The 53289-nt window shown below is 36.4% G+C and overlaps 1 protein-coding gene and 1 long non-coding RNA gene across 3 annotated transcripts; one reads left to right on the forward strand and one right to left on the reverse strand.

The window, feature by feature from the left end:
• The first annotated feature begins 4773 nt into the window (after positions 1-4773).
• Positions 4774-38955, forward strand: cyth4b (cytohesin 4b). Its single transcript, XM_007231218.4, has 13 exons — positions 4774-4992; positions 11500-11582; positions 14343-14407; positions 15802-15868; positions 27730-27848; positions 28683-28763; positions 29424-29536; positions 30583-30731; positions 30984-31095; positions 32630-32706; positions 32817-32888; positions 37298-37452; positions 38455-38955. Exons 1-13 carry the CDS (start codon positions 4971-4973, stop codon positions 38534-38536), a joined length of 1197 nt encoding a protein of 398 aa, XP_007231280.2. The 5' UTR covers positions 4774-4970; the 3' UTR covers positions 38537-38955.
• LOC107197427 (uncharacterized) lies at positions 33130-34957 on the reverse strand. Of its 2 annotated transcripts, none has more exons than XR_007439149.1 (2): positions 34545-34957; positions 33130-34455 (listed from the first exon to the last, which is right to left on the reverse strand). It is a non-coding gene; the product is annotated as an uncharacterized LOC107197427 (long non-coding RNA). The 2 variants fall into 2 exon arrangements; XR_007439148.1 differs by having other exon boundaries at positions 34540-34957.
• Positions 38956-53289: the final 14334 nt, after the last annotated feature.

Here is a 53289-nt window from a genome sequence, read left to right on the forward strand (position 1 = left end):
AGCACTCACCATCAGTGTGTAGTGATTCCTCCCATGCTAGGTTAGGTAAACTTGTAGATCACCTATTACAATAAAATGCTTGATCTTTGTGTTGTAGGCTGTAAAAAAAGTATCGTTTACTGAACTGCAGTAACTCTGTGTTTTTGCTGTGATCTCAGTACTTTTAATTCTTTACTGTTTTCTTTCATCTACTTTTCTATGAGTATTTAAAAAATAGTAGTGAAACCAGAAAAAAGACTAAAACAAATTCAGGAAAACATTCATTTTAAATGTATTTTTATTTGTTTAGTTCTCTGTGCTTAAAAATTATATTACATGAACTTAAAATTTATTAGGTAATCGGATATAACAAAAGTTTTGAATATAGTCAACTTATCGGATTTTACACACTTAAAAAAAACAACTTGCATTTACAGGCTATTTAAAGTAGAAAAAAACTCTATAAACTGTGTAGATTTAAGTATGATTTGAGTACACTTAAATAGCAAGCTTAAAGTGAACTTAATTGAAAATAACAGTTATAATTGCTTAACTTTTTCAAGGGAACCGGATTCCTCATTTTTTTAAAGTAAGATCAACTTATCACATTTTACAGTGTAATAAAACAGAATAATTATTAATTTTACAAAAACCTGTCATATTATGGACAGGTTCACATATGGTTCACATAGCAAATCCTTGTTGAATGGACCAATAGAAATGTTCCAAAATAGCTTGAAACTAAATCTTTTAACACTGATTTCCATTGAACTGACAGCAAAATCAATATTTAGTATTCACATTTACGTATATAATGCTTATAAAACTGATTTTACAACATAGGAACAGCTTTAGATTAATCATAAACATCCTTTTTCTAGTTTTACAATGTCGCTGAGACCTGGATCTCTCTGGGCTAGAGGGACACCTACTGGCTGAACGTGCAACCTACACACATACTGCACAGAAAAAAAAGTCTTGTAGTTAACTAAAGGAAATAACTGTGTTGACATGCACTTATATGTTGTATGTTTATAGCTTGTTTTGACATAATTTAAAAATGGCAGATTTAAAAATGACTTCAAATTATATACTTTATTTGAACTATTTCTTTCTGTAACTTTTCATATGAATCTTGTATTCATTAATGCCTTATGAACGCATATAAATTATATGCAATATAGGGAGGGCATGCATAATGTTTTACAACAACCGCCATAAGCTTGCATGATAACCAATAATACATTACAATATACATTATATATTGTAAAATACAAAAATGTCTATTTGAAAACTTATTAGTATGCAAAATGTTGTTATTAACATATATTATTAAGCATCTCTTAATAAAGTAGTATTCTTGTGTTTGATTCTTGTGGGTGTCACTATAAGTACTTATTAGTTATTATACAAGCTTATGATGTTGCTATAAAGCACAGTATTATATATGCTATATAATGGATTATAAATGCATTAATATAATGAAATGTTATAAATTAAATATATTTTACAACAAAAGTTAATGCAAACAATTCAGGAATTCAAAGGATTACATACAGACACATACAGACAGGCTGGTATTGTACTCTCTTAGACAGTGCATTGCAAATCAGAAGAAGCAATGAACAAAGGAAGTCTAACTTTCTTTAAGTGAATAGACATATATGGCTATATTGTGACCTTTTATCAATCATTTTATTTGATTCTGACCAGAGGAGGATGGGTTCCTGCTTGTGAGCTCTGGTTTTTCCAATGTTTTTCATTGCCACTTCCAGATCTCTGTAAAGCTGCTTTACAATAACATCATTTAAAAAAAAAGTGCTAAATAAATAAATTTGATTTGATTTGAGTTCCTAAACCATTGAAAGACTCCTGGGAAACTGAAGAAAACTAATAGGAAAAGGAAGAGATGCAAGCCCACAACACCAGCATAAGCAGCTTCTAAGAGGCAACAGCTGGTTTGATGGGTGTCTGACATGACAACATTTTGAAGCTCAGCTCGACACTGGTGGACGTGACTGAGTCTCAGTTTCAGCTGTGAACAGAAGACTAGAGCTGTGGGTTTTGACAGGCCGAGTGGCAGAAAACCGTCGCTAAGATGTCAGAATAAGAAAAAAGAAACTTTTCTGGGCTGCATATGGGTGGATGCCATGATGCCTGACTTTATCATAATCAAAAAAATATATATTTGGACATATTTTTCCTCCAGAAACCTGGTTAATAATGGAAAGTAGGTTTTTAAGTTTGTTTTTTTATGTTTTGTAGTTTGGTTATTGTAAGGTAAACATGCCAAATACCATGTGGTGTAATGTAGTATGAATGAGTACACAATTAAGCAACACTCGAGGTTTGTGATATATCGGCCATTTCAGTCAAAATTGTGGAAATCTAAGCTTACTGTAAATAAACAGAAGGGCTTTACTCACCCAAATAAACGTTTTTAGGAGAGAAATCTGTGTAGATTAAAATCCAGCGCTCGTTTATCTGAAAGAAAATGTTTTTTTTAGAATGAAAAGTTGTGTTTACTTCGGCGCCCCGCAGCAGCTATACTTGCAGAATTACAAGAGTCCACCTTACATTCAGCTTAAAATACCCTATAATAACTGGAAAATATATACACTTAAGCTTTTATTTTAATAATAACAACTCTTAACCAGATATTGGTGGTTGATAATATGTGTAATAAGGTGTATTTTCGAATCACTGAGCTTATTTATTTGGGGGACCGCGTCTTTGCCTGCGCCGCCTACTGGAAACATGGAGTTTTTTGCACTGTGCCAGTGGGATCCAGCGCCCCCAGTGGTGTTTAATGACATCACATTTGGTTTATATTGGTATTTGGTTTGTAAGAGCTGCATTGTTGCTAGGTTACCTGTATGTGGAGGAGTAATACATGGAGAGCTTCGGTTAAAGTGCATTACCGGCTAATAATGTCACTCATAAAACGCCTCTCAGCCAATCACACTCCAGGGTCAGAACTCACTGTGGTATTTATTTATTCGTTTATCGTTAAACACTTAATTCAGTTAAGGGTGTGGGAGAGCTGGAGTTAATTCTGGCAGTCATTGGACAGAAGGCAGGATACACCCTGGACGGGCTGTCAATGCATCACAGGGAAGACAGACACACAGTCAATTATACCCAGGGGGCAATTTCGAACACCTCCAGTTCACCTGAACAGCACATCTTTGGACTGTGGGAGGAAACCAGAGCAGCTGGAAAAACCCACGCTACCCACTGTGCTAAAGTAAGGTTTTATAATGAAAATGCTGCCCTGCAGCGTGACAAGGATGATTTTATTCTTTTTAAAGATTTATTTCTAATTGTTCCCCTTTTTTCTATCCAGTTTAGCTAAACCGATTGTCCCACACACTCAGCAATATATACCCCATCACTAGTGATACCACAACACAAGGGGGGTGAAGACTAGCACATGCCTCCTCCGATACATGTAAAGTCATCCACCACCTCTTTTTGAACTGCTGAGTAGCATCACAGCGCACTCGGAGGAAATCGCATCGATACATCAGCTTACAGATGCCTTGTGCTGATCGACATCACCCTTTGAAGTGATGATCAGAGAGACTGCCATCTACCCACCCAAAGAGAGCAAGGCCAATTGTACTATGTCAGGGCTCCTGCAGCTGGCGCAAGCTACATGGATAGGCAGTTTGTTTTGTAATTTGAATGTTTGAATCTCTTATGAATTTTATAGAATACAAACATATACGATACATTCTGACAAACAAATAAATAATTTTAGCTGTGTTAAGAATTGCTCCCCATTACAAAAAAATAGTGCATAATATAGTGTATCAGCCATACTGCAGTGCTGTTCGAAATCTCAACAGGACATTTTATTCATGTATATCAGTCATATAATACATTATTTTATAATTATAGACAATATACGCTATAATTTCCAGTGTATACAATAATGCAGTGCGATGGTGTTGTGTCAGAAGCAAAATGCTCTATAGTGAATAGTGAGTAAGTGAGTAAATGAGTGAATTATTCTAAACCCAACTAAAAAAATAATTATTATATATATTTTTTTAAATCAGTTGTTTATTTACAACATTATTTACTTTGGTAAATAATGTTAAAAAGTATATTCACTCAGTTAAATAAAATTGATATGTATTATTAGTATTTTTAGTAATTTTCTGCAATGTAATATCACACCATAGGAAAATGTATGTCTGACATTGTAAAAAAAACTAATAAAATAGTAGGAAAGGAAAAAAAAACTGGAGAAAACTAGCATTACAGGCCAACTTTCAATTTTTAGAATTTCATGAAAATGAGTAGTTCCTTTTGAGAATATCTGTTTGTTAGGTACTTATATATGTTTATTATGTTTATTTTGTTAAAAAAAAAAAAAAGTATCTCCATTTTTGTTGATTTTTAGTTTTCTACATAATTTAAACACACAAACTGACCCTTACACTGTGTCAAATTTTTTTTATGAATGCACCAGAAGTTCTCGAAAATTACCTGAAATAAACTCTTTTACATAAAACAGTAACATTTCTGTTTTGGACATGTTTTTCATTGGACAGCAATGATTTGTTTTGAATTGCTCTTAACATTAAAATAATAACAATAAAAGTATTAAATATATTGTAATGCATGGTACACAAAGAATACATAAAGAATGTAATATAATATAATCACATATTAATGTGTAAAATAATATACTGTTAAAAAAAAAAACGTCATGATTATGTGCACACTCATACACATTCACACACACTCACACACACCCACACTTGAGTCGGTGGTGGAGGGTGTTGTCATTCAGACAGGAACTGATGGGTTTGGCAGCAGTAGCAGTAGCAGTAGTGCTGGAACGCTCAGCACCCAAAATGACCGAAGACTACTCAAGCAAATCCACCCAGTAAAAAAAAAAATAGATTAAAAAGGAAGAAAGAGGAAAACGACAAGCAAATCTGATCAAAGTCGAGGTGTGGAAGGTTCTTGGCTGGAGAATGATGGAGTTCTGTCACCAATGTAAGTTCTGTTTCTGGATTTTTGTTAGACGTGGTCGTGTTGGTTGAGCTTAAAGGGGAAGCTGAGGCAGATGACAGTTACACAGTTATACTAGTCGTACAGCAGTGCACTGCTGATAGACCTCATAGATTTAATAAACTAATAATACTAATGAAAAGACCATATCTGGAGAGTAAACGTTTATTTATTGAGTAAAACTCTAATATTAGAATTTATACATAAAAATAACATTTGTTAAAAAAAAGTTGTGGTTTTCTCTACTATTATTATTATGGATTCACACTGTGAATAAACTTTATTGGATTCTAAATTACACTATATTGCTTAAAGTATCTGCTCACCTGCATTGCATTTGTTGATGTAAGGCTTGGGTGGAGCTTCTTAACCATGGAAACCCATTCCCTGAAGCTCTCTATGTTCTACTTTTCTTGAGCTAATCTGAAGGCCACATAAAATTTGGAGGTCTGTAGTGATTGACTCTACTGCAGAAAGTTGGAGACCTCTATATACAATGATACCTCTGATATTTTACGTTGACAGAGTGAATTGTTGTCATTCCCAGTCTCTTTCACTGTTTTATAATATCACTGACAGTTGGCTGTGGAATATTTAGTAATGAGGACATTTCATGATCAGACTTGTTGCACAGGTGCTGCATTCTATCACAGTGCCACGCTGGTACCATTCACTCCTGAGAGTGACACATTCTGTCACTGCTAATGTTTATTAGAGCCTTGTGCATGCCTAGGTGCTTGGTTTTTAAATACATCTGTGGCAATGGAAGTGATTGGAACACCTGAATTCAATTATTTGGATGGGTGAGGAAATACTTTTGGAAATTTAGTGCATTTTTCTGCTTTATACACACTGTAAAACATAAAACCGTTAAAAAAACGGTCAAATTACTGGCGTATTATTGAGTATTTGACTCATTCTCTGCTCATTTAAAGCAATAAAAAAGTGCTCAGAGAGTGAAACCACTTATAGCACAGTCTAAAACCCAGCCAGGTGGATAAAACTGCTATGAAACTACATCATGGTGAGCCCTCTAAACTGAACATCTAATTAACATAGCCACGCCCCACAGACAGCTGTTTTTTTTAGGTATATTTTCTTTTACATAAAAGAAAGAAAAAAAAGGTTTTATTTCTATTGTTATTTTCTGTATTTTTTTTAACAATGAATAAAAAATGAATAAATAAATAAACCTTACAATTATGAAGAAAACCACTGAGTTGTTGGGAAAGAAATAAACCTTTAAATAATAACACACACATATAATTACATATAATAATAAGTAATTTTACATACATATCTATATAACTTAAGAACATGGAAAAATACCATACAAATAATATAGCAATATAGCCCTAAAAATAAGAGTTTTAACCGTAATCTCTCATTAATGTCATAATATGTAAAATTAGAACAGGGGCTTGTAATTAACAGAAAATGTCTGTAATTTGACAGAATTAGACTGTAGTAAAAGAAAAGGGATAAATAGTGTAAACATTTAGAGTTATTTTCTGTAAAAATAGGATTTTTTTTTACAGTGCCCCCTTCTGACTGCTAGATTCTGATTGTTTAGTCTGATTGTGTAATGTAGGCTTGTATACTTAGCTTTTTAATCGGAAGCATATTTGTTGTAAAAAACATTACTAGAATTAGAATTTTCCTCATTTTTTTAAGGTGAATGGGGAGCCGCAAAAGCCATGCAAGACATTCTATTGTAATTCTACACACCATTTTAAATAAACTTGCTATCGTTTTGATCAGCACACATTCGTTTGTTATTTACTCCAATTTATTCCCATTTATTTTCACATGTGCCCAAGATATAGAGATTCTTTGTCCCTCCAGCCGCCATATTTATTTATTTAATCAGCACAGGTAATTAACCCACACTCACTTGTATGATGTTTTTTTTATTTTTCATCTCTCTTACTTCCCACTTTAGCTGTGCAACCATTCTTCAATTCCTTCAGAAAAATTAACTTTTTAGGTTATATCATCATATCAACAATTGCTTTGGTAAATCAGTGCTCCTAAATCAGGTGATCTGTTCATGGAATTGAACACGTCCACTGGCAGATACAGGAGAAATCTAGAACCACTCTTTGTTTTTCTTTTTTTTTCACATGATAGATGTCATTTACTTCCTAGAAAAAGAGATATGATTGTTATTGTTAGTGTTTTATTTGTATCTGTATAAGTTTTAATGTAATCTTTAGCTTTTAAAAGCAAAACCATTCTTTTTGCTAAAGGAAAAAGAATTGGGAATGGGTTTGATCTATTTAAACCTTGTGGATCTGGCTTCACTGTTAAACATGTAAGTTTCTTGAGGAATGTTTAGGGGTTCCTGTGGAGGCTTTAGGAAGCCTCAAGAAAATTAGAATAGTAGAATGTATTCCTGGAAGCTCCCTAATCTTTCTTCTAGGTTCCTCAAAGCACCTAAAATGGTTTATCCGCAGTTTCAAATGGAAAAACCCTTAAATCAGTGGTCGGCAATTAAGTGTAATAGGATGAAGTGCTACAGACTAGTAGCTCTCCAGCCCAGAGGGTTGTTGAACCCAATTCCAGAACAGTTGATCTCAAAGCAGGTAAACCCAAGAATTTGCTATGCTGGCTGTATTAGTATTCTGTCCAATAATCAGGTACATGGAGTAGACTAAATCCCCACAGTTTGAACACTGTCCATCTAAAGCCAATGTATATTTAGTATGGTTTAGTCAGGGAGAAATGTTAAAGCTGGTTTGTGAATACAGGAGAAAATGTTGAGAGCAGGACAGCATGGTGTGTTTTTGGTTTGATGTTAACTAGCTTTGTTAGAACATGAGGAGAACATTGTGTTGAACTTCCTCACTATATAGGATGTTTCATTGTAGATGAGGGTACAGGATTTTTTTCTTCCTATGTTGAAACAATTCACTGTTGCTACATTAAAGAGAAAGACTCCACCCTGAATTTAGGTCACATACAGTACCAGTCAAAAACATGGACATATTGTAAATTCAGTGTTTTTTTTTCATCATTTAAATATTTTCTGCATTGAAGAATTAATGCTAAAGTAATCCAATATATAAAGAAAAGCATATGAAATTATTTAGCAAACTAAAAAGTGTTAAATAAACCAGAATATGTTTTATATTTTAGATTCTTCAAATTCGGCAATTCTTGCTTAGATGACAGCTTTGCAAATCTTGGCTGGATTTTCTCAGTCAGGTTTATGAGGTAGAGTCATCTGGATTGACTTTCAGTTAACAGCTGTGCTAAACTTGTCAAGAGTTAATTACTTGAATTCCTTGACTCTTAATGTGTTTAAGAGCATCAGTTGTTGACGAAAAAATAAAAAAATGTCAAGAACTTCCTCAAGTGCAAATGTATTGATGAAACTGGCTCTCATCAGGACTGCCCCAGAAATTGACCAAGACCAAGAGTTAACAGCACCCAAGATCGGAGCCCATGTAAATGCTTTACAGAGTATTTTGGTGTTTTTAACACCAAGTAAATAAGTTTTCTACATGATTCCTCATGATTGTATTTATTTACAATGTAGGAAAAAATAGCACTTCAAGGGTTCTTTAACAAACGAATGGTTCTGTAGAATCAAGACAACTCAAATAATTACTTGGATGCCTAAAATGCAGCCCAAGACCAGCTGGTGATCCAGAAAAAAACATACCTAATATTGTTATTTTTAGCAGGGTAGTGCTTGGCACCGGTAAGAGTTATCTGCATTAAGTGAAAAACTAAATGTTTCTACATAAAACCTTTGGAAAATGTCCAAAAGGGTTCCAGTATAATTATGAACTGTTTCAGTGCTATATACAGAGTTAATTTAACTTCCTAGTCTTATTCATTTTGGTTGTATTTTTTTTTTACAGTTTAGCAAATTCTTTATGGTCATGTTGTTTTTTCCCTATTGCGTCACAGCTGTTACACTGGAAGTAGTCTTCACACGCATGCACACAAACACACACACACACACACACACACACCCTGCAACACTCATGCCTTTTTTACACTCACAGTCTTTCATAGCCCCCAGAAGTTCCTCCATGACATTTAGGCCTACTGTTTCCTCTTTCACACAGCATTATTCATCTGACCTGGCCTACCACTGATATTCTTAAATTATCAGCAGGCAGAGGAGAAATCATTTATAAAGTGTGTGTGTGTGTGTGTGTGTGTGTCGGTGTCGGTAGCAAAGATGAATACACACCAATACTTTTAAACAGACATTAGCATTAGCAGCTAACCGGTGGCTAGTCCTGTAAGCAAGATGTATGCCTTTTGTGACAATGTCTGGTTTGTTTTAATGCTTAACATTAGCATTAGAATTAGCATTAGCAAAGAACTGCCTACATGCCCAAACACAAATGGTTCAGGGTGTAGCTATAGAAATTAGATAAAGTTTACAGCATATTACATATTTATATAAAAAACATTTACTTTCAAGTAATTTTGAAGCATTTTTATTGATCTGTTCATCATAAAATGTGGACACAATGTAAAAAACAACAACTAGCATTCTACCTGTACCTTGCTCTCACTCTGCTTTCCTTAACCACACTCTCCCTTGCTCTACCTAAATCTACTTCACTCTACCTCACTCTGCTTTACTCAACCTCTCTCTACCTTTCTTTACCTAGATCTACTTCACTTTACCTTATACTGCCTCACTCTTCTTCACCCTGCTTCACTCAGGCTCATTCTAGCTTACTCTACATCACTCTGTGCCACTCTGCCTCGCTCTGCCTCCAGCTTTGATACGTCAAGTGATCACAGTTTGCAGTGTAAAGAGCTTCATGTGTTGCTGCATGTGGATATTAATACAGTCTGTATTTGCTGCTATTCACAATATTTTCATTCCAGGCATCCCTTTATTGTACATGAATCAAAACAGAGAGAGAGAGCTAGTTTTTACAGTGGTCAGCAACATCCTTTGTACACAAGCAGAAGCTCCAAACACACAGGACCACAAACAAACACTTACACATGCTGAGTCACAAACACCAAAAAAATGCTGACCTCCTTATTTCCTCACAGTTTCAGGTTTGACCTAACCTCACTTTAATCATTTGAACTAAAATTGATACCCTAAATAAAAATAAACTGAAAATATATTTGTATGCCAGCCAATGTTACAGTAAATAAAATAACCTACTGATCTTATTGTGGGTTTCAGTTTTTTTTTTTTAACTAAAAATAAAAATGTGGTTTGATGTCACTGATGTCATCTGATCGGAATTAGAGGTGTGATGAGAACTATTTCATTTTATCTGATATAAAGCTGTAAATTTATCTGTGTGCCTATATGTTTATTTAAATCAGCAAGCAGAGTACATATAAAACGTAAAATAATGATTACTGGTTTTAGTTAGTTTGCTCTGTTGCTTTAGGTTTAGTTACAAAAAACAAAACTGGGTAAATGTAAAGGTTTTCATACAGAAGGGATCTTATTGTGCTACATACAGAACCAGTCCTTAGTAGACACCATAAATTCAGTGTTTTTCCATTATTTTAAAATGTTCTGCATTGTAGATTATACTAACGTCATTTAATCTATGAATAAAAATAAATGGAATAATTTAGTAAACAAAAATGTTAAACAAACCATTTGCTTTATATATTGTTTTATATATTGTTCTATATACGTTTTATATTTTACATTCTTCAAAGTAGCACCTTTTGCTTAGATGACAGCTTTGCACAGCTGGGCTGTCAGTTAACAGCTGTGCTGAACTTGTCAAGAGTTAATTACTTGAATTTCTTATTCTTAATTCTTATTTCTTAATGTGTTTGAGAGCATCAGTTGTGTTGTGAAAAAGTAGGTACAGAAAATATGAGTTTAAGAAATTAAGTCAGTCAATCTGAAAAATGAAAGAGCTTTGAAAGTATCCTGAAGTGCAATAAAAAAATGATGTGCCATCAAGCTGCCGGCACTCAGAGGGAGCAAAATTGGCCTCACTCCCTCCGGGTGGGTAGATGGCTCTCTCTTCCTACATCACTTAGGGGTGATGTCTGCAGCACAGGGCATCTGTGAGCTGATGTATCAGAACTGCATCAGCAGGAGCTCGAATAGAAGTGCAGGCTGGCTTCACATGTATCGGAGGAGGCATGTGCTAGTCTTTAGCCCCCTGGTGTGTTGGGGCATCACCAGTGATATGGGGAGTCCTAATGACAAACGATAAGTTCATCAGAGTTACCAGCCTCAGAAAACACAAGTTAACTTGCTTTACCTCACTCTTCTATGTCTAACTCTAATTCACTTCTGCTTCTGCTCACTCTGCCTCACTCAACTTCGCTCTACCTCACTCCACACTCAACTTTTTCCTCTTGGAGGTGATGAGCTGCTCTCCAGTATCATCAACATCTTATTCCCTTTAACTCACTGACATTTGTTACTGTTTCCCGTTAGATGTCCATGGCTGTTATTTTGAATATATTTTTAAGCTAAATGATATGTAAATTAACATACAGTATGTTTGTGTTTTTGTGTCTAAGTGTCGCCAGATTTCACCATGGAGGAGAGGCGTGAGATAGAAAACCTCACGTTGCACAAACAAGACCTCCTGGATGACATTCAGGTACGTCATGCTTACAATGAAACCAAATTGCCTAAAATTCTAATAATAGTTATGGTTATGCATTAATTCACACAGAGCACACCACAATACTGCAGCGTTCCCAAACTTTTAATATTTTAATTAATATACTGAAATGTATGCTCTCTGTCTCTCAGTAAAACTACACTGAGATATTATAATAAAGTAAAAAATGCTATAGTGTGCATTGCCTATAGCAAACTAATTATTAATACTGTCTCCAGGCAAGTACCAGCATTGACTTGAGCGATTGACAAGACTAATACATATATAATTTCATTTTGCCAGTCGAACACAGATTATTTAATTAAAAAAAAAAAGAATTATTCCTTTTGAGAGTTATGTAACTTATTTTTATTACTGGCACCACCTATTTTCTATAGCTAAGGCTATGCTTGTTACTTGATAATTCTTAATGCTAACTTAATGCTGAGATAACAAAAAAAACTGCTGGCAGCAACAAGAGGAGCCAAGAAATTAAACGAATATTATTATTAAGCGGATATTTTTTGTGCATTGTCGTCTTGGAGCGGGCAACAGCTGGATTCTTTGTTTTATTATTAATGCCATTAACCCTTTGCTGTTTTGGTGTGTTTTTCTCCGTTTTTGTCAGTTCCTCTTTCAGGTCTTATAACACAGTAATTATATCAGACAGACTCATGCCCTGATCTCTTTTACTCCAGAAGACATAGAGCTACTCAGAAATATAATCATTTAAAATGTTAAAGGAAGCAGAATTGTTATATTTTCCTGGAACTGATCATGTTTTGGTCAAAATTTTACCAATACCTGTTTTTTTTTTTTACTTATTTTTGAATGTATAGACTTTATATATATTTACACCTAAGATATCTTCCCAAAAATGGTTAGACTAGAGTGTATGTGAGTTGAAAGCATAAGAGTATTGATGATAGTTCATTACATGGTTTATTACTGTAATAAAATACATGAACAGCATCAGGCGGAGTTATTTTTCTTGATAATCACACCTCTAGTATACATGTAGATACTACAAACCTCAGTATTTTAATCAGGACACACAGAAAACTATATACAAAAATGTAAACTTTTTAGTCTAAATAAATAAAAATGTTTAGTGCAAAATAACTACTTAGTAAAAATGTGCAAGTAAAATAAAAACTATATAAAGTAGTGTGCAGCATATCTAGCTTTAGTTTGAGTGCAGGTAGTTTCACACTTTTTTCTGTGAACACTTTTGAGTCGTTTACTGATATTATTTGGTTTGAAACATCATATAAATAAGTTTGAAGCACTAAAGGTAAATAATATCATTATTAAGAGTAAGTTCCACCCTTTCTAACCATATATGGATTATGTTTATGTGTGAAGGGATTCCTGAGTAATTACGCTGAGAACACAAGGTGTGATTTCCGCTCGTAGGGTTCTTAGGGTTAACTATATTAAAGCTTTGTAAACATTCACGTTTATGTTTGTTTATTCTTTTATATACTTTCTGTTTCCTCAAACTTTTATATATAATTAACCCCCATGTCTTTTGTCTTCTATCCTTTTTTCATTGGAATGCAGAGATTACTAACTGTAAAATAAATAACAAAAAGTTAACAAAAACCTTAACGCCTAGTGTTAAGAAGAAGAAAAATGTTACGCCAGACAGATAGGAGTTATGCTAGCTGAGTAAAAGTAATGACTGGTTTATTTACAGGCAGTACACCAAGCACTAGAACCAAATAGCCTGGCCAACAAAACTCTCACCAGATACAGAAATCCTAGTCAAATATACAGTCCGGGATCTTGACCAAAAAGACAGTCTGACAATGCAACAAATCTGAAAAGGGCAAAGACAAGAGATGATAAACGATATACAGAAACAGTAGGTTATAATAAGAGGCCAATCAGAAAATACGGAATATTAACGGTTAGTACGCAATGGAAAGTCGACAATACCTTGCAAAGTTTGTTTACAAAATAAAGCCTTATATACAGGAAGTTAGGTTTGAGTGTACCGGAACTTCCTCAGAACACAGGTGACTCTGAGCGTTGGAGCGTAATACGATTGGGTGAAGACGAGGGGCTGACAGTGATGTCATCACCCTTAGGTTTTTGGGAAATGGAGTCTGAGAGTGTGGAAGGAGAGCACAGCGGTGTGACAAAAAAAGTGGGATTGATTGTGATTTGTTTATTTAAGTCAGTGCTTTTTTTATTGACTGACACCTATAATAAATAATGATTTACTGAAACTGTCACATTGCATTTGAATGGTTGTTTAACCGAATCGTATTAAAACATACTAATGAAACAGGCCTGGATGAAAAGGTTTATTATTCATTTAAGTTAATAATATTTTTTTCTTTCTTAAATAGAACCAGATACCAACAGATACCAACATGTTTGTTTGTGTAAGCAAATGTCTGCTTAAATTGATATGATTCTGATTATATTATATTGTATTATAACTTTGCTATTTTGGATAAATCTAATGGTAGTAGATTGTGTAAAAATAATAAACAGCCAGAAGATTTAAAAACACATTTTTAGAAAACTTTTTTCGTAACTTTTAAGTCTTTTTAAAGGACACTTCTGCTTTTTTTAGTATCGGCACTTTTACTTATGTTAGTATGATTTCACACTGTTCGCCCCTCATTTAAGTTAAATGGGTCAATGTGGAAGTTGTGCTGTTGCCATGTAGCTTGTGTGTGTAAGTGTGTGTGTGTGACAGTGAGTCACGTTGTGCTGAAACTGTTTCTGTTTTTCTTGTTGCAGAAGCTGAAGTGGGAGATAGAGAACGTAATGGCTGACATTCAGAACTTTGAGTCTGCAGAGGAGAAGTGAGTGAACAGTCAGCTTTCATGCTGCGGTGTTGACCATGCTTTACATTTTAACCAACACAGAAATTCACACGCCTCTCACTGATGACTGGGAACATGTTTAAACACATAGTACTGTCTTTTTTTTTTTATTTATTTCTCTGGACCATAAAATAATATCACGATATTTCAGGGTATTTGTGTGATAACTACTGCAACAAAATTAATCTAAAATTGTATTTGCCAATATTATTGCATACTGTATAATCTGGCACACCACTGATAGAGATTTTCACCATATTGACAGAAGTCAGTTAACCAACATGTCATGATACTAATAATGCACTCTATAAATCCAGGACTAAAATAAATGATACTGGACAGATATATTCTATCTCTAATGCATTTAGACTTAAACGACATGAGAGCAGTGTGAGTGAATTTTACTTTTATTACAAAAACAGCAAAAAAAGTTAGACCCTGATAGACCATATCAGTATTTTTACGATAATGATTAAAAAATATCATTATTATAATTATATATCAACATTAGTGCGCACAATATGATATGGCACACCCTATAGAGTAAATTGGCTTTACTTTACAGTGATTGATTATTGACCACAGCACAGGCCTAGGAGATATGGTTAAAAACAACTGTGTTGCAAAGTAGCGACAGATTTGTAGAAAAAATACTATTCGAACACTGTCCCTTACTGAATACAGTGATTTTTACATAAAAATGGCATGGGAGTAATATGGGCCTGTAGACTGCTGATAACCCCGGCTAGCACCGCTGGGGCGGTTAGCCGATAATGCTAATGCTAATGCGTCCGCCTTAGTGCTGGAGAAATTCAGTAATCTAAGCTTACTGTCAATAAACGGAAGCTCTTTACTCACCCAAATAAACATTTTTCAAGAGTGAAATCTGTGTAGATTAACATCCAGTGCTCATTTGACTTTAAAAGAAAGTCTTTTTTTTACTACAGGTTTGTTTACTTAGCTTAGCTTTACTTAACTTAGTTAGCTACCCCCCTCCCCACCAACCAACAGCGAGACCTGCTGAATTAGAAGTTGCTTATAATATCTCCTAAAATGCGCCTCATAATCCAGTGTGCCATATGTAGGAAAATAGACCAGAAAATAGACGTTCATTGATAGTTTGCCTTATAATACAGTGTGCAGAAATACAGTATTTTTCCTACGGCCTGCTCCCAAACCCCTCCTGTTTAAATATACAAGGAGTGCAAACAGCACCTGAAGTTTGATTCCATAAGAAATGATAAAAAACGCTCAGCATTGGGCTCATTATTTCAGTTGTCAATCATCTCATCACCACACCCCTTTAAATATCACCAAATAAACTGATGTGAGTTTCACTCATTTCTTGTTTTTTGTTTTTTGATTTCTTGCAGCAAAGTGCTCGAGAGAGGGAAGCAGTTTTCTAGTGGAAAAAAGAAATTCAACATGGACCCTAAAAAGGTGAGCTTATTAGATTTACTGCTGATGTTGAAAATTGTGGAAACTTGTAAAATTAAAGAGCTCATATGTGGAAAAAAGAGAAATTGGGTTATTGACCTCATTGTAAATAATTCACTTATATAATATGAGGACAATATGGTAATAGCAGTTTTGGGGGCTAGAATGTGGGGCACATTTTCATTATCCTTATGTTTGAATTAATTTATATGAAAACATTTTGGAGGAGTGTGGTGTGTTTTTTTTAAGCTATTTTGCTAACATATTTATAGCAATGTGGGCTTTTTTGTATAATGAAAATTTAGCTTTTTTGTCCTGTATTTTTAATGTATGCGTGCACTTGTTGAGAACATTTATCAACATTTTGGAAAGGTTCCAGGATTGTTCTGAAATCCTGTGATAAAGTTTTGTATTACAAAGTTATTAAAACATTTCACATAATGTTTGTAACTAGATAAAAAATAACAATATGGAGACGTTAAAAGAACAAAAGATGTACTGTTGATGCTTTACTTACATTAAGTAGATTGTTGTACTGTTGTCATGTCACATGAATTCTGCATATTATGCTTCTTCCATTAAACAAGATAAACCCAAACCCAAATCTTAACAATCATCCAGGCTCAAGTCCTAAACTTAACCTCAATCCAAAATCTAATTCTTAATCCCCATACAATCCTGTTAAACTTTAGTTACAGACTGCATTAGATTATGTTCCCAATCAGTCATTTCTCAGGTTAACATCTACAGATCTAAACTATTGATGATTTACTGAGAGTTAGTGAGAGCCCTGAGTGGTCCCGCGTGCTAAGCCGTGCCACTGTGATTGAGAGATCGCTGGTTCAAATCCCGGTCATGCAGCTTTCCAGAGCACAATTGGCCTTGCTCTGTCTGAGTGGGCAGGTGGTGCTCTTTCCCCTCATCACTCCTAGAATGATGTCGATCAGCAGGAGGCATCTGTGAGCTGATGTATCAGAACCGAGTCACTGCGATTTTCTCAGAGTGCGCTGTGATGCTACTCAGCAATGATGCATCAGCAGTAGTTCAAAAAGAGGAGGTAGCTGACTTCACATGTGTCAGAGGAGGCATGTGCTAGTGATGAGGGATATACAGCTGACTAGAAGCTGAATGGGTAAGATAATTGGCCTTGCTAAATTGGGGAAAAGAAAAAAGTTACTAAAGAGTCTAATTATTGTTTTTAAAAGGTAATTTTAAAAAAGGACCACTCTAAATAAAAAAACATTCTAGGGCACATCCAGAAAACCTAAGAGATTGAACAATTTAGGAACTTTAACTGTAATGTTCAGAATGTGTTCTACTGACCAAAAATTTACTGTAGCATTTAAACCAAAGCAAACAGTGTTCTGACAGTAGGGAAAAAGTCGGTAACCACTGGTGGGTTTGAAGAGTTTTAAGAGGTTAAAGCCTCCACCAGGTGTGGCCCCAATTTACCATGCCGTCACCAACCAGACACCTGATCATCTTTTAATTTGTGATGAGGTCTTTAATGAGAAAGAGTGAGCTCCACTCGTGACCTGAAACCACCACATGCCAGAAATACATAAACAGTTTATTAAAAAAGATTAATGCTGGTGTTAAAACTACTTTCCCACTCAGAACTGTCAGGGACAAACAGAAACAGCCTAACTCCAGCACTGAGCCGGCAGCTTTAAAACTTTAAAAACTTTAAAACTGATTGAAATCCAGCAATTAATTCAGCTCAGAAACCAAAGTTAGCATCTGGGTTAACACAATCCAAGCCTGCTGAGGCGGACTGCATCATGGCTAAACTGGCCGCTAAACCGCTGTGCCTGTTAACGCTCCCTTTATTTTTTTGGACATTACTAAGTGAACTTTTAATCCAAATACGGTCAAATAACGAAATTCTGTTTAAAGTCACATCTCATTCTAAAGCATTTAAGCAATGGTGTTTTTTTAACTTTTTTAACAACATATTTCATCTATTAATAAAAAAAAAAAACATATGATGTAACGTGTAGCGTTTTTGTGGGAAAAAAAAACAAAAAGCATCAGCCACTTCGACTGCAGTCTAATAGTCGGTACGGTAACCAGCCAGGCTAGGCTAAGCTAAGCTAACACTAAGCTAAAGCAAGCTACGCTAACCTAACCACAGTCCTGCAGGAGCAGCTAGCCTACCAGCTAGCTAACCAAATGCTCGCAAATGCTCAGTTTTCACACGAAGATGACTCCACAGAGCAGAAGAGGAGAGTTTCAGCGTTATTTCAGGGTCCTATCATTTACTAACACCCTGAACTCCCAATTTGAATTTAAAGCTAATGTTCGTGGTGTTGTATAAACCTTACGCAGGTTTGTAGTTACAGTTCTGTTACAGTTTCCTTTTTTTGGAACTACTTTTTGGCGGAAGGCACAGTCCTTATTAAAGCATATTCATTTCAAATTTTTGACGGTCTTTTAATTTTCTTTATTCATTTTGTAAAAAAAAAAAACAGTTGTATTAAAGCAATAGGACACTCAAAGTTGTGTGTTATCGCGAACAACATCACAGCCGTTATGTTATTCGTGATAACATACTCCCACTCATGTTCTGTTGCTTAAGTATATCGTGATATAATTATCATCCAGAATGAGGCCTATGTTTAACCTTTGGGGACCCTGCGTCCTTATATGGGGACATTACATTTCTGCGTCTCTGCACTATGGTACTTAATTTAAATTAAAATTAAAACATTGACTCTTTGGCCTCATATGGAGACACTGTCTGTACCATCTAGTGGTCACCTGAAACATTACACTCAATTCATTGAAAACTTTATGGTGGGAATCCCAGTCAAAGGTTTCTAGAGCCAGACAGAAAGACAGAAACATGGGCCATGTAAACATTTTATGTTTGAAACCAGTTTTTTTTACTTACTGTAGAAAGCTAAAATTTGAGCAAGGATCAGTTTTAAATGTTAAAATAAACTACTGTCCCCATATGAGGACATTATTGTTTGAAAGTCCGACTTCCTGTACAAAGACAAAGTTTAGCTTTTCTACTTGTTAGTTCCTACAAGTCCCAAATAGAATTAAAGGAGGAATTAAAAATACACAACAAGCTAAAGTTTGGGCCTCAGGAGGTCATAGGCCATTTTGGTCTAAGTAACAACACTCTCAGAGCCCAGGCTCACCTGGAGCCCACCTAACCCACGTTTTACCCTCATGTCAGCTCTACATGAGCATGAGTTGGCTGTGCAAGCTGAGAGCTTTGACCTGTCTGGAACAACTGACCGTGGAAAAGTGTTGGTGTGAAACTGACTTAATGCTGTACTGGGCTTTCTGTACAGATGAGGGGGTAGAGAAACAGACTGAGAGGCATACTGAGAGACAGCAGCTGAGAAACGGAAGACCCACCTCTTATATCTTTTTTTTAGCTGCCTCTGTGGTTTTTCACTTTGAGTTCTGCGGTCTGGTTTAAGAGAGTGACATTCACAGCAACACTGAGCTCAGAGCTGAGCTAGCGAGCTCACTAACAAGCCTCTGTTTCCGTAAGGAGGGCAAATAGGTTTGTTTGTGACATAGATGTATTTTTATTTTGCTTAATTTGGTAACACACTTTACTTTAGACTTAGAAGTATGTTAATTAAGGCATGCAAAGCCTTATTTATCCAGAATTAATTATTCAGTGATCAGTGTGAAAGTAATGTGCAAGTAGGCTAAGAAATATAATCTATATTCGCTTCTCTGGCTGTATTAGTGGTATTACCAATAAATACCTGCATGCATAGTCTTAAAAAAAAAAACAGATCGACACATCACACATCTTCTCATAAATTTCTCATTTTGTTTTTTGGTAAAGACATACAGTAAAAGTTTTCATTGGTTCTTTAATAGATGCCTTATTTATGCAGTTGCTAGAATTTTCTGAATTGTCCAGGTTTGGTGTTGGTGTTTGGTGTTTTTTGTGAAAGTGTGAAAGCAGTTTTTGAGCCTACAAGTGATTCAGTGTACCGATCTCTGGTTATCCTGAAATCTTGCTTCAAACTAACTTTGATGTGGTGCACTGCTCCCTGTGCTGCGTGTAAGGTTATGTAATTGATTCATTTTTTATTGTGACTGATTCAACTTATCATATTACTTCCCTTTCTTCAGCATAGCCCAATAAACTTGCACTTTGATTTGACTGAAGTGAGGTTACTGTAATAAGCTCATCATGGTAAAAATAAATGGGTACCATTTTATGCCACTGATATAAATATCATGCCTTTTGAGCAAAGTATAAATAGCAGTTTTTTCATGTGAATGATACTCTTGCTAGGAAAAACATAATGGTTAATATTTAGGGATGCAACAAATATTTGGTCAAAAAATGGAATGAAGTAAAAAGACCTGATAATTAAAAATGTGATGTATCTCTAGTAATACTGAGGTACAAAAAAAAGATTAAGGTAATGTCTACAGTACATATATTGAATGATAAAGTAACAACGTAATTATTGTGACTCGCCTAAGTGTACCGAAGTCCTGCCTGGATAAAAAAAAAATGGCTGCTTGTTTGGAGCGCCTCCAAATGTCCAAAGCTTATTACCACCAAAAGAATCTGCCCCGTTACCAAACAATGATTCTTGCGGAGACGAAACTCTGGTGCTTGGCTTTGGCGAACAATAGTACTGTGGAAAAAACAAACATCCACGAATGTCACTCAGGGGCTTTGTTTGCCTTGTTGGACAAATAGAAACTGGTCAATCTCCACAGCCGAAGACACTGGGCGACGGGCAAACAAAGCCATAGAAAGTAAGCCAGCTGGTGAAGCTGCATTCAACTTTGTGCAATGCTTGTGAATTTGGTTTCACAGGATGTATGCGGTGGCACTAGGTGTGAGACTCTGGAAATACAAAATTACACCATATAGGCTAGGGGTGTACGGTACAGAAAATTCAAGGTTCGTTTCACACCTCACTATAAACCCCACGGTTTGGTACGTTTTCTGTATGATGGTGGAAAAAATAAAGAGGCTGGGCATTCTGATTGCTGCGCTTTATTAAGAACAAGAACAACAGCATTACTTTAACTAATGTTTAAACGGCACATATTTTTTTCCTAAACATATTGAGAGATATATAGAGAAACAGGACATGCGTGAGAGAAAGCGAGAGGGCATGTGCGAGAGAGACAGAGATACAGAGAGAGAGAGTCTCCTATAGGCTGTACCGTGTATTCTGCATGTGTTTACCCGTGACCCCCATACTGTGATGGTATAAAGTATTCACGTACCGTTACACCCCTAATTTAGACTAGTGGTGGGAATCACAGGGCATCTCAAGGTATGACATTATCATGATACATTGGCCAACATCATGGTAATGTGATACTGTGATACTCTATATAGTCTACGACAATTCTCTACGATAATTCACAGTATCTTTGCTACTGAGGAGGATAAAATACTCATAAATCAACAAATAGCAGGAATTATGTACTGTATTTATTGGTGTCAGTTTCACAGAATTTGACAACCAATATTCTATACTGCAGGGTTACCCTATTCATTTGATTAGCACCACCATGTGAGTAATGAAGCAGTGACTTTAGGTATTCAAATTGCCATGTGAATCTTGGCGTGGGGGATTTAGAATGCCTGTGTTTCGATACAAATATTGACTAGGATTTTATCTTATGTTTCTCTATGAGTTTGGTGTTTTTAGAGATCTGGCTAGTGGTAATGCCTGGTCTCCCAACTAGTCTTCTACCAGAACAAGTAAACTGTGTGTTTTGACGGGATTACCTGAACGTGAACCGCTCTGCTCCCTGACGCTGCCTGCTGCCACCTTCATCATGTGGAATAATGACCTGGTTGTAAGAGTTGTCCTTGTCTGGGCTGTAATGTCTATAGTGTTTCGATCAGCGGCAACCCTACACCAGTATTCGGCTGCTGAACTTCTTAAGCTGCGGTTCCATCTGCCCCATATGCCACCGGTACTCCACACTCTCCCAGACATTGTGCGGCCCTTTCAACGCAGATACATCCACCGCGGGTCCCGACGGAATTTCCACTTTGACGACGTGACAGCTATAAACACCATCTGGTCTAAAACTCGCCGACCTCGGAGAAACTCTGGTAGGAAAGCAGATCATGCCGTCCTAGCTAGGATAGCTAGGTCGGCTAACTCCATTGCATCTACGGACTATAGCCAAGTTAATGTCGGGCTTTTCAATACTCGGTCTCTCACGGGTAAAAGCCTCCTCCTCCGGCACATCCTCCTCGACCGTAAGTTTGATTTTCTTTGTCTCACAGAGACTTGGCAACAACCTGGTGACTTCTCCCAGCTGAACGAGCTAACACCGGCCGGGTTTGTTTACATCTGTCAGCCGCGTGTTACTGGTCGTGGAGGAGGTCTCGCGATACTATACCGCGAACAGCTAAAAGCCTCCACTCTTACTTTGCCTGTTTACCATACGTTTGAAGTAGTAGCCATACAGTTACATGGCCCAAAACCCACTGTTATAGCTACTATTTACCGTGCTCCTAAGCCCAATTCGGATTTTATAAATGACTTCTCAGTATTTCTGACATTCCTGTGTTCACGTTTTCCTAATATTATTCTGCTCGGTGATTTTAACATACATATGGACAATATGCATCACTCCACTACTAAGGATTTCTCATCTTGCTTGGACAGTTTTGGATTACATCAACATATCAATTTCCCAACACATTCTAAAGGACATACCCTGGATTTAGTTTGCTGTTCAGGTGTAACTCCTCACAACTGTACAGCCACAAGTCTTCCTGTTTCTGATCATTTGTTAATCTCATTCAGTATCAATATTACTCTGTCTAAAAGTAGAGTATCACGTGACATCACATATCGTAATATAAAAAATTTGGACATAACTTCTTTTGTATCAGGTATTGACAATCTTCCTAACATTTGCCCTTCAGCCACTACTGACGATTTGGTTTATCATTATAATACTGGGCTTCATTCTCTCCTGGACTCGCTGGCTCCATTAAAAACTCGGACTGTGTATTTCAATTATTCAGCCCCTTGGTTCACATCTCACTTACGTCAGCTCAAAGCTTCAGGACGCCAGCTGGAGCGTCTCTTCAGGAAAACTGGCCTCACAATACACAAAGATTTATATCATAATCATCTTCTTCTCTATAAAGATAATCTTCAAAAAGCCAAATCCCAGTATTATTCCCAATTAATTAGAGCTGGTGATGGAAACACACGGGCCCTGTTCTCTCTGGTCACCACCACTCTTCGCCCACCAGATTCTTTACCTTCACATTTCTACTCTGTTGACCACTGCAACTTATTAATGTCATTTTTCAACACTAAAATAGATATGATTCATCAGCAACTGCTTCCTGTTACTTCCTCTACCTTATCATCTCCAGCATCGCCCCATCTTATTCGTCCATTTACTACTTTTCTCCTTCCCACTGCCTCCGATATATCAAAATTTATTCATAAATCTAAACCTTCCACTTCTCAACTTGACCCTCTCCCAACAACTCTGGTTAAAGCTTGTCTTTCTTCTATTTTGCCTATGATAACTGCCATTATTCACTCTTCCCTCACCTCTGGATCTGTCCCTTTGTCATTAAAGTCTGCTGCAGTAACCCCTATCTTAAAGAAACCTGGTCTTGATCCTAACAATTTTAACAACCTTCGTCCCATCTCTAATCTGCCTTTTCTTTCCAAAATCCTAGAGAAGACAGTTGCTACCCAGGTTCACTCCCACCTCTCAAATAACTACCTCTATGAGCAGTTTCAATCTGGTTTCCGTCCCCATCATAGTACAGAAACGGCTCTCCTCAAAATAATTAACGACCTTTTGACTGCAGCTGACTCAGGTCTCTTATCCATACTCATCCTCCTTGATCTAAGTGCAGCATTCGACACCATTTCTCATTCTGTCCTCCTTCAAAGACTATCAGCCATTGGTTTTTCCTGTACACCTATGGCCTGGTTTAGCTCATATCTCTCTGAACGCACTCAGTTTATCCAACTAAAAACTTTCACGTCTAAGCCATCGCCCCTCACTTCTGGTGTTCCCCAAGGTTCCGTCCTGGGTCCTATTCTTTTCATCATTTACCTTCTTCCTTTGGGTCACATCTTTCACAAATATAATATTCAGTTTCACTGTTATGCGGACGACACCCAGCTGTACATTTCTAGCAAACCCACTTCCAACTTTCCTCCCCCTTCCCTTTGTGATTGCCTACAGGAAGTCAAGTCTTGGTTCTCCTCTAATTTTCTCAAACTGAACAGTGATAAATCAGAGGTTCTCCTCATTGGTTCTAAATCTGTTCTTGCAAAAGCAAATAGTTTTTCCATCCCCATTGATAATGTTTTGGTTTCTCCCTCCCCCCAGGTAAAAAGTCTTGGTGTCGTCCTTGATAGTACTTTGTCTTTTCAAACCCATATAAATAACATCACTCGGTCGGCATACTTTTATCTTCGTCATATAAACCACCTCCGTTCCTCTCTCACTTCGGACAATACTTCCATTTTGGTTCACTCTCTGGTCACTTCCCGCCTGGACTATTGTAATTCTCTTCTGTTTGGTCTCCCCCTCAAGTCCCTTCATAAGCTACAACTGGTGCAGAATGCTGCTGCCCGTGTCATCTCTAGAACCCCATCCTTTCACCACATCAGTCCCGTTTTACAGCAGCTCCACTGGCTCCCAGTTAAATCCCGTATTGACTATAAACTTATACTTCTCACATTTAAGGCTATCCATCATCTCGCCCCTCCATATCTCACCGACCTCCTTCACATAAACAGACCTAGTCGCACTCTCAGATCTTCCTCATCTGTTAGTCTCACTGTTTTCCCAGCCCGATTGACCACCATGGGGTTAAGAGCTTTCAGCCGGTCTGCCCCCCGTCTTTGGAACTCTCTCCCATCAGACATCCGTAATATTGACTCTCTCCACATTTTCAAATCACGCCTCAAAACGCACCTGTTTAGGATAGCATACAATCTTTAGTCTGCTCCCTCATTTTATGATATTTTTAAATTGCTTCCCTATTTTTTGTTGTTTTAATGATGTTTGTATATGTTTTCTGCTTTGTTTTCATTGTATTATGTACGGTGACCTTGAGAGTCCTGAAAGGCGCCTTTAAATAAAATGTATTATTATTATTATTAGGACTAGCAGAGTAGTGTACCTTATGAAACCTGGCCTTCAGGCTTCACTGCTCAAGCACTACTTCATATTTAGTGTCACCAACCAACACTGGTCTTGTTTTGAGTATGCAGCAGCTGCTCATTGGTTCCTACTCCTCCGTCTATCTCCAAGACTACATGACTAAACCACAAGCATCATGTCCTCCTACACAAAAGCTACACAGACACAACCTAGTGTTTTAGGTGATACACAGTATTTTTGTACAGTATGTTTGTGGACACCCCTTCTAATAAATGCAGTTTATTCAGCTACTTTAAGCTGCAACCACAGCTGACACAGACGTGCGAGTGAAAACAAATGCACAGTTTTTTCTAGTCCCTGTAAAAAAAAAGGAAGTATTGCCAGTAGAAAAGGACATTTGTTCCCAGGAACAGATGAATATATGAACATACTGGCACCATGCCAAACCCCATGTATTGGTTTATGGGTTTGTATTTTCTGGAATGATGAATGGTGCTCCATTGTGTATGCTTGAGAGCTGATCATCAAGGCCTTGTCAAGGTCTTACTAAAAACTCTTGTTGCTGAATGTAATCAAATCTTCACCACAATGCTCCAAAATCTTGTATAAAATCTTATTGAATCAAATTATACAAGTTTATGCAAGTTTTCTTCAGCATATAAAGGAAAAGCAGTACCAGTGGAAGAATTGCCTGTCTCACTAAAAGCATGCATCTTTAAAAAACTCTTGTACTCTTGTAATTCTACTCTTGTAGAATTCTTGCCCAAAAGCACAGTGTGTTGTAGACTTCACCAGAGTGTAGACTCTTTAGGAGCAGAGCAGGGTGCAGGGAATGATTTGAGACAGGACTGTAAATACTAATGAGTGAAGTATACTAAGTGAGTAACTGCATGTGTTCCAAATCACTGAAGCACTAAATGTTGCAAAATATGCTGCTATACCCCCCCTCTCTCCACCAACGAGGGCAATCTATTCTATGCATTAAGCCTCTGGACCACCAATCTATTGTTTTTACCCATTTTTTTGCGTGGGTTCACGACTTAATTAGGGGTGCTAGACCCTTTATCCCCAATCCCCCCCATAATTTGCACCCTGCACAAAGGCTAATCCTAAATTCTAACAATCACTCTGGCTCTTGTTTTAACTTCATCCTCAAACCAAAAACCTAATTCTAACCTTAATCTAAATACAAGACATAAATCTGGCCCCTTCATCCTACACCCTAATCCAGTTAGGATCCAGTTACACACTGGTTTCAGTATCAGGTTTGGAACAGCTTAACATCTACAGATATAAATGTAAAAAACGACTGAATTCCGTTGTAGCCTTCAGTAAAAGTCTGTTGATGATCTACTTAATGTTCAGGTGTTGCTACATCGCTGATACATTGTTAATAAGTTACAGAGAGTCTAGTGGTTGTTTATTTCATCTAAAAAGGATCACTCAAAATAAAGTGATGCCTAAATTATTTTAGTACCATTGATTTCAGAAGAAACAATGATTAAGCAGATGTCCCAATACTTTGGTCTATTCACTAAATTTTACACAAGCTTGGTAAGCTAACCCCTTAAAAAGCCTGAATAGAGTTTCAACAGAGTGATGTACATCACGGTTACAAGTGACCGAAAGAGGTTTAAGGAAGCTTACCATGAATTTGAGGAAGTTTAAAAGTAAAGGCAGTTTTAACATGAATAGACAAATTTATCGCCACTGGCATAAGTTTGTGTGCGGAATTCAGTTTGATAGGTTTTATAGAAGACACCGGGTGAAAATTATATAGAAAAGGGAAGAGTGACGCAAAGAAAAGAAGAAATGATAGCTGGTAAATCAAAACCCATTTGTGGTGAATTCAGTGGCAGTGAACAATGAATTTAGTGAGTGATGTATCTGGAAACTGATAACAAATACGTATGTTTAAAGCAAATTAACCATTGGCACAGTACTGGTTTGACAATCCTTTACCAATATTTTATAGAAAATTCAGAAAAAATATGTCTTACTTTTTATAACCTTGTTTATCATTATTAGCATTGCCTAGGTTTGCATTGTTTGCGATACCATTTGATAAAAACATTTTATTACATTTTTTTAATTACATTTTTGTTGTATATTTACATACCAAGGAAACATGTTCACAGATAGGAGCTGGACAGTATGTGATTACAACTGAGTTTATGAGATAAAGGTGATAATATGCTGTATAATACTACTGCTTAGTCTGCTGTTGATTGGTTGATCTTGGTTTCTGAACTTGGGGTTGGTGAGGCTCTCCCGCCTTTCTAAACAGGAATTCTGACTTGTGATATATTCATATATCATATATTCTGAAACACATTCAGCATAAATATGTGACATGCGAGCAAAATGTTCAGACATTTGGATAAGAAAATCCTAAGTTTACAACACCCACATTTTAGAGCATATTTTAAACACTGTAAAGAAAACACAGTAATTGTTCTTGAGTGTTGCTTTTCTTGCTGACCTTAATGTGCTTGATGTTAAAGAGCTGGAGAGATTACAGCCAGTAAGCTTTAAGTCTAGCCTGAATTTTCTTTTCTAGAGTTTATCTTTCTTGAGTATTACTGATAGAAAAAAACAAGCCAGTCATTTTTTTCTAGGTAATAAATGATGGAGAGATGGAGTATATTAGCTTTTAGCCTAGAGCAAAGGAAACTTCTAGAACTGTTAGTTTTTTTCCATCAGTTAACACGTTTTGTCACCATGTGTCTCTTTTATTATAGGGAATAAATTACCTGGTTGGGAACAGCCTGTTGGAGTGGAAGGCTGAGAGCATAGCAGAGTTCCTGTATAAGGAAGAAGGTCTCAATAAGACTGCTATAGGAGACTTCTTGGGAGAGAGGTAATGTGTCACTCTTCTATGTAATCCCAAATACAACTGGTAGAGATTGAGCATTCATTTATATGTTATGTGTGGTAGGATCAGTGCACCTCTTATAATGTAGTAGCAAAATCTGAAACAGCAGCACATAAGCCTTAGTTCACCCTGCACATATATAAATATTGTGTCTGGGAAAATGGCCCAATGACCAAATTTGCAGTTTAAGACCTGTGGCCCATATCGAACACCTTGCGAAAGGCCCGTTGCGATGCTCATCCCTATCTTAGACCCTACCAATTTTTATTTGTATGCCTCGTGCCCACGTCTTTAAAATAGTGTCTGGTTTTATGAATAATCTACAATAATGGGCGTGGTGGTCTGGAAATGAGGTGTGTTCAGGTAAATATTTGGCATGCTTCTATCTTCGTGGCAGGAACTACAGGTGCACCACTGACTGTTTAAAACCCTGACAATAGTCAACAGTCAGCCATCCAGTCCTACTTTAGGCAGTCAGGAGAGCCATCCAGCTTTTACATCAAAATAAACAGAAAAAAGGAAAATAACATTGCTCTTCTTTTAAATGAGCTGCTTGTGTACCTTCACAGTGTAAACGCGGAGGTCAGTATCCTCTGCTGAGATGTGCAAAGTGCCATCCTGCTAAGCTATCTACGTGCCAAAGTCAGAGCACATCTGGCTCTTAAAGGGAATGACGACTGGCACACTGATTGGTTTATTTCATGTTACACATGGGAAATTGTATCATTACTCTCTTGTTTTCTTTCTATGTTTGATATTTCTGTTGCATGATGAGTCTAAAATGATGTATATCTAATTAACTTTCTTTACCCACCACAGAGAGGAGATGCATCTACAGACACTTAAAGCATTTGTAGAACTTCATGAGTTTTCAGACCTCAATCTCGTCCAGGCACTGAGGTCAGCTCATTTATGTTTTTTGTTTGTTTGTTTGTTCCGGTCATTGAGTTAATGTGTGGATACAGCCTTTGCTTTATTTATTTTATCCAACAAATACTTATAGGCCATAGTTTATATAACCACATAGAGGGGAGGCTTATGAGCTCCCAGCATGCTTAGCGGTCACTCCTTTTCTCTTTTGGCGTTGGGTTACGTAGGGTGTTGTCCGTGTGAGGGATTATGTATGTATGTGCATGTGGGTTTATTTGTGTTTCTTTGGTTCAGGGTTAGGTTGTGGTGCTTCATAAGCCTCATAAGCCTCCCCTCTACGTGTGTAATATCTGTATATGTTTATAGTTAGAATATCTCAAGTATATTGTAATGTCACTGGGGCCCAAGCTATAGTCTTGTTTAGCAACATGTTTAGATAATACTGTATGGTCTCAATCAACATACACAGAGGTTCTTACAGTGGCAGTTGACAGGATATACTACTAACATCTCTCTATGGTACGAGATACCACAGCACATCTTCTAGATCTTGTGGAGTGTGAGCCATGATGGTCAAGAGTTGTTTTAGTAGTTTGAGGGGGAATTAAACAAAATTGTTTTATAGGTAATAAAGAACTAATCCTAGTTTTTGTCAGTTCAGATTCTCAGGTCTCTCTCTCTGATTTTCAGGCAGTTCCTCTGGAGTTTCCGTCTTCCTGGTGAAGCCCAGAAGATTGACCGCATGATGGAGGCTTTCGCCACACGTTACTGTGACTGCAATCGAGACGTCTTCCAGTCAACTGGTAAGATAGAAAGCCTAAAGGATTAGCTCAGATCATAAAAACTAATAAATGAACAATTCATAGAATCTAACAGTACAAATAGCATTGTGCAAACTGTGAGCATGCCTTAAGTCTAAATCATCACATACATGTTAACTAAAGTCTAATACATCTGCTTAAATAATACATGCATTTTATAATATTACTGAGGAACACTACTGCAGAATTTCTCAGTAATCTAATCAACGCATTACATGCAAACAGCAAAAGCTTTGCAACCACATCATGCAAAGCCCAACATTAATGCCACAGCTTTTTTAACACATTGAGCTGCAACATGAACATGATTCTTCAGTTTCACAGTCGCTCTAAAAGTGTTTTGTCTTGCAGATGCTGTGTGTTAAATGCTAGTAGCTTATTTCCAGTAACGGTGTCTGTTTAACATATGCACAGTTAAGAGTATACATGCACTGACAAAAAAAAAAAAAAAAAACATTACAGAGTTTAAATACAGCTCTCTTTGTCTGAGTACGCTGTTTATGTAAGTGCTTGAATAATCAGATAACTGCAGTAATCCGATTATGAATGGATTCTTAAGTGCAAGCTACATGAACAGAATTCAAACCGGTGATCTCCTGAACATCAGTGTCTTTATGAGGTAGAGTCACCTGGAATAGTTTTTCAGCATCTTGAAGGAGTTCCTGGACGTGCTGAACAATGGTTGCTGTTTTTCTTTCATGTCCTGTCCCTTAATGGTTTTCATGTTTTAAATATTAATGTACAATGTAGAAAATAAATTAAACTTTGAATATGAAGGTGTGTCCAACCTTTTGACTGGTACTGTATGTAAGCACTTGATTATAATGTGTGCAAAATGTGTAATTATTTATGCAAGCAGTTCTCATGGCTTGGTGTTTCTGGTTTCAGACACCAAGCATGCTCGGGCAAATCCACTGCATTTAGGATAAAGAGGAAGTGTGTATGGTGCACTTTTGGTCAGTTTTTGTTCCATGCAAGGTCATGTATGAAGCCTGACCTGCTGTATTATGTTTGTGATTTCCTTTTAGACACCTGTTACATCCTCTCATTTGCTATTATTATGCTAAACACCAGCCTGCACAATCCCAATGTGAAGGACAAGACCACACTGGAACGCTTCATCAGCATGAATAGAGGCATTAACAACGGTGAAGATCTGCCCAATGAGCTGCTGACGGTGAGAGAAAACCACAGTGCAGTTCACAGTTAATGAAGTATCTACATTTAAATTAAACAATATGACCTAAATGAAAGGTATAACAAACTATCTTTAATGAAACCTTTCAAATATCTCTAAAAGAGGTTAATTATGTTTTGAGTATCAATCTAATTCTTGATAAGTTGGCTTGAATTCGGTATCACAGTGAAACTCGTGTGTCAGGGAATTTCTCTGGGTTCTCATATGTTCCTCTTTCGTCTAAACCAACAGAAACTGTATGAGAGCATACGGAACGAGCCCTTCAAAATCCCAGAAGATGATGGGAATGATCTTACACACACTTTCTTCAACCCTGACAGAGAAGGCTGGCTCCTCAAGCTGGGTAATACACATCATTCCATTACATATCTCCAGGTGCTGTAGTTCCAGTGTTTTTTTTTTTTTAAACACTAGGCTTTGTACATAAAGGTAAAGATGTTTAAAGGAAGTGTAATCGTTAAATAAATATATAATATAACCATCAAAAGATTTTTAGGTCTTCTAATTTATTTAAACCTGACATTAACATCCATTCTGGTTGATTTGATCATGGCACTCTAAGACACTCTAAGCTGAATAAGAACTAACTTGATCTTATAGCCTTCAACACTGAGAACACATATACATATCGTCGCTGTCCAATGAAAAACAAGTATCTCCATTTTTATCCCTTCAAAACTACCTGAAATAAACTGTTTTTACATTGACTTCCATTGAAAGTTTAGAATGTTTTTTTTTTCTCTTTCCTGTAAAGTTGCTGTTTTAGAGATACTTTTTTTTTTACAATTAAACAGCAACGAGATATATATATATACATATATAGTAGAAGGTAGCATGTGGAGAAAGACTACACAGCGATGGTGAGTTAGGGGGGGGGGAAGACATGTCCAGTATGCAAATAGATGATTCCAGGAGCCAATGGGAAATGTGTGAGATCTATGGCCCAAAGTTGCATCACAGCCCAAACATAAATTGATCACAAATAAAAAAAAAGGCACTCTCAAGCTCAATTAGTGCATGCGTGGTCTTTAAATGGTAGCATTAAATCCACTCTCAGCTGATTAAATAGTAATTTGCTCTTATAGCCTTCAACACTGAGGCCACATATACATGTAAACAGGTAGCGTGTGGAGAAAGACTACACACCAATGGTGAATAAACAGGCCTGTTGCAACAGGACAGGCAAACCAAGCAACGACTGGTTATGAATTGAATGCAAAGGACAGTCAAAGCAGAAAAGTACAACAACACTGTTATCAGAATCCCCTTTAAGGGGCCCCTCCCACGAGTTGTTAACAGTGACCTATAACCAGACTGGAACATGTTCAGCAGTATCAATGCACATCAGCTGTTTACTGTCTCTAACGCTAGAACGGATAAGGCTGCTGACAAATTGACATTAGTTTTACTTTCAACTCATGGAAACAACATCCTTTATATTTGACAATATTTGATTAACTTTGCATGTCCTTACTCATCTTAAGTTTGTTTAACTGAACTGAGATTTATATGGTTATATTTGTAATTTGCTCTGTCTGAAAGTGCACTGTGAAAGAGACCAAATCGTAGTGTATTTAGCCTCAATCATGGTCAAACAACGATATAACATTTCAGTAAAGTTGGTGGTTATAGTGTTTTTTATAGTTTTATACCATTGCTTTGCTGTTTAAACTACTCTTGATCTGGCGATATTTAGGAAGGGAGATTGAGGGAGAGGCATGCCAAGTGACTGTCCAAGAATTAGACTAGTAAGGGAGACCACCAAAACACCTATGCCTGCTCTGTGTAAACACGAAATGAGGTGCAGAAGTGGCTGAGCTGCTGTTATGTTGTGTAGTTTATGAATGTGATGGTAAATCGTTGTGTATTGCCTGCAGGAGGAAGAGTGAAGACCTGGAAGAGGAGGTGGTTCATTCTAACTGATAACTGCCTGTATTACTTTGAGTACACCACAGTGAGTAAACTAACCTACTGTATAATCTAATGCTTATTCCATATCACATTAAAATATGATCTATTTACTTTTGCACATTAGTGGAAACTGATCATATTATTTGTATTTAGGACAAAGAACCCAGAGGGATCATTCCTCTGGAGAACCTGTGTGTGCGAGAGGTTAACTTCACACGCAAACCGGTAAGCTGCCAGACACAAAACAGCATTTATTTTCTAAGCCCATTAGTGCTGCACTGTATGATGATGATGATCAAACCTTAGCTAATCAGTCAGTGGTTTCAGTGTATGCATTAGTGTATGTGTGACCCTTATGATTCAATGAAGGTAGACTACGCCACCTGGGGAGTTTCACCCCAGGAAATAAATATAAATAATACCCAAAGCACACAGGTGCATTCAGAGATACTCAGGAGACGTGAGATGAGGTTCAGCATAAAATCTTTACTTATTCAAGTTTGAAATAGTAGATACAGGAAATACATAAACACTTTATTAAGCAATTAAAGTTTTTTTTAAAAAAAAAAAACAACTTTAAAAGTATACACTGAGCCTTGGGACAAAATGCGCTTAAAAAAAAAGGATATTAGAGATACTGGCTGTTTAGGGTCTTAACATAGCATTATCATCTTTCTGTAGCTAACTGGTGCTGGACAATTCTTGTGCCCGGGCCCTCCCTCCCAAGGAGAAATACAACCTCTACAAGCACACACAGAGTACTCACACACACCCACACACGTCGCAACACCTCAAACCAAGGGTGAGTCCAACACAGCAAACCAAGTGCAAAAGGAAAGATTTCCCAAGGAGGAGGTAACCAGTCGGCCCAAGGGGGACACCACGTGCACCAAGTTGTTCTACAAGAAAGAGAAACAGATTAGTAACAATAAATGTTATACTTATTAATTTTCCATTTAGTTTACGGCCAGTATCACTAACAAATAAACAGCCAGCTTCCTATAGGAGGGCCCAAAGAGGTCTGCCACCATTGACACAAGGTGGGGTCAAGTTAACAAAAATACAAATAACAAAATCAATTTCCAACAGAAACAAAAAAAAAGGAAAAAAAGAAAAGAAAACAAAACAGTCTTTTTAATACAAATAATAAACACCCAGAAATAAAAAAAGAACAAAATAAATGAATAAATCTTAAATTAATTCAACCCCAACAAAACAGCATAGGCAAAACAGCAGAAGACTAGGGACTGCTCGGCTTGGTGCCACCTCAGCCTTCTCCGATGGCGACACTTCAGCTGAACACCTGATAAAAACACATTAATTAAAATAATTGCACTAGACAGATAGCTTGGGAGAGTTAGCTCTATAACTATCAAGCAAACAATACCTGTAGGCTTGAATTATCACTTGCTTGGGCTAGAATACACCCAGGGTTCCTGCTCCAATCTACAAATGAAATCCCAAATATATTTAAACAAAGCCTAAAATTCCCTCCAACCGGAAAATACTAAAAAAAACTCCTACCTTACGTTGTTACGGTCAAAACACACCTGTTTTCCGGCACGCCAGAGCATACACCTAAATAAGAGGCATTTACCATAAATATCAGCCATATGGTTAAAACCCCACCTAGATAAGCGTTGCTGCACCCCAAATGCCTACCTTGCATCCAATACAGCTCCACATCCACACCAAGCTGCAGTTTTATGCGACGATGCCCAGAGTTAGCTGATGCTAACGGCTAACCGCTAACCGCGTTCACACCCGTTTTCCGGCACGCCAGAGCATACACCTAGAGAGGCATTTACCATAAATATCAGCCATAATATGGTTAAAACCCCACCTAGATAAGCGTTGCTGCACCCCAAATGCCTACCTTACATCCAATACAGCTCCAAATCCACACCAAGCTGCAGTTTTATGCGACGATGCTCAGAGCCGGCTGATGCTAACGGCTAACCGCTAACCGCATTCACACCCGTTTTCCGGCAGACCACCCCTGTATATCAAGGCGTTTGTGTTATTTTAGAGTGGATCAAAATCAACAAAAACCCCACTGCACAAAAGACACGTACCTTAGGAAACCACCCAGCAGCAAGTCCTGCAGTAACACGACCCAGCAACAAAGGAAACCACGAGCTCAACACAGCAGCATGCTATCCATGCTTTTATACTGAGCTAACTAGCATTTCTAGCACAACACAGAGGGGAGGGGGAGCCGCTGCTCCTCCACTACGGTGGCCATCCAAGCCCAAAAATGGTTAACCCAGAGCCCAGTAACAGCTCTGCCTGTCACATATGCATGTGAGCATTGTAACTAATCATAGTTGATGATGGTTGTGCTTGAGTTTATTAATGTGTTTTCTAGTTAAAGGAGAAATCTGGTGTGACATTTTTAAAAATAGCCCACTTCTGTTCACCCCCGAGCATTCTGAAAAACGTTCAAAAGTTTGTTTATAATGAAAAATAGGGATTTTTTATGTTTGCATTGGCAACGGTATGACCCTATCACTAGCATTGTAAGCTTGTTTAGAGCATCGGCTAAAAGTGCTGTATTTTTGAATGCTGGTGGTGAACGGAGGTGAGTTATGCTACAATAGTTCGTACTTGTAATCATGGGCTGTGACCGAAACGGCTCCATATTTACTAGTTAGGGCACTATTGAGTATGTCAGCCATTTTTATTTGAGTGTCCAAATCGTAAGGGGGAATTCGAGAGTGATTTTGAGGGCACTAAAAACTCTCATAATGCATCATGATTTAAAGTAAACATCGCTGCTTACTAAGCGAGCTGAATGTGTCCCAAAATGCATTGCGGGTCTCGCTACTAAGCAACAGACAGCCCAACAAATGGTGCTGACAGTGAGCCATCAGGGTTGCCAGGTTGTTACAGTGGGATTCAGATAAAACCAATTCACTGGGTAAAACGTGTTTCATATCCTCCAAAACACTGAGAAAACCACCCAAACAACTGTCAATTCACTCCTGTTTCACCACTATTTAGTGAACTACAGCTGCTCTTTAAAAAGTGTTTGTTTTAAGTGTTTTGATTTGAGATAGTGTAACTTAAATCATTTAAGGCAATCAGTTTCCTCAAATGAAAAAGTTGATGTCAGTGAGTCAGCTGCAGAGGCTCGTGAGAGTGAGGGTGTTTCTTGTGTAAAATGATTAACTGTGGGGGTTTTACTGAGGTTATGTTTGTCAGACTTGGTGGGGTAGTGGCTGTCCGAATTGGTTTAGGTTCACAGTGGGTGAGGCACACAGAGCAGTGAATAAAAGCTACATGGGGTTAAGTTTAGTCTAGCTCTCTGGTCTTATGTTTAGAGCAAGTTCAATAAAAAACTGAAAATGACTTCAAATGACTTTTACCAATACACTTTTACCAATACACATTTACCAATACACATTTACCAATACACATTTACCAATACAAAAAGTTACATTCTGCAGTACAGAAAATTGTAACTTGTTCTTGTAACCTACAACAATTAGACCAGGCATTGTAAAATGACATAAAAATAATTGTACACCCAAATGAAGGTAGTCAGGAGGATAACTACAAACCAATGATGAGTGAGGACACGCCCATTAGGCAAAAAATATGATCCCACAAGCCATTGAGAACGCTGTTTTACTCATGAATGTTGCACTGACCATACAATGTGGTTTATTGCACTCATATTCAAACATTATATAAAATTCTGCAGCTTTCTCACAGTTTTTTCTGTCATTATTTCGCGGTTAGCTTGGTGACTGTAAACTAGAAGTGACGTCACAGAAAGTGAGGTGCTGTAAGTTGCTGCCAGCTGTAAAACTGCTAGAGTGAAAATAACACTTAATAATTAATAACTAAATTAACAAACAAGAAAAGGAAGGGAATTCTAGCTATAACTATGTTTTACTTTATGTTTTAGTTTGTTTTATATATACTCAATACAGTTCCAGTTAGTTACCGTTTTTTTTTTTTTATTATTCATTTGAGTTAAGAAAAAAGTTTTCGTTATTTTGTTCATTTTAATTTGAATTTTTCTCAGAATTTCTCAAAACCTTTGTGCTGTTCCATGACTTTTTGGCATGTCAGTTTATTTTTTAGCCACTAAAATTGTATACCATTGCCATTATTTGCTTAAAATAATGGGAACTGCGTATTATTTATACATTGGAACGTTGGAAAAATGTGATCATTTATGAGAAGTTTATTAAGTTTACTGCCTCTAGAACTGTCATTCACTATAAATCACAATGCAACAATATAGTAAGCATTACTTTATGACCTTTATTCTGTGTGTAAAGAATGATAAACTAACCACAGGGGGATGATTCTTAATCATGTTATCATTTTAGTCATCATAATCATCTCTGTCTGCGATGTGCAGGTTCAAAAGTTTGCTTTCTTTTAGACTGTGTGAATGATTGCATTTGTGTGATTTAGCTATAGTGGAACTCCTGCAATGTTTTGTCAGAAACCTGGCAACACATCCGCAAATACTGACCTCATTTTTCACACTCATTTTCTTTTTTGCTGTGTATTACTCAGCTGTGCACTTTTTGTTTAATAAAGAGGAAGTTTAAAAAGCCAGTAATTACCTAACAATGCACCTGTCTGACTGTCTGTCTGTCTGTCTGTCTGTGTAGTACTGTCTGGAGCTCTACAACCCAAACAGTAAAGGGCAGAAGATAAAGGCGTGTAAGACAGAAACAGACGGCAGGGTGGTGGAGGGAAAGCACCAGAGCTACATGATCTGCGCTTCATCAGCTGAAGAGAGAGATGGCTGGATAGAAGCTATCAGGTCTGAAACTGCGTTAATGTATTTATAATAAATGATGCATTTTAATTATTCATTACACTTTCAAGAGAATATAATCTCAATGTGCTTCACAGAAGATAAAAGTTGATAACAGTACCATCTTCCTCAATGCAAACCATGGTTTGATTCCCAGGCTGTGCTACAGTATATGCTACACTAGCTAGTTTTAGAGTTTTGTGCAAGACTAAAATATTGAGGCCATTGAATTATATATTGAGGCCACAAGATAAAATATTGAAGGCAGAAAAATAATATAAAGATATAAATGTACTGAAGCCTAATTTCCCCACTGTCGAACTAAAAAAAACCTGATTATCTTATTAGACTACATATATTATATCATAAGGATTAAAGATAATATTTTGAGGCCTTGACATAATAAAATATATTAAGCCACAAAACATAGTGGGGCTCTAGATATTTTACTAGTGTTTTTGGGCCCTTGTTGCTTCAGCCTTCCTCTCACCTTTAGCATCCCTCTTGAGTGAAGACTGAGGCAAGGTTTTTAAGCTGCCCCACACCAGGACGTGCAGCCACGTTTGGTCCCAGCTGGGCCTCGTTGGACTGATTAGGCAGTCAGGTAGGACTGACTGGGGCGGCACATCCTGGTATAATGGCGGACCCAAGGTTCATTTGCCTCCTCACGTCTGAGACTCAAAGCATAAATAGCATCAGTGCTTGCAAATGTATCTATGCCAATGGATAGGTGGCTTGAAAAGGAGGGTACATTTCTGGTGTATTGCTATCTTGACAGTGAAAAAGACAGGCGCGCCACTGACTAAAAACAACCTAGCCTATATTGAAAGTGAACTTAGAGTCACGTAAGGTGTACTTTTCCCACTGTTATGATAGCAAAGACACACTGACATGCCTTAAATCACCTGTGCACGGTTGATGGCTCGCCTATAGCCCTAACACTGTTGAAACATTGTAAGAATCTACAGGACATTTATATGTTTTACTGTATTTATTTTTGCTTCTCAGGGCAAGTATCACAAAGGATCCATTTTACGACCTGGTCTCTGTCCGAAAGAAGAAGGTCATCCAACAGACACAGCAAGAATGACCACAGCAGAGCACCATAGACATTGTAGCTCTTTAAAAATGGTGGACAATACAGACTGTGCTGAGTCTGCCCAGTAAGCAGAACAGCTGAACCACAAGGACGGTTCAAGTTCTTTCATATTAAAAGTCTGTTTAGAGTCGTGTTTCACAGAGGTTTGGAGGAAAAGGAAGTGAAGAGAAGCAACACGTCAACTGGTGGAGTTTCTGCTAATGCTGGGAAACTAACCGGTTATTTAAATGCTGTGCTGGAGACAGTTTTGACAGTGTTTGTTGTTTTTTTTTTTTGACCTCACATGAAGTCACGTGAAGTTCATCAGCTAAGACACAGGATATGTAGAGTCTGTTGCAAAGTTATCTTCTTTAGTTTTGGACTGAAGCTATGAGGAAGTGTTGTAGGTGTAAATCATTTATATAATATATATATATCAGAAAAGCTAGTTAGTGCTGTTAGCATTGCTCTTAACAACTACACAAATACACCCCCTCTTTTCTTAACAGTGCTGATATATATATATTTTTACATATCATTCTACAAAAAGGTCCACTTTTGGAATTAAAACATAGTGTGATATTATTACATAACCCTTGTGATATAATAAAAAAGTATAATACTTTAATTATGTCAAACTAGATATGTACTAAAGTTTTGTTATTTTGGAACCACTCATTTGTACTTAATTGCTATTTTTGTATTTAAAATCATATATATTTGCACTAAATTTATACTGAGTATACTAAGCATATGTTATTTTTAACACTTTTTTTATTTAAAAATTTTTTCCTATTTTCTTACCAACCCAATTCACTTACTAGTGATGGGCTTCCCCCTATCATTAGTGATGCCCCACAACAAGCTACATGAACAGGATTCAAACCGGAGATCTCCTGATCATAGTGGCAGCACTTATCCCGCTGGACCACCCTCATTTTCACCACGATTGTATTCCAAATTAAAGTATATTCATGTAATCTGTGTGCAGTGACATGTGATTGTGTGAGGGAGGGACGTCAGTGTGTGGTGCGTTCTGGGTATCGTAGTCCAGAGGCTAGAGATCGCAGGTAGAGCTGAGTGTGGGAAAGAAAGTAACGCTTTTGATGCCGAGCATGACAAAAAAGACAAACACAAATAAAGAAATAAAGGACTAAACATTATTAAAAAAGTAAATGATAGAAATAAAATAAAAGGTAAAATAAATATAAGGATGAAATAAATGAAAGAAAAAACAAAAAAACAAAAAAGAGAACAGGGAGAAAGAAAATAGAAAGTAAATAAATAATGTATTAAATAAATAATAATTGTTTATTTTTAAATATGAATGAATTTTAACCTTAACATGCTTGTGTAATGTATCTGTAAAGGCTAGGGACACAAAAATGTTAAATGGGTTAGTTTTTCTCACATATACTGTATATTTGTTCATATGTTCTGAAGTTGCACTGTGTATAATGTCGTTCATACCAGCTAATGATGTCTGTACATTACTTATTAGTACATAACATTAATTGATTCATTTTGGAGACTTTTGGCATTCAAAAGTCAAAGTAATAATCAATTCTTTCATCTTCACTGTAATTTTTCATATTTTTTTCATCATTTTTTTGTTGTTGTAAATATCAGATCAGAGCAACATGTGAATCATTAAATGTGTTTTATTAAATGTATAAAAAACGTATTTAATTAAACGTGTTGGTTAAATATATTATCTATGTTCATGAAAACCTTAATTTGTCTCCTCAGAGCTAGACATGGCTTGGTCTAACTTTATGTTTTTCAGAAGGGGAATCTTAGCTGAGTTCCTGTTATTATTTTACCACATGCATAAGCAGCTCTCATGCAGCTCACAAATGCAGTATTTTTAACACTTTAATTCACATATGCGCATACACCCACAGACAAACACACACACACACACACTTTCAAATATATTTTTTCTGGTATTTTTAGCTTCACAGTAGCTCTCAATAGAATAGTAGAAGTAGAATATTAGTAGAATAGTTCCGTCAGAATGTTAGCACACCTTAGGCCTTAGATTTAAAGCATATAATTTGTTTTTCAGCTGAGTTCTAAATCTTTAAGCATTGATTTAATAATCTAAAAGGAGAATTTTTCATATGCATGTACAAGTTTTTTGCATTTTTGTGTAATCCTTAAAAAATTTAAACATTTTCTTTCAAAGTCAAACAAGTGCTGGATGTTAATCTTTACAGATTTCTCTTCTGAAAACTGTTTATTTGGGTGAGTAATGTGCTTCCATTTATTTACAGTAAACTCTACTGGATTTCCAGTAGTTTAGCACGGTTAGCAGCAGAGCTAGCTGTGGTTAGCAGCAGAGCTAGCTGTGTTAGCAGCAGAGCTAGTTGTGGCTAGCAGCAGTGCTAGCCACAGTTAGCTGCACTTAGCGCTAGTAAATGCCGCCTGACAGCGCCACACTGAGGAAGCCTGAGTGGTAACCCAGGGAGTTATCAGCTAGCGGTTTGTCTAACATAGCTGTTTTTAACACGATAAAAAAAAAAACGCAGGCTAGCATTGAGGTTAGTGGCTAGTTAGCAAGCGGCTAGTGCTAATACTTCTTCAGCCTCTGTATTGGAGAAACCTCACTGAAAACTCACCCTTAGAATGCTGCACTTCAGTGGAGTGGCTTTACTTCTCCTTAATACCTGACTGATACAATTGATACATAAGGCGCACTGGATTAAAAGGCGCACTGACTATTTTTGGAAAAATCTAAAAAGATTTTAAGTGCGCCTTATAGTGTGGAAAATACGGTAGTTTAAAGTTTAAACAATGTGGAACATGCTTTTGGTTATATGCCCATGGCGATATTATCCATGAATTATGACTGTAATTTCACAGAAGCATCTCTAGATTTACTCTAAGAATTGTGTTTACTTTAAAAGTATTTTTTATTTAAACAGAAGTCAGGCACACTCTCAGATTCTCGGAATACTTATACAATAAAAAATCTATTGTCAGCAGATGAGCTCATCTACTGCTAGAGGAAGTTCTTCCAGAGCTCTGGTTCTGCAAATCTAATTTAAATAGTTTCCCCTTTAGCCCAGATATAGTCAGACAGCCAGGACATTTGGAATTCAACATTTAAAGTTTGTTTGTGCCTACTAATTCTCACTTTTCTTTTTGCCTTCCTTGAAACTGCCTGATCTAAATCTTATTGTCTCAGTAAATATAGAACAGCGTTTATATGGAAGCCCAGCAGTTAGAGTTGACCTATTGACCTATTGGTGTTGGGTTTGATAAGTATGTCTGCTAAGCTCTACTTTTGTGTGTTTTGAAGTATACACTCTAAAACTAATCTGATGGCCTTTAGCCAATACTTAAATAAATACCCTGTTGTAAGACAAAAAAAAAAATACATTTTTTTTATTTTATTTTTATAAGGATTTTTATTTTCATTTATTCTTTTATTGAGTTGTAGTGACATAAAAAAATGGACTAACTGACTAACCTAGACCAGTTTTAAGTATGTGAGGGAGGAGCTGTGTGACCAAAGTATTGAATAAAGTTGATCATACTGTTGAATATTAACATTGTTTGACTTTAACTTCAGCAAAACTGACATTATAAGGGCAATAGAGGAGGTTAAAAAATATATGAGCAAATCAACAAGATTAATAAATCAATGATAGGTAATTATTTTGGTATTGATAGGCTACACTAAATCATTAAAGTGATTTTTATTTATTTTTTATTTTTTTATTTAAGTTCAACAAGAAATATTAAATTGCACCATAAAGTATAGCAAACTAGTTGCCTCAACTAACATTATTAAGTTTCCTGTTAAAAGTGGATCTAACTACATCATTTGTGTTGAAAAATGTACAATCTGTAGCCAAGCCAACTACTTTGCACTACTGCACATGCTCAGTTTTACTCTTCAGTTAAACGGGGTCTACTGAGCAACTATGTAGGGGTTTACACCTGATGCTGGTCATGCTATTTGCATATTGGGCGTGTAAGAGTAATAAGAGTAAGTTACTATGTTTTGCGTTGCTGAGTGTTTATATATATATATATATATATATATATATATATATATATATATATATATAAACATGACATTGTCATGTCTGCATTACTGCAATTCTTGTGACTGCCAATAAGACAGATACGTAATAGTTATGAATTCTCAGTTCTCATTGACATTAACACAAATGTAGTGTTGTGTTCATTATGTGAGTTTAATTTTTGGAAATTGACTTTTTGTGCAGTTAATGTAAAAATATTTGTTGACGGTGACCATAGTTATGTTCATACTTTTAAAAATATTAAAAATACTTTCTACTTTAATTGAAAAACTAATTCACCATACTTAAAATATTTTTTTGGATCAATGTAATTCTACAAAAAGTTGACACAACTCTATTGTGTCTATTGTGTAGACTTTTTTTGTTGATCCAAGGCTTTATTTTATTAGAGTGTACCGCCTAGAAAAGCAGCTAAGGTTTGGAGAAGCAGTTCGATGTTAAATAAATATCTATTGGCTCAACTTAACTCAGTCAAGTCAGCATTTCGCTTTGACTCAGTTAAGTTGTAAATACATAACATTTTAAGTTTATTTAACTTAACTGGGTCAAAGCTAGATGATAACTTGAATCAGTCAAGTTTATTTAACTAAACTGAGTTTTGTTCACACAACAACAACATAACTAATTCTACAGTTCTGTGGGTTTAAATAATTCAGTATGTATATATGTATATATATATAGGTATTCTCAACATATTTACTATACTATTTTTCAGCTGCCAATACTGACAGTGATACTGAGGCAGTGTAAGAGCAAACTCTGTAGCTCAGAGCCAGCATACTAAGAGCAGTAGCAACACAGAACAGCAGTAACTTGCTCTTCCAGCCCACAACACTGAGGTCTGCCAATCAACGCATACATTACTGCACGCCCAGGATAAGGTAGCTTTGGGCAACAGACAACACAAAGATGGTAAGTAAGGGAGAGGCCACACCCAGTATGCAAATATATGATGCCAAGAGCCTTATGGGAAAGTATGTATACTGCAGAAAGAGCACTGAGACAGGTGTAGTAACTAAAAGTTGGTTCAAATCACATTTTTTCATTGGCTCAACAAACATGTTTAAAGTTTTCAGGGTTCTCTGAAGTTCTCTGAACTCATTTTATTGAGTACTAACCGGTAAGTTCACTCAACCTAATAATATTAGTTCTCCTGACTAAAACACAGAATTACTTTTTAGAGTGTATGGGACCATCCTATAGTATGTAAAAATGATTCATGGGGTTAATAAATATAACATCATTTTAATTATTTTGTCATGACTAAAGTAAATAATTGAGTAAGCAACTGAAAGGGAAATATTGACCTAAATCCATGTATTACGTAATTTTCAGCAATAAAACTTTCTTCAGAAAAGCAATTAAATATTACTAATCATTGTACACATTGTGTTCTAAAAATAAACAAGTAAAATGTATACGCTATATTTGGATAGAGATCATACATAGAGATACAGTTGAGTAAATATTACTTGCACTAAACAGTTGAGACACAGAAAAAAATAAGGTAAAGTTAACTTAACATTTCTTGCTACATTACACAAAAAGTAAATGTTGTCTACACTGTAAACCCATACATTGTTTGAACTCAAATGAATTAAGTAGGCAGCTTCTTTATCATTGGCTCCTAACACAATCTATTTGCATACTGGGTGGGTCCCCCAGTTTCTGACTAACACTCACCATAAGTGTGTAGTGATTCCCCACAGGTTACCTTAGATAAACGTATAGATCATATACTGTGATTATGCTTATTTCATTCTTTTTTTATGTAAAGTTTGGTATTTTCAAACATTACTCAACCAGTATAAATTATATGAATGTTTGTGGGCACATATACATTTAAACAAAGATATTTAAGTTTAGTCTGTTGGGACGAACTATTTGCATTTTGGTTGCTTCCCACTCACCGTTGGTGTGTAGTCGTTCGCCCGTGGCTATCTTTGGTAAACTTGTAGTGACTATATAATGATTAACTGTCTGGCCTCTAAAATCACATTTTCCAGGCTGGCAGTGTATTTAAATGTATAAAATAAACATCTAAATAAAATGATATTCAAAAGAAAAGCACGAAGTTTATTATTTTTGTACAAATTAGTGTGTTGTTTTAACAAAAATAAACCCTTTTTGGTGTAATAACTTGTTTGATGTTATAATTCATATTAATTCAAGTTATCATTCACAATCTTTAATAAATCTGTGGCATGGGTGATCATTAAACTATATGTTAGGAACGTATGGCAAATATCATGGGGCAAAAGAGCATTTGTTGCTATACAGCTACTGGTTGGTTTGGGTGGAAGTGAGGAGTATGGTCAGAGACAGGAAACTGTTCTCACTAGGCTCAGGGTGGGTCACATAATGCTTATTTTTTCTCTGCTCTTTTTTGGACAGATTTACTCAATATATGTGGTGATCTCTGCTTATTTTTATTTAGAACAAGGTGCAGACTGACATGTAATTTTTAAAGGCTTTCTTAAAGTGTGTTTTAACTACTGAAAATTAAGTAACATTGTAGATTTCACTCAAAATTCCCCTTTCGGTTTCTTACTTAACTTTTCTGCATAAATGTTTACAAGTGCTTACATGAAGTAACCTGGATTGTGTGAAAACAAGCATTAACCTAAAGATGTAGGACTCGGGCCAGAAGGTTGTAGGTTTAATCTGCTGGACCTGCAAGAGCTTGGGGTAAAGAAAATGAAGAAACGGTGCTTCAACAATCACAGCTTCACTTAACTACTAGGTGTTACAATAGTTGCTTATTTCAGAAACAGTTACAAATAACAGCATTGCTACAGGTACACTGTACACTTTTAATAAATCTTATCTCATCAAATTAAGTTTTATGATTTGGGTTATCAATCTTTTAACTCAGATTTTTATGATGTTTAATGAAGTTTAAATTTGGAATGACTGAAATGAACTTGAAACACAGTTTCCCATCAGCTCCCCATTTATTTGCATAGTGGGTGTTTCAACCATGCCCCTTCACTCACCATCAGTGTGTAGTTGTTCCCCCCAGGCTACCTTCTCGTGTATATGCAGATTTACATTGTTTTATGTAACAGTTGATTGGTTAGCCCCAGTGTTGATGGCTTTAAAAGAAAGTTGGTGTTTGGAAAAGTTATATTTATATGTGAAAACTTAGTCAATATTCAACAAGACTAAGCAACGCTCTTTCCCCCAAACTTAAATAGGTTAATTAAACCTTTGGTATCTTTTATATGTATAAAATCATTGAATTTCAAGTCTAAACAAACGAAAAGTCACTGTGTTTTTAGTTGGCTTTATTTAAGTGGAAATCTCTGAAATTTATATTGTAAAGTCTGCTCACTATCACAAAAAAATAAATAAATTGCATCAATGATATTTTACATTAATTAAATTCAGATAGTGGACATATATTTTCTGTTAATTTAAGCTAGTAACTGAACACTTCTGACTATTACATATCTGTGTTATTTGCAACAAAATAAGCTTGCATTTATGCAAATGTGACCAGCTAAAACAAACCAACAAATTCAGCAACAAAAGCATGATAACTTGCTCTTATAGTCTTTAATACTTAGAAGAGGCAATCAACTATTATACAAGATATATATATATATATATATATATATATATATAGCCAAGGTGAGGGCAGCCTTTGAAGAATGATTACACATTGATGGTGAGTGAGAGGTGTGAGGACACACCCAATATGCAAATAGATGACCAATATCAGGTGAAAACCCCCTGCAGAATTACTCAGTAGACCCCATTCAACTACAGAACCCAAATGAGCATGTGCAAAGTAGTTGGCCTGGCCTCAACTAGGGTTTAACTACAATTTGTAAATTTTGTCAAACCAGTTTAATTATTTAACCCAACTTTTAACAAGAAAGTTAATAATGTTAGTTGAAGCAACTAGTTTGCTATAGTTTACAGTGCAAGTTAACTGGGTCTAATGTCAGTAGATTCTTGGTTGATCAATTCATTTTTGGCCAAAGGAGAAGCTTGCTTAAACGTGATGTCCGGATATATGACCAGTCATCTCCGCTCGATTAGGAAATAAGAAAAGATGAACCACTGGATGGATTGGAGAAAAGCACACAAAAAATCAGCTCTTGCAATATTAGCCAATGAGGCAGGAAACGTGTTATGACATCACTTGTTCTGCATGGTTTCGGATCTCTATTTCATGGTCTAATTTTAAACCCGCTCGCTCTGAACGCCCCTCCTGGCTGCGTCTGCAACTGCACAGATGCTTTCAGTTCTGCTTCGGAAGGTGAGCTGTGGTAAAGTGTTGTCTTTTATGAAACCTTTGCTCTGGTGAATCTGTGATTCACCTGTTTCACTGTGTGATAGGCCTCTGCCTGATTTTGCCATGGTGTGAGAGTTACAGAAAACTCAGTTTCAGTTCTGTTCTCAAAATCTACAGCATCTCATTGTTCTACAAAAGCTGCAACCTGGCAATACTGAAAAAAGATTCATGCGGTCAACATACCAAACACTGATGGAGTCTGTATGGGTAGCCTAACTGGCAACCAGAATGTGTTGTCAATTGGTCATAAGAATGTCAGTGATTGGCCTAATCAGGGTCAGTGATGGTTTAAGGAACAGGGATGGTTTAAACATGGGCTCAATCTGGGTTGTACACAGCACATGCTGCCTGAGGACAAACCCACTCAACACTGTAAGCAGACAAACCAAGTCTCCCTGAAGCTGCGGGAGTCTCCCGCATTTCGGTAGTGGCTCCCTGATGCCCGCGAGTCACATACAATCCCCCGGAATTCAGAACACGCACACAGGCGACAGACTTTTTTAATCACGTGTGGGAAGGAGAGAGAGAAAACAGAGAGGACTCTGATTGGCCTGTTCTCTGCAAAGAGTCTGTGAGACAGCCAATCAGTTTTTAGTGTGGGCAGGCAGTGTTTTTTTTTTTTTCCCCCCTCCCGGACGGGACTTGTTCAGTGAGTGAGAGAAAGCAGATCATGGTGGAGGCAGGGAAAGCAGAGGCAGGGCCTTCCAAAAAGAAAAAATATAAAACTCAATTCACCTCTGAATACTCTAAATTTAATAAAAAACATTTAATTAAAATAAAAGTAAAGTTTCGTTATCCTTTCATGTGTGTGCAAGTCTTTTTTGTTTTCAGGGTGGGGTAACCTCCCTGAAATCAACTTTTGCAACTTACTTAAGTTAGCATAACTTAAAACATCAAGTTATCACAAGTAGACTTAAGTTTCCTATTTTTGTTTTATTGTAAATCCAGATAAATTGAGTTTGATAAGCTAAATCAGTATGATCAAGTTTGTTTAAAAAATAGGGAATTCAAACTAGCATAGATTAGAACACCAAGTTATTATAACTAAAGTGGAGCTTGATTTATTTCTAAGGTAGCCCAGGGGGAATCACTACACACTGATGGTGAGTGTTAGTCAGAAACTGTTGGACACACCCAGTATGCAAATAGATTGTGACAGAAGCCAATGGAAAAGAAGCTGCCAATGGCAACAGACTAAACTCAGTTATTATAAGTTGCATCAACTCAAAGATCAAAAATGGACCGCCGGACCAATCCAAAAATAAAGTTTTTCTGCTGATACCAAATTGCCCAAAACTGCTGAAAAGGTGAAGAACATAATTTAGGACAGATTTAGGCTCACATACTGCGGGAGAATGTTTTTTCTCAGATCATTTTTGGTTGTTTGTCAAGTGGTGCTGGGCCTTATTTCCTGTTTCCTGTTGCTATACTTTAGTGTAGAGTTTGTTGCAGCAGATCATATCCTTCGCTCAGTTCCTGAACTGTCCTTCCCTTCTGTGGTTAGAGCTGTTGCTACACACCTTTAAAAACATGCATGATAACACACACACACACACACACACGCAGATACAGAAATACACAAAAACAAAACCAAGCTTTTAAACAGGTATTCCAGAGGTGTCAAGTAATTAAGTACAAATACTTTGTTTCTTTTCTTTAAAAAATGGAGATGTAATAGAGTTTAACTGGCGTATTTATTTTTCAGACGACTTTACTTATTTCTACTCCTTACATTCTAAAAATAGGCTCGATTATTCCTATTTAATTTCAGCTTGTTTGCATTCTGTTAAAAAAAAAACTTTCTGGATAAATCTCACCATCCAGATAAAGTAAAGTTGATAGTGGTTGGATGTAGCGAAGTATAAACACACCATTCCCACACCCTATTGGTATATATGCAATATATCCATCACACCTGCACGTCACATGAACACTCAACGTATGTAGTCTAGTATGAAGAGATTATTTGTGAGTCAAAAGACTAAATAAAACTCTAGAGAAAAAATCCTGAATTAAGCTTCTTTAATAAATATATTTACATTGTTCTAAAATACATTTATTTTTAATCAACATATATACAGCTGAAACAGGGACCCTAGTGTATCCCACATGTTTCAACATTAACATTTTAATATAACATTATAGTCATTATGGATTTTAGAAAAATGTGTTTTGGAGAAGAGGTTAGCGCACTAAGCTTAAATCCTTAATGTCATTTTTCCCTCTCTTACATTACTTTTACTTTTATACTTTAAGTCGTTTTGAAACCAGTACTTTTACACTTTTACCTTAGTAAAAAAACATAAGTTGATATTTAAAACCCTAGTATCTAAACTTCTATACTTTTGACATCTTTGCACACATGTAAACAAACAACCCAATGAGTCCAAAATGAACAAGAAGGAAGTATATACATACATACACTTTTATTGCTAGTTCAAATACATACATACATGCACTTACACAACCTGGACCACTAGAGGGCACACATGCTATATATAACACAGGCTGTACCCAGATAGCAAAGGGAGGTTGAATCAATGTTGATTTTTGGGTTTTTTGGTCGGTTTTGGTTGAATGACCAAAAATCAACCATAAATCAACGTTATTATAGGTTGAAATTATAAACGTTGTTTAACGTTGACAACACAACGTGGAATCAACGTTGTGATTGGTTATGATCTACAACGTAACCCGTAAGACCAAGGGCGTAGGAGCAGGTTTGATATTGGGGGGGACACATTTGCCAATATGAACCCAAGCCCACCCCATAGTTTCTTAGAACAACATTTGTGGAAATTACTTTTAATCACAAATAATAATTTTTTTTCTGTATTTTGTTTTTTATTAGTTAACAAGGTGATTTTACAACCTAAACATGTTACTTCACATTACATTTACTGTTGTAAGAAAAAATTATGCATATACATATACATATGACAAAAATTATCAGTTATCACCTAATATTTAAAATAATATAACAGATTTGGTTATTATTATTATTATTATTATTGTTAGTATTATTGTTAGTATTATTAGTATTATTATTATTATTATTGTTAGTATTATTATTATTAATATTAATAATATTACCATTGTTCAAGAATAATATTAATAATAATAACCGTAATATCATTGTTATTATTGTCGCTGTTATTATTGTTATTAATAATCATAGTAAAAACATAACAATAACAGCGACAATACTATAATTAACAACATATAATAATTATATTATTATTATTATTATTATTATTATTATTATTATTAGAAGTAGTAGTATTATTATATTCCTGTTGCAGGAATTATTTTACGTCGAAAAAACAACCAAAACCGACAATAATCAGATGGTTTATATAATGGTTGAAAGGGGGTTGATTTGCCGTCTGCTTTCAACCAGTTTTCGACGTTGATTCAACGTTGATCAGTATGTGCACATTTGCGTTGAATCAACGTCGGAAATCGACGTTGTTTCAACGGTTCTTCGTTGACGGTTCAACGGTGAATCAACGTTGATTCAACGTCCCTTTGCTATCTGGGTATTAAATAACATTTTCTCATCTCTCACAGTTATTCTCTGTTGCATTCAATATTGCACTAAATCCTTTCACTGAACCTGAAATTTCATTTCATTTTCAATGTGTTTCCTTTTTTCTCCTCAAAAAAAATTATATACAAACATAAAAAAAAAGATCAGACTGGATCATGAATGCTCTAAATTAGTGTTTCTCAACCGCAGCTTTGTGGAGAACTAAAAGTCCTAAAAGGATTAATCTTCAACCCTCCAAAATCTAACACCCCTTTCAGATAATTAAGAACTATTGAATGCAGTAACGAGATGAACTGTAAACCCATACGTTGTTTGAACTCAAATGATTTAAGTCTGTTTTACATAAAATTGGATATTTCTAAACAATACTCAACTATTTTGAGTTAGTTAAACATTTGTGGGCACATATACATTCAAACTGAGATCTTTGAGTTGATAAAACTTATAATAACTGACTTTAGTCTAGTCATTAACAGCTTCTTTTCCATTGGCTTCTGTTACAATCTATTTGCATACTGGGTGTCCAACAGTTTCTGACACTCACCATCAGTGTGTAGAGATTCCCCCTGGGCTACCTTAGAAATAAATCAAGTTCTCCTTTAGTTGTAATAACTTGATGTTCTAAGTTATACTAACTTAAGTTGTCATTACCCATTACCGTATTTTTCGGACTATAAGGCGCACTTAAAAACTTTTAATTTTCACAAAAATTGACAGTGCGTCTTATAATACGGTGCGCCTTTTGTATGGATTTTACTCGTCAGGTTGTAAGGAGCAGTAAACACACACTCCGTGCAGCGTTATACAGAGTTTCAGTGCTATACAGAGTCCAGAGCCGTGCAGCTCCGAGGCTGAGCAGCAAATAGCATTAGCTAGCTTATTCACTGTTCAGAGATCAGTATTATCTAAATTTTACCCGTCAGGTGTAAGGAGCAATAAACACACACTCCGTGCAGAGCCGTGCCGCTCCGAGGCTGGAGCAGCAATAGCATTAGCTAGATGCTAACCGCTTAGCTAGCTAGCTTTTTCACTGTTCAGAGATCAGTATTTTCTAAATTTAGCACTTTTAATACTGCTGGAGCAGTATTATTAGAGTTAGATGCTAATCGCTAAGCGTTCACCGTTCAGAGGTGAGTTATCGGCCTGTAAGTCTGTGCTGCTTTGCCTGGCTAGCATTAGCTAGATGCTAAGCGCTAACTCTCTCAGAGGTGAGTTTTATCAGCCTGTAATCTGCTTGTTTACCGTGTTAAAACAAGCTACGGGGGACGAATCGCTAGCTAATATCTCACTGTCTTACCAGAACACGCAGGATTACTCAGTGTAACGCTGTCGTTTAAGTTTGGGTTAACTTTACTAGTTTAGGTGACTAGCTAGCGTGCTAGCGGATAGCTATGCTAACGCTGGTGCAGCAAGCCTTAGTGGACATCTGGAAATCTAAGCTTACTGTAAATAAACTGAAGCACGTTACTCACCCAAATAAACAGTTTTCAGGAGAGGAATCTGTGTAGATTAATATCCAGCACTCGTTTGACTTTGAAAGAGCTAGATTTGTATACTGAGCCGCTCCACCGGCAAGCGACCACCCCCGGTGGGGGAAGGGAAACATGGCGCCACCCCTGTTCACTTTGATATAGGCACCCTTTCTAGTGTCACTTAACGCGCCTTATAATGCGATGCGCCCTATGTATGGAAAAATAGCAGAAAATAGGCGTTCTTTGATAGTGCGTCTTATAATACGGTGCGCCTTATAGTCCGAAAAATACGGTACTTAACTTTTTTAAGGCAACCTGTTTCCTCAAATGTTTTAAGTAAATTCAACGTATCTGGGCTTACAGTACAGAAAGGTACACTCTATGGTTCTGTATAGCACTGAAAATGGGTTCTTTGGCCAATTGCAATTGTAAACACCTTTTAGTGCTATGTAGAAATATTCTTATAAAGCATCTACAAGAGCCATAAAACACTGTAGATCTGTAGAATGTACTGTGTGCAAGTGTGTAAATGCTGCAGTAGAGAGTGCAATAACACAATCTGTTCCAATACTGCTTTACTACAGACAAAGGCTTTGTAAATTAAGATTTTTAAAAATCCATTTCCAAAACTCAGTTTATTTCAGTTGGTAATTACCAGCTGTAAGCTGTAAACCAATGAATTGTTTACTCTTTGTTTAAACAATATACTTTTACAACATACTAATATATACTTGTATTTTGCAATACTAAAATAACTTTTTTTCAGTTTTTAGTTCATTTGTTTTCCTTAAAATTTTGTACACTGGATTTTGTACCATTTCCTGTTTTTGACTGAAGAGCATAAACGAAAAACAAAAAACAGTGGTATTCTAAAACTCTTGACCAGTGAATATACAGCTCTGAAAAAAAATAGGAGACCAACTTAATGATGATGTTTTTCCTTGATTTTCCCCAATTGAAAACCTCTGGAATATAATCAAAAGGAAGATGGATGATCACAAATCATTTAACCAAACTGAACTGCTTGGATTTTTGCACTAAGAGTGGCATAAAGTTATCAAAAAGCAGTGTGTAAGACTGGTGGAGAAGAACATACCAAGATGCATGAAAACTGTTATTAAAAACCAGGGTTATTCCAGCAAATATTAATTTCTGAACTTTAAACTTAAACCTTTATGAACATGAACTTGTTTTCTTGGCTAAATGCTCTAAATGACAATATATTTAATTGGAATTTAGGAGAAATGTTTGCCGTAATTTATAGAGTAAACAACAATGTTCTTTTTACTCAAAAACATAACTATTACTAGCAAAATCAGAGGAACTGACAGAGAAACTGAAGTGGTCTGTTAATTTGTTTCCAGAGCTGTAGATGTACATGGCCA

Source organism: Astyanax mexicanus, chromosome 5 (assembly GCF_023375975.1).
Source record: "Astyanax mexicanus isolate ESR-SI-001 chromosome 5, AstMex3_surface, whole genome shotgun sequence".
Classification (NCBI taxonomy): domain Eukaryota; kingdom Metazoa; phylum Chordata; class Actinopteri; order Characiformes; family Acestrorhamphidae; genus Astyanax; species Astyanax mexicanus.

What these genes read in the sequence shown, in the direction of transcription:
- cyth4b (XM_007231218.4), top strand. Translation starts at nt 4,971, where the DNA reads ATGATGGAGTTCTGTCACCAAT. An exon ending in AATCTCGTCCAGGCACTGAG is followed by an intron (nt 28,764 to 29,423) that starts GTCAGCTCATTT and finishes TCTGATTTTCAG; the next exon opens with GCAGTTCCTCTGGAGTTTCC. An exon ending in ATTACTTTGAGTACACCACA is followed by an intron (nt 32,707 to 32,816) that starts GTGAGTAAACTA and finishes ATTTGTATTTAG; the next exon opens with GACAAAGAACCCAGAGGGAT.